Below are 72089 nucleotides of genomic sequence, written 5' to 3'. Positions count from 1 at the left end.
GCTTCAATATTATATTATTTTACCATTATAAAATTAATAATTTCATATTGAACGACAGTAAAGATAATGTTGTATAAATTATTAGAAGTGGTACTCTTATATTAAGCTGAAAATTATACACATGATAGTTTTCCTTATAATCAACTCCAATTTAAAAGATAAGCAATAAATAATAATGAGGTTTGAACTCTAAAAATATATATGTGCAAAGCACATTCTTCATCAAAAAATTACCACGGTCAATAAGAATATTTTACCCACAGTATGCTTCTTTTAGTAACTTCATAACGCATGAACAAATGTATTAAATAAAAGAAACAAATTGGTTGTAGTATAAAGGAAAAAATAAAAAATATAGCACAATAAATAAAAATTATGCTTAAAATATATTTATTGGCTATAAAATATTTGTTATAACCTTCATATAAGATGACCACAATTCCTAATCGGATAGCCTAAAAGTGTTTAAAAAAAGTCAACTATAATGTGTTAAATTATATTGAAGTGTTAATATTCTTTACACTAAATATATATAAGTTAAATATATGATATTTACCTGTGCTCTTCTTCTATTATAAAATCACACTTCCACTTTATATGGCCTGAGATGAAATTTGGCTGCACGTTTTAGTTTCTGACCTGCATATTACTTAAAAATTCAAATGCTATTTAAATGCGTAAATCTTTTGTAAATATTTTAAATCCCTAAAATTACCTCAACTCTTGTATAACACTTCAACAACTTGTCTACCAAAATCAGTTTCCCCTACGATGAACATTAGTGTTGTGTCAAAATTTATAGAATTTGTCATTAAAATATTATTCAATCAATATTAGTAAATTAGTCATTAAAGCATCACAAATAAATGAATTGTATAAATTACCAATTACATGCATTATCGCCTATATTTCTCAATTCAAAATTCAAATTTAATAAGCTCCATCAATTGCTTTATTGTAGCTTTACGGATCTGCATTGGATGCAAATATCGTAGTCAGTAAGGATAATCTTGTGGATTATAATTAAGTAGAAAAATTTACTGATGAAATGCAATAAAGTTTTTCTTCGAAAATGAAATATGTTGTGATGACCCAAAAGGTCATCACTTGTTTTAAAACGAAACTTCCGTGTTCTAAAGCCTTGAAAACCTCATTTAGAGTCATCCGATTTGCGTGCGCAGTCCGGGCGCGTAGCCGGAAAGCTTAAATATGAAATTTTGTGAAAAATGATAAGTTTTGACTGTAAAATGAATAAATTTGACTTCGGTCAACATTTTGGGTAAACGAACCCGGATCCGTGATTTGACGACCCAGAGGGTCCGTAGAACAATATGGGACTTGGGCATATGCTCGGAATCGAATTTCGAGGTCCCGAGCGCGAGAAATAAATTTTTAAAGGAAATTATTTTTTGAAATTTTTTAAGGAAATTTGAAATGAAATCTGATTAGACAGCGATAGTATCGGGCCCGTATTTTGGTTCCGGCGCCCAGTACAGGTCTTATATATGGTTTAAGTCATTTCTGTAAAGTTTGATCGAAAACGGACATCGTTTGACGTGATCCGAACCTAAATTGCTAAATTTGATACTTGATGAAGTTTGAGAAAAAGTTATTGATTTTGAGGTCTGATTCATTGTTATTGAGGTTATTTTGGTGATTTGATCGCACGGAAGAGTTCGTATGATGCTGTTGAGTTAGTACGTGTGTTTGGTTAAGAGCCTCGAGGGTCCGGGTGTGTTTCGAATGTGTTTCGGGAAGTTTTGAACTTAGGAAAAAGTTGTAGGTCTCTGAAGCCAGGTCACACGGTCCGCGGTGGAAGCTTCGCAGCCGCGGTGGGGACTCCGCAACCGCGGTGGGATTTGTGCGGTCCGAGGTGAGCAAGGCTAACCTTCGTAGCCGCGCTCGATTTCTCGCGGTCCGCGGTGGAGCTCCGCGGTCGCAGCCTTTTTTTTTGTGCGGTCCGCGGTGAGAGTCTGAGAGAGTATATTTATACGGACCTTTCAGTTATTTTCCACTTTTCAAAAACTCTAAAACATAAGAGGCGATTTTTCAAACAACCTTTCTTCTCCAAATAAATTGTAAGTCATTTTTAACTAGTGTTCTTCAATCATTAACATCTTTTAACATGATTTCAACTTCAAATCAATGATTTTCATGGGGGAAATTGAGTGTTTTGGGTAGAACCTAGGCTTTTCAAAAATTGGGGATTTGGACCTCGATTTGAGGTCTTATTTCAAAACAAATTACATATTTGAACTCGTGGGGGAATGAGTAATCGGGTTTAGGTCCGAATTTCGGGTTTGGACCAAGCGGGCCCGGGGTCGAAATTTTGACTTTTTGGGGGAAATCTTTATAAAATCTATTTTCATGCATTAGAATTGGTTCATTTAGCATGTATTGATATCGTGAAGCAAATCATGGCTAGATACAAGCGAGTTGGTGGTGGAAACAAGAGGTAAAGCGGTAGTTGAGGCTTGAATTGTGTTCGTTGCAACGAGGTAAGTATTTGGTCTAACCTTAGCTTGAGGGATTAGGAGTTGTGTCCTGTTTGCTATTTGCTTCTTGTCGAGTACGACGTATAGGCATGGTGACGAGTATCTATATGTTGGTGTCAAGCATGACTGTAAGTCTTATATTGTGGTTTTCATGATTTCATTGTATTATTCATGCCTTGATGAAGATTCCTAATTGTTGTATAAAGCTTGTGGAAAGAATTGTGACCTATGAACATTGAGGAGCATTGGCTCAGGTTGTATAGTGAAATTGTGAAAGTATAAGTGACAATTGAATTTTTAGAGCTTTGGCTCTAGTTGTGCAAGTATAAGTGATAATCGAACCTCTAGAGCATTGACTCGAGTTGTGAAGTGAATTGTGAAGTAAAATTGAGAAAGAAAAGAGATCATTATGTTGTCACCCTTGCCGGACTATTGTTGATTTATTTGTTGTTCCCTTGCCGGGATTTAATTGTTTAATTATTGTTCTCTTGTCGGGATTTAATTGGTGACTTGTTGTTCCCCTGCCGGGATTTTTATTGCAAAATTTCCTTTATTTCCTTACCCTATTGTTTGTGATTATTGTTTGGGTGAGGAAGAGAGTTAAAGCACGAAGGGTGATGCCGCGCCGCACGATGTACCATTCCGTGTCGATTTTATTGATTATATGGTGAGGAAAGAGAGTAAAAGCATGAAGGGTGATGTCGTGCATATTTTTATTATATGGTTGCTCTGGTGAGGACGAGAGTAAAAGCACGAAAGGTGATGTCGTGCATTTGTTGATTTCTGATTCTTTGTTGATATCCGAGTTATGTTGTTTCTTTCATTACTTGTTGTTATTTGATTTACTTCGAGGTTATAGATTCCCTTACCCTATTTGCCTTATGATTGTTGTTTGGGAGAGGAAGAGCGTAAAGCACGAAGGGTGATGCCGTGTATTGTTTTGGTGAGAACGAGAGTAAAAGCACAAAGGGTGATGCCGTGCAAATTGTTGATTTCTGCTTCCTTGTTGATATTCTAGTTATGTTGTTTCTTTCCTTACTTGATGCCTTTCTATTCGGAACTATTATCTCCCTCACAACATGTTTCCTCCTCCTACATTAACTGGTTATTTCTGTATCTCTTTTCCACTATATATATGAACTGCACATGTTTATTTGGACCTAGCCTCGTCACTACTTTGCCGAGGTTAGGCTAGACACTTACCAGCACATGGGGTCGGTTGTGCTGATACTACACTCTGCACTATGTGCAAATCCAGGAGCAACTTTCGAACAGTAGTTGGAGGGCTTCCTTCAGTCCACCCGAATACCCAAGGTAGACCTGCAGAAGACCACAGGCCCTAGCATCCCCCTCTATCTCTTTTTCTCTATTTCATTTTCTTTCGTTCAGAAATAGTGTATTGTATTTCTTCAGGCCTTGTATGTAGTAACTCTTAGATAGTTTGTGACACTGTGACACCAGGTTTTGAGGTATTTTAGGTTTTAAAAGTTATAATAGATGTAGCCTTAAGATATATAATTATTGACTTCCGCTTATTTATTTAAAAATTCGCTTTTATCATATTATCAGCTTGTGTTTGTTAAAAGAGGCAAAAATGAAAGTGTAGCAAGTAGTTAAGGTTTGACTTGCCTAGCTCCTATTAGTAGGCGTCATCACGACTCCCGAGGGTGGGAAATTCGGATCGTGACAAGTTGATATCAGAGCTCTAGGTTGCATAGGTCTCACAGTTCACAGACAAGCTTAGTAGAGTCTGAGAGATCGGTACGGAGACGTCTGTATTTATCCCCTAGAGGCTACACAGTTAGGAAAAACTTCACATTTATTCTTTCCTATCGTGCGGTTTTGTTTCTCAATGCTAATTGAACTTCTACTCCGTTCTTTTATAGATGGCGAAAACACGCGTTTCCTCATCCTCTGCTCAGCAGCCCGAGCCCCTAGCAGTCGCTCCCACGAGGGGAAGAGGGCGAGGGCGAGGCCGTGTTAGAGGTCGAGGTAGGGGCAGATCTCAGCCCCGAGCAGCAGCCCCAGTGACGGAGCCTCAAGTTGATTTTGATGAGGAGGTTCCGGCTCCAGCAGTTCCGGTGGGCCCAGCTCAGGTCCCAGAGGGGTTTATTGCTACCCCAGTTCTTCAAGATGCTCTGGTCTGATTAGTGGGCCTCATGGAGAGTGTCACCTGAGCGGGCTTGCTTCTTGTAGCACCAGCTGTCTCTCAGGCTGGGGGAGGGGCCCAGACTCCTGCTACTCGCACTCCGGAGCAGGTAGCTCCTCATATTCAAACTCCAGCGGTTCAGCCAGTTGGAGCAGTACAGTCGGGTGTGGTAGCTCAGACCGGTGATGGAGCGGCTATGTCTGCCAATGCTTTGTGGAGACTAGATACTTTCACCAAGATCTTCACTTCTACTTTCAGCGATGCATCTACTGAGGATCCCCAGGATTATCTAGACAGCTACCACGAGGTTCTCAGGAATATGGGCATTGTTGAGACCAACAGGGTCGATTTTGCTACATTTCGCTTGTCTAGATCCTCCAAGACTTGGTGGAGGGATTATTGCTTAGCGAGACCAGCCGGATCGCCAGCCTTGACTTGGGAGCAGTTTACACAGCTATTCCTAGAGAAGTTTCTCCCCGTTACTCAGCGAGAGGCTTATCGGAGGCAGTTTGAGTGCCTTCAGCAGGGTTCCATAACTGTTACCCAGTATGAGACCAGGTTCATCAACTTAGATCGCCATGCTCTCATTATACTCCCCACCGAGAGAGAGAGAGAGAGGGTGAGAAGGTTTATTGACGGTCTTATTCAGCTGATTCGTCTTCAGATGGCTAGAGAGGCTGGGAGTGAGATTACTTTTTAGGAGGCGGCCAATGTGGCCCGTAGAGTTAAGATGGTTCTGTCACAGAGAGGCAGACATGGGTCAGACAAGAGGCCCCGTCATTCAGGCCGATTTAGTGGTACCTCATCCGTAGGTTGAGATTCATATGGTAGAGGCCATCCTCCTAGGCCCTTTCAGTCAGTGCTCCAGGTTTCTCACGGTACTTCAGGTGGTCGTGGTCCCCAGATGCAGTATCCCGATCAGCAATCCTACAGTGCAACACCTGCTCTTATCAGTGCACCACCGCTTTAGAGTTTTCGGGGTGGTCATTCAGGCCGTCAGGGCCAGCAGTCTCAGCAGCCGAGGGCTTGTTACACTTGTGGTGATATGGGTCACATTGCTAGGTTTTTCCCTCAAGCACCGAGCAGCTCTCAACATCAGGGTTCTCGTGCTATGGTACAGGCACCAGGAGTTCCACAGCCCGCCCAGCCAGCTAGAGATGGGGGTAGAAGTGCTAGGGGTAGAGGTAGAGGTACTAGAGGTGGAGCTTAAGCCGCCAAAGGTGGAGGCCAGTCAGCTGCAGGCCGTCCTAGAGATGTAGTTCAGGGTGGTGGGGCCCAGCCCCGATGTTACGCCCTTCTAGCCAGGCCTGAGGCTGAGGCTTCAGATGCAGTCATTACAAGTACTATTTTGGTTTTTGATAGAGATGCTTCAGTGTTATTTGATCCAGGGTCTACCTACTCGTATATGTCATCTTATTTTGCACCATATCTGGTCATGCCTAGTGATTCCTTGAGTATTCCTGTTTATGTGTCTACACCGGTGGGTAATTCTATTGTGGTAGATCGAGTCCATCATTCTTGTATTGTGGTGATTGGGGGTCTTCAGACTCGTGTGGATTTGTTGCTTCTAGAAATGGTCGATTTCGATGTTATATTGGGGATGGACTGGTTATCACCTTACCATGCTATCTTGGATTGTCATGCCAAGACTGTGACCTTAACCTTACCGAATTTGCCCCGTTTAGAGTGAGAGGAACTCCTGGTCATTCTACCCGCAGTGTAATCTCGTATGTGAAGGCTCGGTATATGGTCGAGAAGGGGTGTTTGGCCTATTTGGCATATGTTCGTGATTCTAGTGCTGAGGTACCTTCTATTGATTCTTGCCCGTTGTTCGAGAGTTTCTTGATGTTTTCCCTTCAGACGTGTCGGGTATGCCACCCGATAGAGATATTGACTTTTGCATTGATTTGGCTCTGGGCACTCAGCCCATTTCTATCTCGTCGTATCGTATGGCCCCGCTTGAGTTAAAAGAGTTAAAGGAGCAGTTGCAAGACTTGCTTGAGAAGGGTTTCATTAGACCCAGTGTTTCGCCTTGGGGTGCGCCGGTGTTGTTTGTTAAGAAGAAGGACGAATCGATGAGAATGTGTATTGATTACTCGTAGTTGAACAAGGTTACAATCAAGAATAAGTATCCATTGCCGAGGATTGATGATTTGTTTGATCAGCTTCAGGGTGCCAAGGTATTTTCAAAGATTGATTTGAGATCTGGATACCATCAGTTGAGGATTAGGGCATCTGATGTCCCTAAGACAGCTTTCCACACTCGGTACGGGCATTATGAGTTCCTGGTCATGTCATTTGGGTTGACCAATGCCCCAGCAGCTTTTATGGATTTGATGAACCGAGTGTTCAGGCCTTATTTGGACTCGTTCGTGATAGTCTTCATTGATGATATTTTTATATATTCCCGCAGCCGGGAGGAGAACAAGCAAAATCTTAGAGTGGTTCTTCAGACCTTGAAAGATAGCCAGTTATATGTTAAGTTCTCGAAGTGTGAGTTTTGGTTGAGTTCAGTTGCATTTCTGGGTCATGTTGTATCAACAGAGGGTATTCAGGTTGATTCGAAGAAGATTGAGGCAGTCAAGAACTGGCCTAGACTAGCATCAGCTACAGAAATTTGGAATTTCTTGGGATTGGCAGGCTTCTACCATCGGTTCATGGAGAGGTTCTCATCTATCGCAGCCCCGATGATCAGGTTGACCCAGAAGGGTGCCCGGTTCAGATGGTCGGACGAGTGTGAGGCGAGCTTTCAGAAGCTCAAGACAGTTCTGACTACGGCACCGATGTTGGTTTTGCCCACAGGTTTAGGGCCTTATACCGTTTATTGTGATGCATCTCGTATTGGGCTTGGTGCAGTGTTGATGCAGGATGGCAAGTTCATTGCCTATGCTTCGAGGCAGTTGAAGATTCATGAGAAGAACTATCTGATTCATGACTTGGAGTTGGCAGCCATTGTTCACGCATTGAAGATTTGGAAGCATTATCTGTATGGCGTGGCATGTGAGGTGTTCACGGATCAAAAGAGTCTTCAGTATTTGTTCAAGCAAAAGGAGTTGAATTTGAGACAGAGGAGGTGGTTAGAGTTGTTGAAAGATTATGATATCACTATTTTGTATCATTCGGGAAAGGCCAATGTGGTGGTCGATGCGTTGAGTAGGAAGTCAGCCAGTATAGGCAGTCTTGCTTATATTTTGGTCGGTGAAAGACCGCTTGCTTTGGACGTTCAGGCTTTGGCTAATCAGTTTGTGAGGTTGGATATTTCTGAGCCTAGTCGTGTATTGGCCTGCATGGTCGCTCGTTCTTCTTTATTGGAGCGTATCCGTGATCGGCAGTATGATGATCCCCATTTGTGTGTCCTTAGAGACACGGTGCAGCGCGGAGGTGCCAAGTAGGTTACCTTAGATGATGATGGAGTTTTGAGATTGCAGGGTCGAGTGTGTGTGCCAAATATGGATGGGCTCCGAGAGTTGATTTTAGAGGAGGCCCATATCTCCTAGTACTCTATTCATCCGGGCGCCGCGAAGATGTATCAGGATTTGCGGTAGCATTATTGGTGGCGGAGAATGAAGAAGGATATCGTAGCATATGTGGCTCGTTGTTTGAATTGTCAGCAGGTTAATTACAAGCATCAAAGGCCTGGTCGTTTATTTTAGAGGATTGAGCTTCCCGAGTGGAAGTGGGAGCGGATCACTATGGATTTCGTTGTTGGACTCCTGCAGATTCGGAGGAAGTTCGACGCAGTATGGGTCATTATTGATAAGCTGACCAAGTCAGCGTATTTCATTCCTGTGGCGGTCTCCTATTCATCCGAGAGGTTAGCTGAGATCTATATCCAGGAGATTGTTCGTCTTCATAGTGTGCCTGTATCTATCATTTCGAACCGAGGTACGCAATTTACCTTGCTTTTATGGAGAGTAGTTCAGCGAGAGTTGGGCACCCAAGGTGAGTTGAGTACAACATTCCATCCTCAGACGGACGGTCAGTCCGAGTGGACTATTCAGATTTTGGAGGATATGCTCCGAGCTTGTGTCATTGACTTTGGAGGCTCGTGGGATCAGTTTTTGCCTTTAGGAGAGTTTGTCTACAACAACAGTTACCAGTCTAGTACCCAGATGGCTCCTTATGAGGCTTTATATGGTAGGCGATGTCGATCTTCGGTTGGGTGGTTTGAGCCGGGAAAGGCTCGATTGTTGGGTACGGATCTGGTTCAGGAGGCTTTGGACAAAGTCAGGATTATTCATGATAGGCTTCGTACAGCTCAGTCCAGGCAAAAGAGTATGCTGACCGCAAGGTTCGAGATGTGGCTTTTATGGTGGGAGGCGGGTATTGCTCCGAGTGTCGCCAATGAAGGGCGTGATGAGATTTGGGAAGAAGGGAAAGCTTAGCCCTAGGTTCATCGGTCCGTTTGAGATTCTTGATAGAGTGGGAGAGGTGGCTTATAGACTTGAATTGCCGCCGATCTTATCAGTCGTGCACCCAGTGTTTCATGTGTCCATACTCCGGAAATATCACGGCGATCCATCCCACGTGTTAGATTTCAGCACTGTCCAGTTGGACAAGGACTTGTCTTATGAGGAGGACCCGGTAGCTATTCTAGACCGGCAGGTTCATCAGTTGAGGTCAAAGAGTTTTCCTTTTGTTCGTGTTCAGTGAAGAGGTCAGCCTCCCGAGGCATCGACCTGGGAGTCCGAATCCGATATGTGGAGCCGTTATCCCCATCTTTTCCCCGACTCAGGTACTTCCTTCTTCTGTTCGTTCGAGGACGAACGGTCCGTTCGACTCAGGTACTTGTTTTAAAACGAAACTTCCGTGTTCTGAGGCCTTGAAAACCTCATTTAGAGTCACCTCGATTTGCATGCGCAGTGCGGGCGCATAGCCGGAAAGCTTAAATATGAAATTTTGTGAAAATGATAAGTTTTGACTGTAAAATGAATAAATTTTACTTCGGTCAACATTTTGGGTAAACGGAACCAAATCCATGATTTTACGGTCCCAAAGGGTCCGTAGGAAAATATGGGACTTGGGCGTATGCCTGGAATTGAATTTCAAGGTCCCGAGCCCGAGAAATGAATTTTTAAAGGAAATTGTTTTCTGAAAACTTTTAAGGAAATTTGAAATGAAATCTGATTAGAAAGCGATAGTATCGGGCCCGTATTTTGGTTCTGGCGCCCGGTACAGGTCTTATATATGTTTTAAGTCATTTCGGTAAAGTTTGGTCGAAAATGGACGTCGTTTGACATGATCCGGACCTAAATTGCTAAATTTGATACTTGATGAAGTTTGAGAAAAAGTTCTTGATTTTGAGGTTTGATTCATTGTTATTGAGGTTCTTTTGGTGATTTGATTGCACGGATGAGTTCGTATGATGTTATTGGGTTAGTAGTGTGTTTGGTTAGGAGCCCCGAGGGCTCGGGTGTGCTTCGGATATGTTTCGGAAAGTTTTGAACTTAGGAAAAAGTTGCAGGTCTCTGAAGCCAGGTCACGCGATCCGTGGTGGAAGTTCGCGGCCGCGGTGGGGACTTCGTGGTCTGCGGTGGAAACTTCGCGGACGCGGTGGGGACTCCGCGACCGCAGTGGGATTTGTGTGGTCCGCGGTGAGCAAGGCCAACCTTCGTGGCTGCGCTCGATTTCTCGCGGTTTGTGGTGGAGCTCTGCGGTCGCAACTTTTTTTTTGTGCGGTCCGCAGTGAGGGTCTGAGAGAGTATATTTAAACGGACCTTTCAGTTATTTTCCACTTTTCAAAAACTCTAAAACATAAGAGGCGATTTTTCAAACAACCTTTCTTCTCCAAATCAATTGTAAGTCGTTTTTAACTAGTGTTCTTCAATCATTAACATCTTTTAACATCATTTCAACTTCAAATCAATGATTTTCAAGGGGGAAATTGGGTGTTTTGGGTAAAACCTAGGCTTTCAAAATTGGGGATTTGGACCTCGATTTGAGGTCCGATTTCAAAACAAAATACATATTTGAACTCGTAGGGGAATGGGTAATCGGGTTTAGGTCCGAATTTTGGGTTTGGACCAAGCGGGCCCGGGGTCGAATTTTTGACTTTTTGGGGAAATCTTTATAAAACCTATTTTCATGCATTAGAATTGGTTCATTTAGCATTTATTGATATCGTTAAGCAAATCGTAGCTAGATACAAGCGAGTTGGTGGTGGAAACAAGAGGTAAAGCGGTAGTTGAGGCTTGAATTGTGTTCGTTGCATCGAGGTAAGTGTTTGGTCTAACCTTAGCTTGAGGTATTAGGAGTTGTGTCATGTTTTCTATTTGCTTCTTGTCGAGTACGACGTATAGGCATGGTGACGAGTATCTATACATTGGTGTCAAGCATGACCGTGAGTCTTATTATGATTTTCATGATTTCATTGTATTATCCATGCCTTGATGAAGATTCCTAATTATTGTATAAAGCTTGTGGAAAGAATTGTGACCTATAAACATTGAAGAGTGTTGGCTCAGGTTGTATAGCGAAATTGTGAAAGTATAAGTGACAATTGAACTTTTAGAGTTTTGGCTCGAGTAGTAAAGTGAATTGTGAAGTAAAATTGAGAAAGAAAAGAGATCATTATGTTGTCACCCTTGCCGGGATATTGTTGATTTATTTGTTGTTCCCTTGTAGGGATTTAATTGTTTAATTGTTGTTCTCTTGCCGGAATTTAACTAGTGACTTGTTGTTCCTTTGTCGGGATTCTTATTGCAAAATTTCCTTTATTTCTTTACCCTATTGTTTGTGATTATTGTTTGGGTGAGGAAGAGAGTTAAAACACGAAGGGTGATGTTGTGTCGCACGATGTACCATTCTGTGCCGATTTTATTGATTATATAGTGAGGAAAGAGAGTAAAAGCTAGAAGGGTGATGTCGTGCACACTTTTATTATATGATTGCTCTGGTGAGGACGAGAGTAAAAGAACGAAGGGTGATGCCGTGCATTTGTTGATTTCTGATTCTTTGTTGATTTCCGAGTTATGTTGTTTCTTTCATTACTTGTTGTTATTTGATTTACTTCGAGGTTATAGATTCCGTTACCCTTTTTGCCTTGTGATTGTTGTTTGGGTGAGAAAGAACGTAAAGCACGAAGGGTGATGCCGTGTATTGTTTTGGTGAGAACGAGAGTAAAAGCACGAAGGGTGATGTCGTGCAAATTGTTGATTTCTGCTTCCTTGTTGATATTCTAGTTATGTTGTTTCTTTCCTTACTTGATGCCTTTCTATTCGGAACTATTATCTCCCCCACAACATGTTTCCTCCTCCCACATTGACTGGTTATTTTTGTATCTCTTTTCCGCTATATATATATATATATATATATATATATATATATATATATATATATGAACTGCACAGGTTTGTTTGGAGTCTGATCCTAGCCTCGTCACTACTTCGCTGAGGTTAGGCTAGACACTTATCAACACATAGGGTCGGTTGTGCTGATACTATACTCTGCATTGTGTGCAGATCCAGGAGCAGCTTTCGAACCGTAGTTGGAGGGCTTCCTTCAGTCCACCCGGAGACCCAAGGTAGACCTGCAGAAGACCGCAGGCCCTGGCATCCCCCTCTATCCCTTTTTCTCTGTTTCATTTTCTTTCGTTCAAAAACAGTGTATTGTATTTCTTCAGACCTTGTATGTAATAACTCTTAGATAGTCTGTGACACCAGGTTTTGGGGTATTTGAGGTTTTAAAAGTTGTAATAGACCTAGCCTTAAGATATATAATTGTTGGCTTCCGCTTATTTATTTAAAATTTCGCTTTTATCATATTATCGGCTTGTGTTTGTTAAAAGAGGCAAAAATGAAAGTGTAGCAAGTAGTTAAAGTTTGGCTTGCGTAGCTCCCATTAGTAGACGTCATCACGATTCCCGGGGGTGGAAAATTCGGGTCGTGATATATGCTCAAATATTTTTTAACTTTTATTGATAGTGGAGGTTGATAACTAATACCTCTTACGTACAGGGATGGAGATCCTTCTCTTTCATTTTTACTTTACTCATTTTCACCATTTTTGTCATTTTCTTGCCATATAATTTTGGGAGGCCCAAGGATATATGAAGATAACTAGTGCTTTTATTTTCTCTAACCACGTTTCTTATCTAAATCCACATCCAACATAAACTTGCCGTAACTCCTTTTGATAACTGCATAATAAATACGTTAAATTAAATTCAATAACTTTAAATCAAAATAACTACATTTATTCCATTATCTTAAAAACGTAATTTATTATCTTAAACATAAACAAATTGTTTATAAATTTCAGTTACGTAACTTTTTAAAATTCAAAGTAAACCAATAACTAATTATTAACTAAATAAATAATTATTAACTAACTATGCCATAGCTTTTTTCTAGGCTGCCACTTGACTTAATGTGTTACATCTTTTTTGGATTTTAATAATATATATATATATAGAGAGAGAGAGATAGAGAGAGAGAAAAGATATATTAATGAAATAATATAGAATTAAGCTACAGAAGTAGAGCAAAAAAAAGAAGAAGAAAAAACTTAAGGAAAAACGTGGGGTTCCATTGGAATTGGAGTAATTATATATTGTTAGTTTTCTATTTTAAATAAATATATAGAAAATACGTGGGACTTAAAAAAACTCCAATAACTGAATTGGTTAATTATTTAAAAAAAATAAGTTTTTTTCTATTTTTCTTAATCTACAAATTTATTGAAGCTTTGTCCTAAAACGTGACACTTGTTGATATTTAGTTGTGACACTTGGCATAATAGCATTGATTTGCTTCTCCTTTTATATATTAATAAATTTTTGTCCTTCTCCATTATTAGAAACCTTAGTGGTATTTAAATTGCCATCATCTTCTCCTTGTTTTACTTCAGTATCCTTATCCTTGTGGTATCTCAGCTTCTTTAATTTCTGCCATCCATGGATTCTTGGAACAGCTTGAAAGCATAATTTGCTAGAAACACTCTTACAATTAAAGATTTTGTTTAGTGCAGAACTACATTTTCTAAGAACTACTATATAGAGTTTGTTTTCCCTTGGTAAAAACCTTACCAAAAACTAATTAGGTCTTATATTTCTTTCAAATCAAATAACAACTTCCCAAAGTCCTAATTTAACTCAAGCGCAAAAAGAACCACAAAGTTACTGTATAAGGCTTCCTATTATGTTAAGGATTCTTTTCAACCCGAAAAATTCTTCTTATTATATATTACGAATTATTCTACTAAAATTTTATATTTGTATTCATTATTAGATTCGAATTCAGCATTAAATAGTTATTTAAATTCACATGTTAAGATTATAGATAGTAATCAATTCTTTCAAATTGTTGATAATTTAATTAGTTGATTAATAAATTTCTTTAGAAACGTAAAGTATGACATTTTGTATTTTTTTATATTCTCTCGTAGTTTCATTAGATCTTTTGTCATATTCATATTATATCGTAACTAATTTAAAGGTCAAAATATAAAATTGGCTCATTTGTCACGAACTAAAAAAGAAATAGATTCACATAAGTTGAAATGGAAGAAATATACATTTATCAACTACTATAATTTTTTTAAGCGGCTAATAATATACTTTCTCTAATTTGGACGGATTTCCTTTGTTTATTGAATATCCATTTATGTTGACAAAAAAGATGAAACTAACTCACTCTATCAGCAGGTTGATAAAAAATGGGAAAGATTGATAAAAAATCCCCTAACACAATTCTACATTGCCTAAATTCCTTTTGTAATTTATCGGGCCAAAACATAAACTTTTCAAAATCAAAAATCATTATCTCCAAAAATTGTCCCAAACATACTTTCAAGGCTTTGGCAAAACTCTTTAACATTAGTATAAGCAATAGCTTTGGAAAATATCTAGGCTTTTCAATCACCAATAACAAACTCAAATCTGCTGACTACCAACTTATCCTTGACAATATGACTAATAGATTAGCCTCTTGGAAATTAAATTTTTTCAGCATGGCAGGAAGAACTACCCTTGCCTTTTCTGCTTTAAACAGTATTCCTAACCATATCATGCAATATAATTAACTCCCTATAAAGATTATCAAGCATATCGACAAGATCCAAGGAAGTTTTATTTGGGGCTCTACAAACACCTCCAAAAGAATTCACCTAGTAGCTTGGGATACATTGACGAAGGATAGTAGCAATGGGGTCTTGGTATTCATTCAGCAAAAGAAAAAATCTAGTAACTTTGGCTAACATCGCTTGGAGGCTCATACACAATTCTAATAATCCTTGGTTAAAAATTCTCTCATCGATTTATAGCTCTTCCAAGAATTTTAAAAACACCTCTTTATTTGGAAAAAGTATGGTAAAAAAATGGGAAATATGTAACAACGGACTTAAATGGATCCTCCACACAAATTCAATTATGAACATTTGGGATTCGAACTGGATCCCTAAGTCCCCAAACCTTAGGCAGCTAGTGGAGGGCCCTCTTCCAATATCTTGCAACAATCTTACCATCAAGGATATTTGGATTAACAACAATTGGGAACTGAATAAAATCTTTTTTGACCTACCCCAAGATAAACAATAATATTCTATCTGTTCATTCTATAAACTACTCAAATGACTCAATATTTTGGGAGCTAACGGGGGACGGAAAATTTTCCTCAAAAAGTTGTTATAAATTAATTAGCTCTGATAACAAAAACTCAACAGACTTTAGTTGGATTTGGGATATGAGATGCCCTAATGAGATAAAAATCTTGTTGTGGAAATGTCTCCACAACAAACTACCAACTCGATCCTACCTTCACCATATTGGCTTGAATATTGATCCAACTTATCCAGTGTGTAAAGATGAAAATGAATACAGAATTCATATTTTTACAAATTGCAAAGCAGTCCTTAATTATTGGACTTTGAGAGGCTTAAATATGTCTGCCCTTTATAATGATACCCACTGACTATAAATAGTTAGAAATTTGAATAATCACACTGGCTCTCCTTACCTTGCATGGGAAGATCTATAACTCTTTTGTTCATTGGGGCATTTGGCTCAGCCGTAATAATAATAATCATTCGAACTTGACTATGAATTATAATCTTACCCATGCAATAAACCTAGCAATTGAGTATAAGCTACTCACTCAAAAATAACAACTCACTGTGCATTCCCATGCAGTTGAAGTTGCATGGCACAAACCTCAACCAAATATTTTCAAACTCAACATAGATGGTGCATTCAAAGAAAAAATGAACCTAGGAGGCATAGGAAGAGTATTTAGAAACCATGAAGGTAAGTGGATAACAACACACCTACCCCTCAAGCTCCCCTCTCCGGGCTGAATTAGAGGTACTCAAGGAACGGCTCAGTATCGCACTGGCAAACGAATACACACCTTTGGTCGTGGAAACAGACGCAACGAAGGTAATTAAGGTTCTAAATTCAAATTGTGTTCCTCATAATTCGATTCTTTACACTTGCAGGTGGTTAATGCACCAATTGAAACAATCGTCAATCAGTCATAACTTCAGGGAAGGGATTAAAGTGGCCCATAAGTTGGCAAGGGAGGCCCTCAATCATGCTAGTGAATATCAACTACTTGCAAAACTACCCCCTTATAAACAGATAGGGTGGGTTATGTCTATTTTGTCAAGTATATTAGTATCGAAGTATGTTGTAAGCTAGCCAACTTGGGCAATACAAATGTCCTTAAGGCTTGTAGTTTTTTGAATGATGTAACAGACAATATTTCGTAACTTTTAATATATTATCCCTGCTTGTCAAAAAAAAAACTCTATCAACAGGTTAACAAAACACTCCCTCCGGTCCACAATAAGCGGCCATTTTACCTTTACCACACCCAAGGAAATACGAACTCCTAGAGAAAAAAAGATGTATTCACTAAATTAACCTTAAGTAATTGCTACGTTACCACATTGGAATATGTAAATATGAGCAAGTTTGTGATGACCCAAAAGTTCATCACTTGTGTTGCAAGTGAATTCAGTGTTCCGAGGCCTAAAAACCTTTTTTTTACCTCGCCTTAATTTACGTGCGTGGTCCGGACCTATATCCGGAAAGACTTCTATGTGAAAATATGAGAAATAGAAATTTCTAGAGTTAAAATTTTTGATTATGGTTAACTTTGGTCAATATTTTGAGCAAATGGACCTGGATCCGTGTTCCGACAATCTCGGGAGGTCCGCAGTAAAATATGGGACTTGGGCGTATGCCCGAAAATGAATTCCGAGGTCCCAATCCTTAGAAATCAATTTTTGAAAGAAATTGTTTTACTGAATTATCTAAGAAATAAAGAAAAGAATTAATGTTTGAAACCACTGTTATCGGGCCCGTATTTTGGTTCCGGAGCCCGGTACAAACTTGCTATAGTATTTGAAAGATAACTATAAAATTTGGTGAAAACGGAGTTTATTTGACGTGAGTTGGACTTCCGGTTGGAGAGTTATGAACTTTGAGAGTTCTTGATGAAAATGTTGAGTTTTGAGGTTTAATTCATGATTTTACATGTTATTGTGATGATGTGATTGCACGAGTAGATCCATATGATGTTTTTGAGTTAGTATGCACATTTGGTTTGGAGTCCCGAGGGCTCGGATGAGTTTCGGTTAGGTTCCGGGGTGTCTTAGGCTTAAAACATGGCTACTGGAGGTTCAAAGAAGTGCAAATCTCTGAACCTGCTAGTGCGGTCCGCACTGGTGACTGTGCGGCCACAGTTGATTTTGTGCGGTCCGCACCGGTTCACTGGTGACTGTACGACCGCAGTTGATTTTGTGCGGTCCGCACAGGGCATCTGAGAGTAGTATATTTAGACGAGATTTTCAGTTATTTTTCATTTTTCAAAGCCTCAAAAACATAAGAGGCGATTTTTCAAATAACTTTTCTTCTCCAAAACATTGGTAAGTCATTTCTAACTCATTTTCTTCAATCATTAACATCTTTTCACATGATTTCAACTCAAAATCAATAATTTTCATGGGGGAAATTGGGTGTTTTGGGTAAAACTTTAGAAAACCTATTTTCATGCATTAGAATTGATCCATTTAGCATTTATTGATGTAATTAAGTAACTTGTGGCTAGATACGAGCAAATTGGTGGTGGAATCAAGGGGTAAAACTATAATTTAATCGTGAATTGTGTTCGTGATATGGAGGTAAGTGTTTGGTCTAACCTTAGCTTTAGGGATTAGGAGTCGAGTCCTATTTGCTATGTGGTAATTGTTGAGTACGACGTATAGGCATGGTGATGAGTATCTATACGTTGGTGTCTAGCATGCCCGTGAGTCTTTATATTGTGATTATCATGACTTCGTTGTATCTTTCATGCCTTGGTGATGGTTTCTATTTGTTGTATAAAGTTTGTGGAAAGAATTGTGACATATGAACATTGAGGAGCGTTGGCTCAAGTTGTATAACGAATTGTGAAAGTATAAGTGACAATTGAACTTTTAGAGCATTGACTCGAGTTGTGAAATGAGTTGTGAAGACATAAGTGATAATTGAACCTCTAGAGCATTGGCTCGAGTTGTGAAGTGAGTCGTGAAGTAAAGAAAATGAGAAAGAGAAGAGATCATTATGTTGTCACCCTTGCCGAGCTATTGTTAATTTAATTGTTATCTCCCTTGCCGGGATGTTGATGTTATTGATGTTGTTCCCTTGCCGGGATCCTTATTGCAATTCTTTTATTTCCTTGTCCTATTATTTGTGATTGTTGTTTGGGTGAGGAAGAGAGTTAAAGCACAAAGGGTGATGCCGTGCATTGTTTATTTTGTAAGGAAAGAGTGTAAAACACGAAAAGTGATGCCGTGTATTATTGTGAGGAAAGAGTGTAAAGCACGAAGGGTGATGCCGTGCCGCACGATGTACCATTCCGTGCCGATTTTATTGATTATATGGTGAGGAAAGAGAGTAAAAGCACGAAGGGTGATGCCGTGCACATTTTTATTATATGATTGTTTTGGTGAGGACGAGAGTAAAAGCACGAAGGGTGATGTCGTGCATTTATTGATTTCTGATTCTTTGTTGATATCCGAGTTATGTTGTTTCTTTCGTTTAATTGATATCTTTCTATTCGGAGCTGTTATCTCCCCCACCCATTTTGTCTGTTTATTTCTGTACTTCTTTTCTGCTGTATATATTTGAACTGCACATGTTTATTTGGTAGTCTGGTCCTAGCCTCGTCACTACTTCGCCGAGGTTAGGCTAGACACTTACCAGCACATGGGGTCGGTTGTGCTGATACTAAACTCGGCACTATGTGTAGATCCCGGAGCAGCTTTTGGATCGTAGTGTGGAGGCTACCTTCAGTCCACGCGGAGATCCAAGGTAGACCTGCAGGCATCCGCAGGCCCTGGCGTCTCCCTCTATCCCTATTTCCTGTTTCATTTTCCTTTTATTCAGAAACAGTGTACTGTTATTTCTTCAGACTTTGTATGTAGCAATCTTAGACAGCCTGTGACACTGTGACACCAGGTTTTGGGTGGTTAATGCTTAAGTATTTGTAATAGATACAGTTTTCATATATTTTATTGTTGCCTTCCGCTTAAATTTGAATTTCCGCTGTTATCACGTTATCACCTTATAATTGTTAACCAGAAATAATTGGATAATGAGGTAAGTAGTTAAAGGTTTGGCTTGCCTAGCTTACATTAGTAGGCGCCATCACGACCCTCGAGGGTGGGAAAATCCGGGTCGTGACAAAATTTTGAAAAAATAAAATTATTCTTTCTTGATTACGTAAATGGACACTTATTTTGGACCAAAATAAAAAGATAAAATGGTCACTTATCGTGGATCGGAGGGAATACCATTCTAATGTCCTACTTTATGCTAAGCTATTTTATTTGAGAGTCAAATAATCTTTTGTTCGTTACAGTTTCTTAAATACTTTAAATATTTGGAATTATAAAAAGTTTTACTTTTAACTATATATTATTTTTTTATTATATATATATATATATATATATATATATATATATATATATATAGTGAACGTTTTGGTACGACGAAGGATAGAGCAGTAAATATCAATTGTTTTATGAGCAAAATTGGTATTCTCCATGTTAGTCATTTCCGAAAATGTTTTTCTCTCCTACTCCAGTAAGCTAACACGTCACTTCTCTTCTATTCCATTTGTGTCTGTTCCCTGGGTTTTTCTTTGTCCTAATTCTTTCTCCGTGATTTCGTTATTCTCGGAAATATCGCCTCATCTCAACCCTAGGAAGTAAAATGGTAAATTTTCTGCTCTTTCTCTCAACCCTTTTGATATCTACTGTATTTTGAATTTCTGGTAATTTTTTTTTCTGCCCCTATTTCTTGGTTATATTAATTTGGTGGGCATTTGTTAATTTTTCTTGGCTACTCTCTTGCTGGGTTCTGTAGATGTATGTGTGTTTGCTAGGTTTCGGGATTGACAAATGGTCTATTTTTGGTTAGAAAATTAATGCTCATCAAGTTCTTATTTATCTGCTGAAAATCGATGTTATGGATTTTTCCTTTTCTAATTTGTAGGTTTTGTTGTTCCTAGGAATGTATGCATGTGGATTTTCTCTTAAAATTGCTAATGGTTGTCGGTGATTTGTCAGATTATCTCCATATAGTAGCTAATGCTTTATGTATTTGCTACTTTACTATCGTTCACTTTTTTTTGAAGCATAGGGTATGAGATCTATCTCCGTCGTCTCAGGCGTTGGTCCTTTACTGTCCATTTGTAATCGTTATCTCTTTTCTGGTGAGTATATTCGGTGAAATATTTGCTTTATTATCTGGTTTCTTCTATGAATAGTTTGTCCATTATATTTTGTTCTGTATTTGGTGTTAAGATGTAGTTATTTTTCTTTAATTTTTGGTGTGTCATAAGAAGTTAAGTGAGCTCTATTTATGTGAATCTACATGCAAAGAAAATAAAACCTTTATTCAATGAATACACATAAAGAGTGGAATTTGACAAAAGAAAAGTTAAAATTAAGATGATTTACAGTTCTTATGTGTAGAAGACATTTCTGTTAGAGCTATACGTCCTTACATATGTACATACTAAGAAAAAAATGGACTATTTCTTAGAAGTTCAAAGAATAGTAGATGAAGGAAGAAATTAACTCATGCAAAGTTTTCCTTCTCATATGTTTGCTGCTGGTTCATTATTTCTTCTTATCTTTGTTTATTTTTAATATGTTTGTTACTAAATTTCTATTGGTAGATTTTCAATTTGTCTTTCTTGCCTCTTTCTGAGTATTATTCTTTGTACATATCTGAAAAGGTATCAACTAATTGACCAGCGAAAGTACTTGGATCATCAATTAGAGTTTGAATGAAGGCATTTACCACTCTATGCTCGTTTTCTTTGATCTCAAGCTAAACCAAGTAAGCAACTGAGTATTGCTTTGTCTAGCTTTTTTTCCCATGTGTTTTACATCTTTTTGCACTTCACACATTTTCCCTGATATCACATGAATAAAATGCTGAAAGTGCAACAAATTACTTTGGCTACCAAAATATTATTTAAACCAAGATTGGCTTATTGCTATGCGAAAAAAAAAATATGTGAACAAAGATTAACATGTAAATGGTGAGCTTTTATCACTTTTGTCCAACTTCATTGGTGATAATTGTGTGAAAAAAAGATTATTTATATTGGCTTGATATTTTTCTGTTGAGAATATCACCGATTTTTTCTCTGTTATACTTTCACTATTTCTTCTTTATATATGCTTAGAACCATTGTAAAACTACAATGTCATTTTCTTCACCAGGAGAGCGCAAAGATTACATCTACCATGCTGAAAATTTGTGTGAGATTTAGGAGGTATCTTATCCTAAATAAATCTTAACTGAATTATATAGCACTTAAGGATTTCTCATGCATTTGTAGGAAAATAGATGATATTGAGGCATAATTGTACTCTTTCCCACATAGTGGTTGAGACGCTTTGGATACACGTGCTCTCTTTTGGCTAATTTGAGCAAGTTCATCCTTTCAATTCATATTTTTCTCCATTTGTTTGATTGCTAGGCCTATGAGAAACTCAGATAAGAAAAATATATTTGAGTTCTCTATTGTAAGGGTAAATCAGAGAAAGCATTTTGCAAGATGTGCAAATAATGATTAAGTGGATTTGATATTTATGATAGCACTACCAATTGCTTCTCTCAGTCAATTCTATTATGATTCACTGCAGCATTGACGCAACGATGACAAGTATAAACGGTTAGGTGTGATACCTGGGAATATCTTGTGAAAAAGGTAATTCCAATCCAGTGTTCAAATTTGTTTTTCGAATGTGAGGCTCTACCCAAATTCTGCAATTGAATACTTTCTCTGAATGGTGATAATGTCCACCCCTGGTTGGTTATGATGTAAATACGTGATGTGTCTCAATTATACCTCTCTTTATCTTTATTCATTAATTGTTTGCTATGTCTTGGAAAGTTATACCTCAAAAGAGAAAATTATTTGGTATGTTTTATTACTAAAATATGTTCTGTGTTTTACATGTCTTTATGTTCTCATTCGACCATCTTATGGTTCACTTAAAAATCAAACAAAATCTCTCTAAGAAAAAGAATACCTGCTTTAATGAGATTCAGTCTTTTCCCCCCTCAAGATTGAGATGCTCCACTTTTCATGTCAATACTTATCATCGCCAGATTAAAAGAGGTATTGCTATCCTTCAAAGCGAGAGACGTATTTGTTCTTTTTGAACTCTGAAGAAAATCTTGCTACTCTTTAGGTGACATGCACCCTAAAGTGTTTTTGCCGTTGCTTTTGCTTTGGTTGATAGTTTTTGTAGAGCATGTGCTTTTAGTGAGTTGATTCTGTTTTTGAGTCGCCATGGCTCCAATTCACAATTTATCATGACTCTAATCGGCATCCGTATTTCTGAGAAAGAATCAGCTGAGGACAAGTGTGACAGTGATGATCAATTTAGCACATTTCTTAAGGTCTTAGAGTAAATATGGTTGTATTCTCCTTGGATTGATACACAAACAGACAAAATTTTGAGATGCTATATTTGTCAATATGCAGGCTGGTTGGTAAAGTTGGTTGTATACTAACAAGTGTCTTTTACCTGTTCCTGTCGCCTACTTTATCTTTAACCTTAAGGTGCTTGCAAGTCCATGTTTTAATAAATCGAGATTGAAGGAGAGAGATATGAACCTACTTTTTGCTTAACTTCTCTTCTTATACGTAGGCATCCATTGCATGAATGTGGAATCTATTCCAAGTAGAGATAAGATATATAGTTTAACTATATGTGGTTTTAGACAGAGTGCGGAGTATACTGTTATATTTTGCTCATCATGATTCATGTACTGTTACATTTTGTTCATCATGATTCATGTACCTGAATTTAGCATGTGTTTTATGCTTAAAATTGCGGGCTCATAAAATTTGCAGATACTAAAGGCGGGTTCCTTAAGAAAATTATTCTTTAACTGATGATCGAGCAACCAAAACTCAAATAGAATGCACTGGTGCTGAAGTGGTTTGCTTAATTAAGAAAGTTGAGATTACTTTTATTGTACTTTTAGGATGATTTACTGGGATGAGCACCAGTAGAGTTAAATGTTTGCTGCCTTTTTTAGTCAAGATTTGCTCCTTTATAACAAAAAAAAAAATTCAAATGTATTCTTGAGAAGACAATTGACTTTGCTGATTTTCTTTTTTCACGCAGTAGAAAAGATCATGGTTGCAAGATCAGATATTCTTAGGAATTGTGTGTGTCTCAATTAAATACTTGGCCATTCAACTGAGCTGCAATGTATTAGAAATTCACAGGCAAGAGAGATGTTCTTCTCATGATTTTAAGTAAAGCACAAGCTCTTTCTAATGTTGTAGTATGGGGTGCACGGGCCTCAGCATGCTCTCGGGCCCGTGCAGAGCACGGGAGCCTACATCTAGTAATATAATAAGTAAAGGTCCTCTTGAACGACGAAGGGCATTGCCGTAAATATAAGCTTCTTTGTGGCTAACCTCTAAACGCGTCTTTCAGCCGTGAAAAATAAATACCTGTCTCCCTACAAGTCATGCTCTTTTACACACTTTAGTTCCCGCACATTCTTCTCTCTTATTTCCAAATTTCTATCACTGGATTTTTTCAAAGTTTATTCATTTGTAGAATTCTTGGGAAGGTTGTCCGTTTGTCTAATTCGTCTCTGGTATAAGCTCTCAGTTGTGGTACGTTTTTTCTCCAATTAATTTTTTTTTTGACTTATTTGTGGAAAAGCGTTTACTAGATTCTTAAAAGTGTATCACTCTATCAGTATTTTTATCTGAAATTCACATGCATGTCTAGATAGATACTCCAATGAGTAATTTTGAATAGCTCTTATTTGATTTCTCTTTTGATTAATTCTCTAATGGTGTCTGCTTGAGAAATTACTGACCAAAATCCTCTAATGGCGTTTGTCAGTATTCGCTTTGGTTACAAACTAATTACTGCCAAATTAATCCATTTTACAGAAAATTTATAGTGATTATGGGTAGTTGACATTACTCTAGAAACACTAATACTGTGATGAATTTATCTATGCAAAGGGAATAAATGTTGAAGAAGAATGTTTGAGAAGCACTTGAAAATATGAGGTTCTAATGAGTTGATTGTCACTACAACAACATTGTGCACACTAATTTACGCAAGGTGTTTGACATATGGCTGAAAGTTGAAACAACTGAATAATGTTTTTTTTTACAGGTATTCTAGAACAGAGTCCTCTGGAATGTGTTGTTGTTGTTTCATGTATAGTACTTCTTATCTGGTATAAATATGGAATGATGGAAGATCAAGTTTTAACTTTTCCACTCTTAGATATATATTATCCTCTTTATCAGCTACCTACAGCAGTAACATACGTAAATATAAATGATATAACTGAAACAAAAATTAATTCGAGCCCACTGAATTCACAGTGTTTCCTTAAGGAATTTAATCCCCTCCTAGTACCCAAGGTTATGGATTATTTCCTCCCAGGATAGAACGAATTACACACTGGTGTAGCGGTACTTCAAACCCCAGTATTTCAGCGAACGCAAAGTTCGGCAGCAAATCACACTTACAGTTGCTTTGTTTGTAGTTTTAAAACAATGCAGAACAAGGGAGGAGAACTCAGAAGTCAAATGGAAATTCTGAGGAAGGAATGCAATGTATAGCGGATGTTGAATTCTTACTGAAGAGGATATCAGATTACAATTCGTTTTTCCAGTGTATACACAGTGTATACAGAGTGTATATCAATTGTATATTGAGTGTTTCAAGTGTTTTTTTCCGGTGTGTTCTTCTTTCTCTACAACTTCTGCTCTATTTATAGCAGTCATGTGAGAGAAATCCGCCCCTACATGGTGGAACAAGCATTAGATATCATGGAGGAAACACTTACATGGTGGAATGAACACTTGCTTGGTGGGAGGAGCACTTGGCCATGGTGGGAGGTGCACTAGGCATCTTGTTGCTTTCTTGGTGCAACACAATACACGGATTGGAAAACATCCGTTACAAACACGGATTATATCACGTTAATATTCACTATTAACAAATAAATTTGGTCCAAATAATTAATCAATCGATTGATCATTTGATCAAATCCGAATCCAAATCCAAATCCCATTTCCCATTCACTCTCATTTTAAGACTATTTCATCTTAAACAAAAACTCAACAATCCAAAACTCAACAATCCCCCACATGAATGGGGAATGGCTATATCACGGAAGTATGCATGAAAAACTTGTGTGATTTGCAAGCAAGAATTAATTGCATCTGGATAAGTAGGTTTCCCTTTGAACTTTCCGTAGTGAACTTATGTCGGATATACTCGGTCAATCGGTAGATTTGATATCTTTGAACCGTCGAACTTTAGTGTATACCTAGACAACCATAAGTCACACAATCAATCCCTTAACCGTCTTTGGTTCTCATTGTTGTGTTCGTTTCAGCCATGAACACTGCCTGGTTTCATAAGTGCGTAGAGAATTGGCCTTGCAAAATTCTCCTTGAAGCGGCTAACACTTCACACTTACATAGGTGATTCCTAAACGTGTCATCCCGTAGATACACTATTTGATATACCCTGTATCAAATTTAGAAATCATTAAAAAACCTTAATGCTTTATCCTTGGTACTGAACATTGTCTCATCACGAGAATGGACTAAAAAATTTTGTTGACAATGTTGAACCGTCATTAATGACTTTGTTTGATCTCCTTGAACCTAGATGTCGGGATCTCCAGTCTTCTAGGTAGAGTTACCGACACAATGACTTGTTCTCGGCCATAGTCCCATTCCCTCGATGATTTCTCAACTACCTCTCTAGTTAGGCCTTTTGTAAGTGGATCCGACACATTATCACTTGACTTTACATAGTCAATCGTGATAATTCCTCTAGAGAGAAGTTGCCTAACGGTTTTATGTCTTCGTCGTATATGACGAGATTTACCGTTATACATAACGCTCCCAGCCCTTCCAATTGCCGCTTGGCTATCACAGTGTATGCATATTGGTGCCAACGGTTTGGGCCAAAATGGAATATCTTCCAAGAAATTCCGGAGCCATTCAGCTTCTTCACCGGCTTTATCTAAGGCTATGAACTCAGCCTCCATTGTAGAGCGGGCAATACATGTTTGTTTGGACGACTTCCAAGATACCGCTCCTCCACCAATAGTGAATACATATCCACTTGTGGACTTCGAATCAGTTGAACCGGTGATCCAATTTGCATCACAATATCCTTCAATCACCGCAGGATATTTACTGTAGTGCAAATCAAAGTTTTGGGTATGTTCTAAGTATCCCAAAACTCGTTTCATTGCCATCCAATGAGATTGACCTGGATTGCTCGTGTATCGACTTAGTTTACTTATAGCACAAGCTATATCTGGTCGTGTACAATTCATGATGTACATTAAGCATCCCAACACACGAGCATAATCCAATTGTGATATGCTTTGGCCTTTATTCTTTGCTAGTGCAAGATTTACGTCAATTGGAGTCTTTGCAACTTTAAAGCCCAAGTGCTTGAATTTTTCAAGTACTGTCTTAATATAATGAGATTGTGACAATGCCAGACCTTGAGGAGTCTTTTGGATCTTAATCCCCAGAATTAAATCCGCAATTCCCAAGTCCTTCATATCAAACTTGCTAGTTAGCATACGCTTAGTAGCATTTATGTTGGCAATGTTATTACTCATTATCAGCATATCATCCACATATAGGCAAACAATGACTATGTGATTTGGAACATTTTTAATGTACACACATTTATCACATTCATTTATCTTAAAACCATTTGACAACATTGTTTGGTCAAATTTCGCATGCCATTGTTTGGGTGCTTGGTTTAGTCCGTAAAGGGACTTAACAAGTCTACATACCTTATTTTCTTTACCTGGAACCACAAACCCTTCAGGTTGTTCCATGTAAATTTCTTCCTCCAACTCTCCATTTAAGAAGGTCGTTTTAACATCCATTTGATGAATTTCAAGACCATACACTGCAGCTAATGCTACTAACATCGCTACTAACATCCGTATGGACGTAATCCTTGTAACTGGGGAGTATGTATCAAAGTAGTCAAGACCTTCTCGTTGTCTATACCCTTTGACAACAAGTCTTGCCTTGAATTTATCAATAGTGCCATCATCTTTCATTTTTCTCTTAAAAATCCATTTAGAACCCAAAGGTTTATTTCCAGGAGGAAGATCAACCAATTCCCATGTATGGTTGTTCAATATGGATTCTATTTCACTATTGACTGCCTCTTTCCAGAACAATGATTCCGAAGAAGACATAGCTTCTTTAAATGTTCGAGGCTCATTTTCCAATAAGAAAGTCACAAAATCTGGTCCAAACGAAGTAGACGTTCTTTGACGTTTACTACGTCTTGGATCCCCCTGATTAAATGTACTTTCTTTTGTTTCTTCCCGAGGTCGTTTAGATCCTTCACCAATCGACTCGCATTCCTTTTTATACGGATATATATTTTCAAAGAACTCAGCATTATCTGATTCTATAACCGTATTATTATGAATGTCGGGATTTTCTGATTTATGAACCAGAAATCGATATGCTTTACTATTAGTTGCATATCCTATGAAAACACAATCAACTGTTTTCGGTCCTATTTTTACCCTTTTGGGTTTAGGAACTTGCACCTTTGCCAAACACCCCCACACTTTAAAATAATTCAAGTTGGGCTTCCTTCTTTTCCATTTTTCATATGGAATGGATTGTGTTTTACTATGGGGTACTCGATTTAGTATTCGGCTGGCCGTAAGAATGGCTTCCCCCCACAAGTTCTGTGGCAAACCAGAACTTATCAACAATGCGTTCATCATCTCCTTTAATGAACGATTCTTTCTTTCCGCAATCCCATTGGATTGGGGAGTGTAAGGGGCTGTTGTTTGATGAATAATTCCATATTCTAAACATATTTGTTCAAAAGGAGATTCATATTCACCACCCCTATCACTTCTTATCATTTTGATTTTCTTGTTAAGTTGCGTTTCAACTTCATTTTTGTATTGCTTGAATGCGTCTATTGCTTCATCTTTACTATTAAGTAAGTAAACATAGCAATATCGAGTACTATCGTCAATAAAAGTTATGAAATACTTCTTTCCACCGCGAGATGGTATTGACTTCATGTCACAAATATCTGTGTGAATTAAGTCTAAAGGATTTGAATTCCTTTCAACCGACTTATAAGGATGTTTAACATACTTAGATTCCACACATATTTGACATTTTGATTTTTCGCATTCAAACTTAGGCAATACTTCCAGGTTAATCATTTTTCGCAAGGTTTTATAATTGACATGACCCAAACGTACATGCCATAAATCATTTGACTCAAGTAAGTAAGAAGAAGCTGAAGTTTTATTATTAGTTTCAACAACTATTACATTCAGCTTGAAAAGGCCCTCAGTAAGGTAACCTTTTCCTACAAACATTTCATTCTTACTAATCACTACCTTGTCAGATACAAAAACGCACTTGAAACCGTGCTTTACAAGAAGTCCAGTAGAGACTAAGTTCTTCCTAATCTCGGGAACATGAAGGACGTTGTTCAAAGTCATGACCTTGCCAGAAGTCATCTTGAGAAATATCTTACTGTATCCTTCAATGTTTGCTGTAGCAGCATTTCCCATAGAGAGCGTCTCTTCGGGTCCAGCAGAAGCATATGTAGAAAATGCTTCCCTCACAGCACAAACATGGCGAGTGGCTCCAGAATCAATCCACCACTCCTTTGGGTTTCCTACCAGGTTGCATTCAGAAAGCATGGCGCACAAGTCATCAACATCATCATGCTTTTCTACCATGTTTGCTTGACCCCTTTGCTTGTCTTTCTTCCGAGCACGACACTCCGTAGATTTGTGTCCGGTTTTCCCACAGTTGTAGCAGTTTCCACTGAACCGCTTCTTGCTTGGGTTGTATTTCGGACCAGAAGCCTTCTTTCTCTTTTTGTTATCTTCAACAATATTTGCTCCCATTATTGTTGAATTTCCACGGCCTCTCCTTTCAGCAGCTTTATTGTCCTCTTCGATTCTCAATCGAACAATGAGATCTTCAAGGGACATCTCCTTTCGTTTGTGTTTCAAATAATTTTTAAAGTCCTTCCACAATGGAGGCAACTTCTCAATTATTGCTGCTACTTGGAATGCCTCATTGATGACAAGACCTTCAATAAAAATTCTGTTAGTAAAATTACAAAAAATTTTACTTTCAACATTAGCATTCATTTGAAATATACCTTCAGCAAGTAGATCATGAATAATCACTTGTAACTCCTGGACTTGGGTAATAACAGACTTGCTATCTACAATTTTGTAGTCCAAAAATTTTGCAGCGACAAATTTCTTCATCCCGGCATCTTCAGTTTTGTATTTCTTTTCAAGCGCATTCCACAATTCTTTTGACGTCTCCACGCCACTGTATACATTATACAGATTATCCTCCTGTCCGCTAAGAATATAATTCCTGCACAAGAAGTCAGAATGCTTCCACGCCTCAATCACGAGAAAGCTATCATTCTCTGGAGTTTCATCTGGAAGATCAGGAACATCTTCCTTGATGAACTTCTGTAGACATAACGTAGTCAAGTAGAAGAACATCTTTTGCTGCCAGCGCTTGAAATCCATCCCGGAAAATTTTCTGGGTTTCTTTGCCGGTGCCAACGCCGGAGTTCGACTTGTCGATGCGTTGGCAGTCATCATCGGAACAGCTTGATTTCAGTCATTCGTCATTTTTACTGTAAAAATGATACAAACAAACGTTTAATAAACGTTTAAAACTGGAGTGAAAAATTACGTAGATTTTAATCTCCAACAAAATGCCACGAAGTCTTTACTCTCTAAACGGGAGTACACAAAACCACAAAGGTTTTAAGTTTCCAGAATAATAAAAGTAACACAAATACAGAAATTAAAATTATTAAATTCCTTAAGGTGGTTGTTGTTGTTGTTTCCTGTATAGTACTTCTTATCTGGTATAAATATGGAATGATGGAAGATCAAGTTTTAACTTTTCCACTCTTAGATATATATTATCCTCTTTATCAGCTACCTACAGCAGTAACATACGTAAATATAAATGATATAACTGAAACAAAAATTAATTCGAGCCCACTGAATTCACAGTGTTTCCTTAAGGAATTTAATCCCCTCCTAGTACCCAAGGTTATGGATTATTTCCTCCCAGGATAGAACGAATTACACACTGGTGTAGCGGTACTTCAAACCCCAGTATTTCAGCGAACGCAAAGTTCGGCAGCAAATCACACTTACAGTTGCTTTGTTTGTAGTTTTAAAACAATGCAGAACAAGGGAGGAGAACTCAGAAGTCAAATGGAAATTCTGAGGAAGGAATGCAATGTATAGCGGATGTTGAATTCTTACTGAAGAGGATATCAGATTGCAATTCGTTTTTCCAGTGTATACACAGTGTATACAGAGTGTATATCAATTGTATATTGAGTGTTTCAAGTGTTTTTTTCCGGTGTGTTCTTCTTTCTCTACAACTTCTGCTCTATTTATAGCAGTCATGTGAGAGAAATCCGCCCCTACATGGTGGAACAAGCATTAGGATATCATGGAGGAAGCACTTACATGGTGGAATGAACACTTGCTTGGTGGGAGGAGCACTTGGCCATGGTGGGAGGTGCACTAGGCATCTTGTTGCTTTCTTGGTGCAACACAATACACGGATTGGAAAACATCCGTTACAAACACGGATTATATCACGTTAATATTCACTATTAACAAATAAATTTGGTCCAAATAATTAATCAATCGATCGATCATTTGATCAAATCCGAATCCAAATCCAAATCCCATTTCCCATTCACTCTCATTTTAAGACTATTTCATCTTAAACCAAAACTCAACAATCCAAAACTCAACAGAAGGTACATTATTTACTTCCACTTAGTTGTATCAGTAAACTATACATGTGGTATTTATCACTGTGCTTATCAATCTTTCTATGAGGCATAATATGTGTTTTTGGATTGAATTGCTGGATTATTTTTGCATTGACTTTCTGATCTTTTAGGTTATGTTAAAGTATGAATGTTGAATTAAATTCGTAAGATTTAAAGAAAACTATAATCAAGCATGTGTGTGCTTACAATGGAACACGGGGGTGCACAAGGATGATAAGAAGAAAATGGAATGACGAATGAGAGAAAATGAAAAGTGATGCTGAACCAACTTATATATTTGATAGAATTCAAAGAAGCTGCGGCGAAATTGCTTATTAGTACATAACTAGGCTGCAACGAGAGTGAATCTTTTTACTTTATTTATTTCTACTATATTTATTTATCAAATGACATGATTTACCACTATATAGGTTGATATAGTCAAAGGAGAACTGAAAACCAGCATTTATAGAGAGGGGAGCTTGAACTTGAACTTCATGCCACCAAGAAACAAATGAACAATGTAAAGAGCAGTGATGCTGATCGGAAAAGTTTTTAACAACTTTACAATGTGACATGAATTCTCAAATATAAGACCCATTTAGGTTTCTAATTATTTCAATGTCTATGTGTACATGCATCTAGAGGGAAAAGGGAAAAGTCTTCAAGAAGTGAGTGAGCGAATACAATGATCTATTATTACACCTCAATGATATAGGTTAAAATTTTATTGTCGTTGATCTATTATTACACCTCACCAGTTTGTTACTATTAACTATTATATTCCGAACCTTTTCTCAGATGGAGAATGTTGATCACAAGAAGAGGATCCTTATCAAAAATCATTAGAAGAGGGTCATCGAAATAAAGAAGTTGTCCAGTCAGAAAAACCTCCAACATCATTATAATTTAAGGTTAGTACTTTTGTAACAAAACTTAGACTTACCATACTCTCAGGATCATCCTTCATAAAAATGTTATTTTTCGCAACAGCACTCATCCTCATTGGTTTTTTATATACATCACAGGAAGAGAATAATTTATTGAAAAATTAGAATTATGACCTTGTTAAGCTGCATAAACTGAAGCAATTCATTGGAGAGTCAGGGAAGACCTGGCTTACTTCCGTCAAACTAATCCTCTATATATATTAATAGAGCAAATATTGGAGAACAAGTTGAAGGTTAGTTCTTTTTAGAATTTAATTGTCTAGGAGGAATTTCAATGTGACTTTGAGACATGATTCAAATGTTTCATATTTGTTGATACATTTAACCGTGCACTTTTAGTTAATTGCAGTTCATTTTATCAAAAGTCACATCATGTGGTACTACAGAAGGAAGCTGGTTCTTCTTTCCTATCACGCACCAGAGAAGAAGTGAAGCAATTGCTACTTAGCTTGAGGGCAAATGATGTTGGCGTTGTAATTTGAGAATGGAACATTTAGGAAATACTTCCTTATCTTAAGGCGTAATGGCTTCCTTATCTTAAGGCCACTTAAACTTGCATCAGTTTTAAAAGCCGATACATGAACTTGCACTTTTCCCATTTGAACGCTCCAACTTGATTCAATAAATACTAATAAACACATTTGACCGTTGACTATGCCTATGTGGAAGCGGCACAGCTGGCATGGCTAAATTGTGTGCATATCACGCTACAAAGGCGCGTGGATAGTCATTATTTTTATTAAAAAAGAAAAAAATGACCTTTCCCTTTCCCTTCTATTTTTCCCTCGTCTTCCCTGCCAAACTCCCACCTCCCCTTTCCCCCTCCCACTTCTATTCTACCATAGCCACTTCTAGCAAAACATAGAACACAACCCAAACAAAGGAAAAAGCTCATAACCTTAGCACACCTCCCACGCACTCGCATAACTCCTTCCAAGATATCAACAACAAACTCCAATAACCATGGGAAGTAAAATCGGAGCTTATGTTTACAGTCTCATTCAACAGTAAATTGGTGGACCACCCTTTAGTATTGTGAGTGAGGTTGCTGATGAGATATTGGCCGTGTTAAAAGACGGCAGAACCCTGAAAAGAAATTGGAAATTGAAAAGCTGTTAAACCCTATTTCGGACTAGGTGTTTGATAAGTTGGTGTCAAATGAGAAACTCATCACTGACTACCAATTAGATGGTTGCGATGATGGCGATAAAGCTCTTGATTATGATGTTAGTGTAGTAGTTGAGTTTGAGGAGAATGAAGACGAAGAAGAAGATGAAGAGAGTGAGCTTGATGATGAAGAGGAGGATGATGTTGTGCTGGAAGCCGATGGTTCTGGCGCTATGCAGATGGGCAGTGTCATTGAGGAAGATGAGATGCAGGAGGTGGATGGAGGAATGACTTTGAATGTTCAGGACATAGATTGTTATTGGCTTCAAAGAAAGATTTCTCAAGGTTATCAGGAAGCTTATTATTTAGGCTGGTATATCAGAACTCGATTGAACTTCAGTCTTCATTATCGGAGCTTATATTTACAATCTCCATTATCGGAGCTTTTGTTTACAATTCGTGAAGAAGGGAAAGAGAAGAAAAAAATAAAAATTTAATAAATTAATTTTGGAATAGGACAGGGTCCACAAATTGGGACCTTGAACATATAGGTGTCAACAAAATGTGAATGAATGGATGATGTGGCTATATAAAATATTAAATTAAATCCATGTTAGCAGCAATTGAACAACACGCACCATCAAAAATGTTTATTAATAGTCATTTTTTCAAGTAAAGGTGTTCAAATGGAAAACTCAAAAATTTATATATCGACTTTACAAACTGATGCAAGTTTAAGTGGTCAGGAAGTCGTTTCGCCTTATCTTAATGTTAAACTTCAAACATTTAGGAAATACTTTGTGATCTCAAAACTTACCAGAATGTTAAACTAGAAATGTTTGAAGTATCTTATATGATCGAGTAATTGAGTTAGTTGCTTATCCATTCTCAAAGTTCATTTACATGCCTTTTTTTGCACACACTTATTACATGCTCAGAAAAAAGTTTGGTTCTGAATACACAAATGTTGAAGTAAAATGTTGTTTAAAGTAATTGCTTTAGTGGCGAGAGGAAAAATACTTCAGGCACCCGGGCGTAGCACGGGCACGCCCATCTAGTCATACAATATTTATGTAATTTTAGCAGCATCTTTTTTATTTCAAAAAAATATTACTCGTAATTTCTAAATTCATCTTGAAGATTAAATAATTTAATCGTCATGCTCCAAAATTCGTCATTTAGATAGTAAAGAAATACCCCTACTCCACTTGCGATACATAGGAAGTTAGTAGAGATAAAATTTTGGCAGATTGGATAGATTATCATTAAAACGTCCAACTGTTTTCACGTATTTACCCCTCAAACTTTGAGCCAAAAAAAAAACAAAGCAACATCAGCTTTTTTACCGTTTAGTGAGAGCATTACGCTTCTCGAGGGAAAAGCTGTTAGTAACAATTGACGGCTCGCTCAGTCCACTCTCCGTCTGCCCGTCTCCTATATAAAGACTAAATTCTCATTTCACACTAACTTCGACAAACACGCCATTTTCCTCGCCCGATTCTCTAAATCCTCTCTCCAGTTAGCTATGGCGATCCGAGCCGCGATTTCCGGTCGTCCCCTCAAGTTTAGCTCGTCGGTCGGAGCGCGATCTTTGTCGTCGTTGTGGCGAAACGTCGAGCCGGCTCCTAAAGATCCTATCCTCGGCGTTACCGAAGCTTTCCTCGCCGATCCTACTCCTCATAAAGTCAATGTTGGTGTTGTAAGTTTTTTTTTCTCTTTGCTTTGTTTGATTTTCCACTTCATTTCGTGTAAGCTAGGATTTAGCTTACTTGACCATTTCGCTATTCTTCATAGGCCATAGCTGTAAAAATGGTTTTACTGTGACGAATCTTCGACGATCTCAATCGCTTTGGGATTGGGAGAGAGTTTATTGATTTAATTTTTGTATGCATTCCACTTTTTTCAACTTGATCTATTTAAGAAAAAAATTGAAAAAGATTTGACCTTTTTTCTTAAATTATTTCTTTTAAATTTTTTATTTTTGTGATTATTATATAGGGAGCTTACAGAGACAACAATGGAAAACCCGTGGTACTGGAGTGTGTTAGAGAAGCAGAGCGGAGGATCGCTGGCAGTTTCAACATGTGAGTGCTCTCCTGATTTATTCAAGTTTTTCTGTTATTTTATTTGTAATTAATTACGATTACGTTAACTTTGATCTATTAGAAAATAGAAACTTCAGCCAGTAAGATTACTTTTTTTCTTCGAGGAGTGTGAGATGTAAACCCAGGTCGGATGCACTGGAATTCTTCACTAGTTTGTGCAAATATATTCTTAATATTTTTCAAAAACTTCCTGTGTACACACACACATACATGTAATTAATTAAGTAATTACCTACTGATCTAGGATTTTTAGGTAGTTCGGAAAAATATATTTTCAATATCGTTTAAGAATTTTCTGGGTATGCGTAGTTTGAGTATGATAAAATGGGTGCATGTGCACCACTGCTTACGCTAGGGAACAGCCTCTAATTAGCTGTTGGTGAGTCTGGTGAGTGGTGACTGTTCTTTATTTTCAGTTACTTCGCACATTGTTGGTTTTTGATTAAGTATAAATAAACGAATGTTTTAGTGAGTGCTTATTTCTATGAAGCATCTTTTTTAGGTCTACAGAAATGGGTGGTACGATATTTTCCAGCCGTCAGCTCCACTAACCAGTTTGATTCTTTGGGACTTTTTCTTTGTATTCTCACGTTTACTTCTAGTGGATGGTGCAGATGGATTTCTTTACTAATTCTTTCTTCTGCGTTTGCAGAGCTTTCTCCCAAGATAAATTATTAATATCAAATTGACCTTTCGATAGTTCAATGGTGTTTAACTTTTTCAAATATTGCCCATTTTATATTATGAAGTTTGAAAGTTTAACTAGACATGTTGTAATAAATTTTATTTGACTTGTGTATTTTATTCATTGTGGTTGGAGAAAGTATTAAAATAACAAGTGAAAAGTCTGTTTTACGTCAAGTTTGAATTTGAATTTTTGAATTGATTTGCTTCTTTAAGTTTATGAAACCATCTATGAGAATATTATTGGCACTCCATTGTCTCATTTTATGTGAAGGCATTTGACGTTGCACAAAATTTAAAAATATAAAGAAACTTATGACGTGTAAGTTAGATATATGCAGAGTACCATAGTTATCCTTTTAAGTAAGTGATAGTGAGAGTTTCACATTTCTTTTTGTTCTCTCTTCTTATAAAAGAATGAATTTTTGTATCCCAACAAGTCATATCATTAATGTTAACACGGGGATACTAAGATTAACTAATGTCTAAAAAGAGAAAGATTTCATTCTTCTTGGACAGGCTAAAAAGGAAAGTATGTCACATAAAATGAGACAGAGATATGTTAGGATTTGTCCTGAATTTCTAATCAATTAGGACTCTCTTTCTTGAAGGAATGGAAAAAGACTCCTAAAAGGATTAAATCTCCTTAATATGTCTTATCCTTTTCTTGGAAGACAAGTTTTGCACATCTATAAATTAAGGATCTCTGCTTTTCACAAGAACACAAAAAAAAAATATCCACAATGTAGTTATTAAAGAGTTTGTTTAGGGGGAGATTTTTCTCTCGATAGTTTTTCTTCTTTTATATTAGTTTTATCATATGTAGATCAATTGACCAAATCATTATAAACTATTATGCTTAGTTTAATATATTTTTCTTTTGTTGTCTGATTTATCGTCCATCAAGTTTTGTATTGTTAGTTTTCGCATGCACCATGTTATTTCGAACCCAACAAGTGGTATCAGAGCCAATGGTTCAGAGTCAACGGTTGAACGAGGTTGAAGAAAGATTCAATGCGTGTTTAGATCAAGACGATAATGAAGATTTATTCAACATGCTACATGTGGAGATAAATTTACAATTACAATTGTATTCAACACGCCTGCTGTTGCATCTTTATTGGAATAAAAACTCTTTCTAACCCATATTTTGGCCACTTTAAACCAATGCCAATTTTAAGTCATGCCTACTTGCAACACATGAGTTCCAGTGCCAGTTTTAACTCACGCTTCTTTTTAATGCATGAGCTTCTTTTATCCCATGTTTATTCTTAACACGCGGGCTCCTTTTAACCCATACTTGGTTTTTTTTTAACCAATACCAAGATTTTCAATTTTTAATCATGGCAAGCAGCAGTGATGAAGATTATGTGAAGAAGGTGAATCAACTTTGTCAAGAAAATTCAGGCCAAGGGGAGATTGTTAGGATTTGTCCTGAATTTCTAATCAATTAGGACTCTCTTTCTTGAAGGAATGGAAAAAGACTCCTAAAAGGATTAAATCTCTTTACTATGTCTTATCATTTTCTTGGAAGACAAGTTTTGCACATCTATAAATTAAGGATCTCTGCTTCTCACAAGAGCACAAAAAAAAAAATATCCACAATGTAGTTATTAAAGAGTTTTGTTTAGGGGGAGATTTTTCTCTCAATAGTTTTTCTTCTTTTATATTAGTTTTATCATATGCAGATCAATTGACCAAACTATTATGCTTAGTTTAATATTTTTTTTTTTTGTCGTCTGATTTATCGTCCACCAAGTTTTGTATTGTTAGTTTCCGCATGCACCATGTTATTTCGAACCCTCGTATAAGTTTGTCAAACATTTTGTGACTTCCTAAACTAGAAAGTGTCTTGGGATGGGGGAGAACTACGCTATCTGATCTCAAAAAAAGTGTGCATCATGTGATACTATGTGGATAGTTTAGTTCACATGTTGACAATTCATCATTTATCAGGGAATATCTTCCTATGGGAGGTAGTGTCAACATGATCGAGGAGTCACTGAAGTTAGCCTATGGGGAGAACTCAGACTTGATAAAAGATAAGCGCATTGCAGCAATTCAAGCTTTATCCGGGACTGGAGCATGCCGAATTTTTGCAGACTTCCAAAGGCGCTTTTGTCCTGATTCACAGATTTATATTCCTGTTCCTACATGGTCTAAGTAAGTGTATTCTTCTGCTTCTCGGCATCTCTACAGCATCCTAATTGATCTTCCTCAATTGGTTTTTGCACTTTAAAACATGAGTATGCAAATACCTTCAAAATTTTCTAATTTCCTGTCATTACTAATATAAAGTTCTTGGCAGTCATCATAACATTTGGAGAGATGCTCATGTCCCTCAGAAAATGTATCATTATTATCATCCTGAAACAAAGGGGTTGGACTTCGCTGCACTGATGGATGATATAAAGGTAAGAAAACATATATTTGAGGTTGTTTGCCATGATGGTTGGTTCTCCTGTTTGATGATATAGTGTCCCTCCTCAAGTGGCAATTATGTGTTCTATCCTGACGTATTTCAATTTTCATTGACATAGAATGCCCCAAATGGATCATTCTTTCTGCTTCATGCTTGCGCTCACAATCCTACTGGGGTGGATCCTACAGAGGAACAATGGAGGGAGATCTCACACCAGTTCAAGGTAATGATTTGTATGTTTTGTCTCTCCCTTTTCTTGTCATAAGTCATATTAAATTTATTACACTGGTTCCAGGTGAAGGGACATTTTGCTTTCTTTGACATGGCCTATCAAGGATTTGCTAGTGGGAATCCAGAGAAGGATGCTAAGGCTATCAGGATATTTCTTGAAGATGGTCATCCGATAGGATGTGCCCAATCATATGCAAAAAATATGGGACTATATGGCCAGAGAGTTGGTTGCCTAAGGTAAACTACTACTCCCACCATCATATCTTATTTGCCCTAGTTACAATCTGGAGAGTCAAACAAACTTTTTATTAGACCATAGTTGGTCTATTTTTCAAATGATCTAATTCCAAAAGCAGTTACTACTATTTCATGCAAATTCTAGATTAATTAACCTTTTGCTATACCTCATTATCTTCATTTAGTAGGCAGTAGCTAATTTTACCATATATCATATTTTTCATATAATCAATATGTAGAGTTATTTATTTATTTATATATTTTAAATTTATTTAGGATAAATTTTGTTCTTTCCGGTAATTTCAGTTCATTTCCACCTAAAAGTCCAACTCGAAGAGAAAAACAGAATTTTGCTAGTCAAAACTTAGATCCAATGAAAAGCACCAAAATTTTGGTTTTAAATTATAAAACATGTCTACTCTAGGTTTTTTTCCTAGGCAAGCGATGTGATTTTACAATCTTACAATAAGGCATCAATCAATCCCAAACTAGTTTGGTTCAACAATATAAATCTTTGTTCCTATTTCATGGCATTGGGCCCATTGCATTCCAATAATGGTAAATAAGACAAATTAGAGGTTATCTAAGATTAGAGATTCCTTATTAAAATCTCATACTTATATCTACATTGTCACGCAAGTCTCTGACCTTAAAAGAAGACTTCTAGCAGACACCAGACTTAACGTAAGTGTAACAACAACAACTAAGTTTTAATCCAAACTAGTTAGTATCGCTTATATGAATCCCTTGCTTCCATTGTGTAGCACTAAACAACAACAACAACATACCGAGTATAATCTCACATAGTGGGGTCTGGGGAGGGTAGTGTGTACGCAGACTTTACCCCTGCCTTGTGGAGAAAGAGAGGCTATTTCCAATAGACCCTCGGCTCAAAACCATTGTGTAGCAATGGAGGCATGAAATAGAAAACTTGTCTTCTGATTAAAATCTGTTATTAAATTAATGAGGAGAAAAAATTGGATTACTTGTTGGTAAATCTTATTTGTTGTTTTAAACACACACAAAGCCGAAAGACCTCTGATACTTTTCCTGAGATGCTTCCGCAATTCACTGCAGTGTGGTTTGTGAGGATGAAAAACAAGCAGTGGCAGTGAAAAGTCAGTTGCAGCAGCTTGCTAGGCCCATGTATAGTAATCCACCTGTTCATGGCGCGCTCGTTGTTTCTACCATCCTTGGAGATCCAAACTTGAAAAAGCTATGGCTTGGGGAAGTGAAGGTAATATGGTTAGAACAAGAAAAGATTTATGATTATATAACTATCATTGGTATTTTGACAAAAGGTAGGAACTAGGAACCTTGCTATTAAAGATATTTTCTTCCCTTTATTTTGGAAAAAAAGGTATTTTCTTGCTTTCTTCAAATGTTTGAGATTTGGATAGAGCCGTTACATGGAAATGCTGTGCAATTTTCTGCTACTCACATGGAAAAGATCTTTTTCTTTTGCTGATCTGTTTAAGCACCTATTTGCTAAAGCCTACTATGTCAGTATGTTGTTCAATCTTTTCAGCCACAGAAACAGGTCTAAACCAGTTCCAAACTTTAAATAATCTTACCATGGTAGTTTCAGCAAAGATAAATTGGTCCGTGCAGCCATTAACTGTTTTCTTTGTCGGGCTTCTTAAACTTGTTTTCTCCAAGGTCTAGTTGTTGGTGCTGTGGCTGCTTTTTAGCTTTGTGCTCATTATCAGAGCATCATATGTTTAAGTGTAAAGGTTCAATGACTAAGTTCTTTTTCCAGGGCATGGCTGATCGCATTATCGGGATGAGAACTGCTTTAAGAGAAAACCTTGAGAAGTTGGGGTCACCTCTATCCTGGGAGCACATAACCAATCAGGTATTGAAATCAACAACTTCTGTTGTTTTCTATGCTACTAGTATATAACTATTAAGAAAATTACTGTGGTTCACCTACTGCGCCATTAATACTCGATACCACCAACAGATTGGCATGTTCTGTTATAGTGGGATGACACCCGAACAAGTCGACCGTTTGACAAAAGAGTATCACATCTACATGACTCGTAATGGTCGTATCAGGTATAATCATTAGGTCACCAATTTCTGCTTAATGCTCCGGTGTTCTTGTACAGAGTTATATCTCATTATTTTTTCCACTATGTTGTGTGTTTTGTACGTGCAGTATGGCAGGAGTTACTACTGGAAATGTTGGTTACTTGGCAAATGCTATTCATGAGGCCACCAAATCAGCTTAATGTCTGAAATCATGGATTCAATTTGAATAACCAGCTGTGGAAGGCTGTGGAAACGACATCAAATGTCTGAATATCGAGATTCATTTTTTCCCTTACCGTTTTCTCTCCTTGTAGGATGGACACTGTTGAATTCCTTTTTTTCTGATGGGTGAGTGATTTGAGGAAACATGTTGTAATAGCTGAGTTAAAATAATCATACTGACAGAGGAACGAATAGGGACTTGATTCTGGGAGAATTTTGAGGTGTAGAAGCAGAGTCATTAGACATGTTGAGGTGGAGAAGTTTCTCTGTTGTATTATATGTCATTCTAGGATACATCCAGTCATATAATTAGCCCAACCCGGCACCATTTGCCATGAGGCACTGGATTAAACTCCTCTGCAGTACTATTCTAATCTTCTTATGTTATCATAATTCTAGTTTGCATCAACTGAACTTCATTTTCCTTAAAATCTCAGTTTTCTGACTTTGTTCAACATTTCAACTGTTTGAATAGAGCAGAATTCGGAAAAGCCATTTTCCAACTCTTTAAGTGTAACTGGAAAAGAGTCATGTTTAAAAAGATACACCTTTTATATAATTTAATTCAACTATTCTAAATTCATTTTGAGATATTTCTTTTCTTACCATATTTGATTTTCCTTTGAAGAAAAGGGCAACACATTTACCATAATTGGGTCTTTCTATTCTTAGAAGGAAATTATAAATCTCTCGTACTTGGCTAGTCCCTCCTCTTGGAGGAAAAACTTTGAACTTCTATAAATTGAGGATCTCTTCTTCTCATTTAGTAGCATCCGCAATGTAATGAGTTTTGTTTAGGGGGTGAATTTCAGGACAAGTTTTAGCCTACCACTTGTGTTTGCCTCTTTAAGAGGTTGTTCTCTCGATATTTTGTACTCACCTTTATAATAGATTGCTCACTCATCTCCGCTTATGGACGTAGGTCAATTGATCGAACTACGTTAAATATTTGTGTCCTTTTTTTCGTATATTTCTTGTAACCAGCAGCGGTATGGCATGATAAGTATTTGGCATCTCATTTTGTCAGCCATCCTATTAAACAGCCTTGTCGGCATTGAGTTTGCTCTAAGCGGTATTTGGATCAAACTCGCTTAAGAGCATATAGCTATTAAAAAAAAAAGCTGACATCTGCTCTCCACATACATGATTCTTCTTTAAAATGTCCAATTTATATACATGCCATTAAACTTGGACCAATTTTTCATCTTGACATTTAAATTTAGTCTTGTTCCATTTTGGCCCTCCAACTCTATTTCTTTTGTTCAAAATGATAACATGCACTCGAACCCCGTCTACACTGCCCGGTGTGCAGCTTACCGCACTGAGTACATAGAGGAGTAGGCTGTCTCATTTGTGCGGAACGCTCCTGTCGATGGTCCTCAGGCTGGCCTGAGCTCTGCCCCAGTCCTGACTGAATATAACGATCAAACCGCTGGCCCTGCATCTGTGGTGGGAAACTACCTGCTGACCGAGGTGGATATCGATGGAGTGGGGGCCTAAAGTCACCTCGTGGCTCCCTATATGACCCCATAGTACGAGCCTTCTTACTCTGCTCCCTATCCATGCGAGTATCACGAATCCGACGGGAAAGGTCCTCTATAGTCTGAGCGAAAGCCTGTATGCGGGAAATATCTACATCATCCGATAGGGATGCTACCCTACAGTCTCTAATCAGATGATCCCCCAAACCATCCACATAATTATGAACTCTAGCCCTCATGGTACGTACGATATTCGTGCATACCTTGCCAAAGAATTAAACTTATGGCTATAATCCCCCACACTCATATCCCCCTGTTTTAGGCTAAGAAATTGGTCAAGACGAGCCTCTTGAACCTCCTGTAGCAAATAATAGGCTAAAAAGCCTCAAAGAAGCCCTCTTACTCTGTTGGCGGAGCATCAGGTCCTCTAGATCTCTCCCATGCCTCATACCATAGGACGGCTACATCACGTAGTCGAAAAGAAGCCAACTCCATAGCCTCGGTGACGGAGGCATGCATCACCCTCAATACTCTATACATATGGCCTATAAAGTCATGGGGATCCTAAGTGGAACTGGATCCTGTAAATAATGGAGGGGCCAAGTGAAGAAACTCTCGTACCATCGAGCTTCCTGTCCGATCTCTTCGGGCATCTGCTCCCGACACTAGCTGTCGCTCATAAATAGAAGCCATCCTAGTCAGCAACTGAACTACCTCCCGCATCCTCTGCTCCCCAGTCTCTGATGGGGGAACAACAGGTGCTGGAGGTCCTGTGTCTCTAGCTGCCTCAGGTACTAATGGAACTGGTGAGGCTGGGGGTACTGCATCTCCCTGGGCTCCAACAAGTGTTGGGGAAGCTGAAACTAGGGGTACTGGAGACTCACTGTGTGCCTCTAAGGGAAATCTATCCCTCTGACTCGGTGGGGAACGACTGGTACCTTCCCCCCGATCCATACCTATCTCTCGATGTGCCATCTCCTGAGCGTAGGTAGCCTGTTAGATAAGAAACACAAAGCACGATTTAGATTTCATATGTTCTTATAACTTCGCTCTATAGCACGATCTATTAATTGAAAGAAACGTAACTATTCCTAAATGCCTCATAGCCTCCTGATTATAAGTGTGGTGCACAACACACCCATAAGCAAAACTCTACTAGACACGACTTGTGGACTCCCTGGGATACGACCTGCTCTAATACCCACGCTCCAAACTAGGGGAGGCACGACTGGCACTCGATACTGTATTCGATCGAGTTAGCCACTAAACATACTAGCTAACTAAACTGGGGGCCCAACAGATCAGGCAGCACAACATCTGAAATACTAAGCCTGGATCATTAAGGTCATGACCTGAATAACAATAAGCCATATAAACAAAGGTAGACGAGCCAAAATAATAAAGTACTAGCTGGCCGACGAGGCCGCGATTGGAGACATACATGCCTACACACACATATATACATGCCAAGCCTATGGGCTGAAAACTATATATATATATATATATATATACATGCCTAGACTATGGGCTGGAGACTGAAAGCTGCAAAAAGAAATCCAGAATAATGTGTCCACAATAGCCTCTAAGAGTGTCATAAGCACTATCGGGACAAGGCCCCGACTATACTCAAACTGTACAACAAAAGTAACCATCATATGAAAGCTCCAGGAAGAGGTGGAGCTTACCAACTCACAACTGAACCCCGAAATCCTAGCGGAGGGGTCGATTAGAGTCCCTACTTGGACCTGCACGCACGAACAAAAATGCAGTGTCCCCAGGCAACGGGACATCAGTACGAATAAAAATGTACTGGTATGTAAGGCAGAAAGTAGAATTATACATAGCTGATGTTAAAAAAAGTAATAGAGATACCACCTGACACTGAAAACTCTGATAGCCTCCATGGCCGACATCCAACCTCATAGTAATCAAATATGCATGATATGCTTGTGTAATCGTATGTCGTGAATACATATATATTGATGCAAATGCATGACATACCCAACCAAATGCTAGCAATGGCAGTCTCTCCTGGTAGCTAACCGGTATCATATTGCCAACCTGTGGCCATCTGTACAATATATATAGTTTTTCGGGCAAATAGGCTCCTTACCTCCGATTATAGCTCGAAGTCCATGCATAATATGTCATGTATGATATGAACTTTGAATGCACATAATAGGCCATAACAAGAACTTAGCCAATCTTGGCTCATTGGTACTCTTATTCTCATAATCTCATAATCACCTTCGTACCGCATACAATTGTCTCGTGGAACCTTATATGTTTTTTTTATTTTTTCTTTTTTGAATAAGCTTGAAAACTTAACTCGGCTTTTAGAAAGATAACTTAACTCTGAAGATGTTCATAAAAAGCTTAAGGTGCTTCACTTAGTCCTTATACCTGATTTCTTGATATTTAGTAAAAGAAAGTATTTCAAAAATCAAGTGTTTTAGTAGTTTAAACATAAAAATTATATTTGAGATTTTTGGAAATCGACGTGTCACTTTAGAGATTTTAAAATACACTTTAACAAGGAAGAAGGACTGATCGCAAATACTAAATGTCTTTATTTTTTTAGTCACACAACCCAAAGACGAATAAGAATTCATATATATAGACATATAATTAAGAAAGCCAACAAAATGACATATATAGATGTCGAATACCCTATTTAACCGAATGAGTGGAATATCAACCTAATAGCATCATGAAAGTACTTCAGCTACTATCCCAATGCCTTTCATAGAAGGTCTTTCTAGCAATAGAATAGTAAAATATCACATTTGACGTCTTAGGAATTTTCCAGAATTCGTGCTAAAAGGAAGGACGGAGCTTAGCTTTAACATACCTTTCCAACAAACGTCCGAATGCCAACAGTTCCTTCATGAAAGTTGTTCCTTACGTCCTTAGCTTCACAAACACTATATATATGCAGCTTATACGCACCTATAAACAGTTCATAATTGAGTTTAAATCGGCAGATTTGCCATATGACCGTAACTTGACGAAACATCCGTAGAACTTTGTAAAAACGATCATAAAAGAGTCCCAAGATGATTACCTTGGCAAACCAAGTATAAAGCCTGAAGAACCAGTACGAACAACAAATTCCTGTCTTCCAAGAATAGCTCCAAACACAGCTAATAGAAGGGGGAAACGATTGCAAAGCGTAGAGATTGCGTTTCTATGCACGGGGACAAACTTTAACGATAGAAATCGTTAAAAACGCACCTTAATCACTCATGAACACCGTGGAACCTTCTCTTCAGCTTGCTCACTGTTTTGGGACTAAAATGAAATGTTTTGAGGTTTTAAAAGTCGAATTTGCCGACTTATACCACTTGTTTGACCCGATCCGGTTCGCGACCCGATTTCAGCCCGGACAGTCCGCGGTAAAATAGTCATAACTTTTTACTCCGATGTCGGTTTGATGTGAGGTTTTTTTTGTTGCGAACTAGACTCGTAGACATTCGATTCGGTAGGTTGTGGGTCTCATAACTCTTTATATATATGGGAGAAATGGTCTGATACATTTGACACAAAGTTTAGAAAATTTATTAGAGAAATTTACGATTACTTTTGCCGACCTTTATTTCGCAACTTGCTTGACTCCAAAACTTAACATGTGACCAGTGTGATATTATAATACCTCATAACACATTATTCTTAGCATATTAGACACTCTTAGTCTTATCCCACAGGTGCAAGTTAACTTAAACCTTCCGAACGCGCGGGGTGCTACCCGAGCCATTTCTTTAACCACGAACGTTTGTTTAAGGGATTCCTTTGACCTAAAGCTTTAGTTTAGTTCCTTGATATTATCACACATTTTCAATCTTATTCTCCCAATGTGCTATGCCCAATCATATATACCTAATATAACCACGCCACGTTACGTATATTACGTAAGAGAAGAGAGAGAGAGAAAAAAACACATGGGGTCTCACATGTAATTTATAAATATTTCTTAAAAAAATTCATAATTTTATCTTTTAAGGTATTATTTCAAGGTTGGACTTAGAACTTTTGAATATTCCAATAAGTTTTATAGCCATTAATATTAGTAAATTAAATAATGCTAACAAAAGCTCAAACCAAAATCAAATCAATACTAATGCTAACAAAAGACATTCAATTCAATATTGCGAACAGGAATGTATTGAATATCTATTTTTTGTTTTGCAATAATTTAGATAAAAATGCATAACCTATTTTCATTTTTCTTTAGCATTTAGTCATGTAATTAATACTCCCTTATTAATCTATTTATTTTAGCATGACTTAGTACTTTTAGATTATGTATATTTTTATTATGGCTTTTTAATTAGTAATATTCATATTACATAATTTTATTGTTGAATATTTTAGGATAATGTCATGACACGTCTTATATTTTGTATTATTTTTTTGGAAAATATTTTATATAGTTATATCTTACTAGGATTAAAGAAATTTTGAGCATACGTTATATGTTTTGTTCTACGAAGATTTTACCGGAAAAAACCCGAATAGCCCGAGAAAAACCGAGATTGAAAAACCCGAATTTTATTGGTTTGGTTTGATCTTTAAATTTAATAACCTAACACAATTGGTTTGGTTTGATAATTGTAAAATCCGAACCAACCCGACCTATGTACACCCCTATACACAATTATGAAACTTGAAAAATATAGTATCAGATTTTAAATTTCGTCTGTAGTCTCGAAAATAAATTTAACCATCATCAGTTTAAGAAAAAACAATCAAATTGATCCTCCAGAGCCAAAAAAGCCAAAGCTTGGAGAGACCTTGGAGAACAGGAGAAAAAAAAAGCCAAAAAGGAACTGCACGTAAGTATAAATAACTACAACTAAAAGCTACAAATCCTAATATGTCTTCTCAAGGAAATCTGCCTAACTAGACATTACAATATTTATCATTTTATACTCCTATCTGAAATTTTTCTTATCAAAGCAATATACAGAAGCGGCAACAAGTCTGCTATTAAGATGACATAGTAGCATGATCACTTCCTTGCAAGCGAATATACGCATACAACTTACAGGCGCACATAGCTGCTGGTTAAGCCAAAATGCCAGGTTACCCTAAATCCACAAAGCCTCCCTCTACCTTGATACACCAGCTTTATATTTCATTAGGACAATTACGTCGCACCAGGATAGGGAAAATTCAAACCAGTTTGCCTCCACACATGCTCAGGGATCAGCTTGCATACCAGATCAGGTGAAGCTCCAGTTAACTGCAAGCAACAGGTAGACACAACATTACTTTCATGGTCGCCCAACATCTTTGCAAGCGAAATTTAATCACAAGGAAACAAAAGATTGGTCCATGTATGTTGAACAACCCACTAGTAGAAAACCAGAGTCCACCTAGTTGATAATGAGAATAAATACCCAATGCCTGCCTCGTACAAAATTTTATACACGCACACACACACATATGTGTGCGCGTGTGTGTGCAATTCCTGAGAAAAGGCTCATATTGGATAATAACAGGAACCTTTTTCTAATGGTTTATGTTTCTGATAATAAGTTGTGAAGCCAAAATTATTATCCTGATGTTTAAAGATCTGCTAACTGTTTGGAAAATGGAAGCTTTTACCGAGTGATAAAATTCTAAAACCATCAATTACCATCGATGAATTCTCACGACAACCAACCACCAAAACTTATTCTATTAAATAGCTCCGCAATAATAGGTAACTATAAATATGAATACTTAGATTCATGCACATGCAGACAATTTTTAATACTCACGTTTTGAAGCAGAGGAAGTACAGATGAATAGAAGTGATTGTTATTGGTTAGGAAAAAGACAATAAATTATCAAAAAAAGGAAAAAAGAATATGAACGACAAGACGCACTTAAAAGTACAAGAAAAAAGGACAGCACACAAAAATCATGAGCTAATATGTAACGCATCATTTTCCGGTATTATTCACTTTTGAAAATCTTTTTCTAAAAGTACTTACTTTAAAAGTTCCTTTCCTGTAATTATCACTTCACACGAGAAAAACATGTGCATCCCCACTCCCAACTCAACACTTCCGTTTTCGTTTATAACAAACATCCTAATAATGGATAAAGAAAAACAATGCTCTAATTGACATGATAAATCTTTGATGATTGTGTAGAATTGCATAACCGTAAATTTAACCGGTGAGCCAGCAATTCGTCAAAAATTCAAAGATAAGGTCAGACAGAATAGTTCAATAGTTATGGACAAATATAATTATATTAGTAAAGGAACAAAAGATATTGGAAAACATACTTCCTGTTTGAAGTTGAAAAGAGGTGGAAATGGACGTCCATTCGGGAGACGGGCATTAGGCTCACGAAGCTCATCAAAGAATGAATGAGCACACGCTTCTAGCTGCAAGGAGTAAAAGCAGGTAAATAGAGTGATATAGCATATGTTTTGAAGATGATACAACAGTACTTTAAAGTCTATCACTTGCACAAGAGGAAATAAAGCTACAAAAAGCAATTACATCTTGTGACTAATGCCTAGCTATATGTCACTGTCAGATTGCCACACAGAGAGAATGAGACAACTCACCGCAGTACAGCGAAGACTTGGTGAATATTGGAGAAGCCGTGAAGCAAGATCAATTGCTTCAGGGGGCATTCTTTTATGGAATACCTGAAACCATGGAAGTTTTTTAGCTCTCTTTTCAACTAAATCTGATCCTAGGGGTAGTTAACATATAAATATTTCAACAACATGACCTTATTCAGAATAACTATTAAAATATAATAATGCACAATACCTTGTGCCAAGGATGAGCTTTTATCTGTGGGAATCTGAAATCCGTGTAATTTGGGTTCATACATCGAATTTCTTCTCGAGTAGGAGTACCAAGGACCTGTGATAAGGTCTCGCATTAGTAAAAAGAGATCCATGTAATTGTTATCAGGATTACTAGAATGTCCAACAATGAAATTATAAAGACACACCTTGATAATCTCTACAAGTTGGTCTACAGCATTTTCGCCGGGAAAGAGCGGCTGTCATAGTTTATGATTAATGAAAGCTCAATAAAGTTACAAACTCCAATGAACTAATATATAGAAAATTATCCACTTGAAAACAAAGTTATAACACAAACCTGCCCCAGAAGAAGCTCAGCAAGAACACATCCCGCTGACCAAATATCAATTGATGTTGTATATTCTATGGCACCAAATATGAGTTCTGGAGCTCTGTAGTAGCGAGAGCAAATGTATGAAATATTTGCTTCACCATTCACCTGTGCACGGGAAAGTCTTTTAGTATTAAAATGCAAAAAAATGAAATGGTTCAGTTTAAATGTTATTCACAAAATAATTCTCCTGACAAATATACCAGGACTTTTGCACTTCCAAAGTCACAAAGCTTGACTTGATGGGTCAGAGGATCAACCTTCAAACGACATACAATATAGATTTAGGTCAACGGTATCGTATAATAGGTATAAAGTGGATTTTCCTTCACATATAATAGGAGTAAAGTGGATTCGCATTAACATACCAAAAGATTTTGTGGTTTCACATCTCTATGGCAAATTCTTGGAACATTATGAATGTAAGCCAGCCCCCTGAATATCTGACGAACAACTTACTTTATTAGGATCACATAATATCCAATTGCAGAAGAGCCATCGAAGATAAAGGAGGAGAGAAGTAAACCTGATACATATAAAGTTTGACATAGATGAGTGGCATCCTTTGGTTTGAATTGCTATAGTGCCTTAAAACCTTGTATAAACTTTCAGGGACATAATCCATGACCAAATTAAGGAAAAGCTCGTCTCTACTTGTCGTGGAAAAGAAGCAGTGCTTTAGACAAATGACATTTGGGTGATCCATCAAGCGCATCAGCTGTAGTTCACGATTTTTATACCGTTTGTCCTGCAAAACCTTCTTTATGGCCACGGTCTCTCCAGTTTCCAAGCATTTTGCCTAGAGACAGCAATGTTAGGTTACTCTATGTGCAAGCGGACTGATTCAAAGTTATAATTAAGTTAGCCCACAAACCTGAAACACTATTCCAAATGATCCTGTACCGACAACTCGCTCTGCCATGTAACTGATTGTCTGCAGAAAATAAATACGAAAAAAGTGTCAATATTTCTGGAAAAAAAAGCATGTTTATCAAAGGAATGAATTGGCAAAAATATCTCATCTGATTCTGTCAGTTAAACTATCAAAAGCATTGACACCAAAGATTAGAATCATCTTAGTAGTGTCCCCAGATTAGAATCCCAATATTAATAAACCAAGAAATTACAAAAAATTGAATTTCCAAATGAATAAGAACCAAAGAAACTGACATATATGAGGTACATACCCTTTTTGGTTCCCCATTCTTGCCTCCAATTGTGGTGGAAATTATGTGACCAGTGACAGCACCATTACCCTCAACAACGGCAGCTGACATTTCCTACAATGCAAAACAAGCAAGGTCAATTGAAATGCCAAAAGAACTCCATCTCGTTTAGAAAATAGTAAGAACTCGTCATGCCATCAGACGACCATACAAAATCATTCAACAGAAACAGAAAAGCAGCGAATGGAATAAAAACATAGGCTTTAAGAAAGCATCACATGATAGAGACTTGTAACTGAAACAAATACACTATTTAAGGAGAATCAGCCATCACCATTCACATGAAGCAAACGCTATGAAAGATTGAAGCAGAATTTACCTAAAGATGAAGAAAAGCAGTTAAAAAGCCTTTTCATAAAAAGAGACTTGCAAGCAACCTAATAAAATTCAAGAATACCTGTCCTATATAATTCCCAACACACAAACAAGATAAAAGGGTAAAAAAGTCACTACCCTACATAAAAAGCCTCATGGATCTAACCCAAAATGTGCACTTTATACGAACCCCAAAATCAGCTACACTGGAAACAAGTACTAGTATACAGCAAACAGCAAGAAAACCAAAAATAATTATTTGGTAAATAAAACCAAAACATGAAGCGGAAGCTACTCAAAGTTAAAAAAATTTAAAATAGTAAGAGCTACAAATAAAGATGTTCAAAAGGAAAACAAAACTAAAAACAAAAACACTTTCTGCTGCTCACTCATTTTGTTTCGGAAATACATAATTTTCCCCAGCAGCTGAAAAACACCTCATTTTAAGCAACTAACTTAAAAAAAAAACGGAGTCGCCGGAAAATTCTCCGGCGATATCTCCGACGATCACTCCGGTCATGAAGAACGCATGAACTCAAAGAGATCGAGCTAGATCGAAGCACAAAGAACAAGAGCAATAACAAGGACAAAAAGTGTGAGCCTGCAGTCTTGGGAGAAGAGTAAAAGTACCTTGTCGGAATCCGTTTCCGGTGGTACGCCGGCGACGGCGGGCCTAACGGCAGCTGCTGCTCCTTGGTCACGATGAGCATTCTGCTGATGCTGAAGATTTTCCGGTGGATTATGGTGCTGCTGAGGTACCAGCGGTAACGAGGCCATGTGCTCTTCCTCTTCTGCTGCTTCTACACACTGCTTCTTTCTCTAATTGCTTTATTATTTCCCCCTTAACCCCACTACTGCTGCTGCTGCTGCTGCTGTTCTCTCTCTCTCCAAATAAGGAATTATTGCCCAAACAATAGATAACTCTTGTCTTTTTACATTAATATATTTATTTATATTTTTATTACTATTTCAATTTGTGATTAATATTTTTTATTTTTATTAAAATTTTACTTTATAGAAAAAATTGGGGATGAGAATTCAAGGTACATTCAAGATGGAGCTAGCCAACTAACTCAACTATTAATTATTCAACTTTTTATTTGATGTAAACAATGTGTTCGAATAATTTAATTATTTCGGATAAATTAATATGGACTCAACCTAGTTTAAATTCCAAATGCCAATTAAAATTTAGAAATTAAGCTAGCGTTTGGATATAGATTTGATTGAAACTTGAAAAAAAAAATTTGAATTATATTAAAAAATAATTTTTAGAAGTTGAAGTTGCGTTTGTACTTGCATTTTAATTAGAAAAGAATTTAAGTTCTGTGAGTGAAAAAAAATTCACCAAAAACTAAATTTTTCTCAGAAACAAATAGAACACCAGAAAAAAATAACGTTTCAAAACAATTTTTTTAAAAAGTTCTCTGTCTAAATGCAAGCTAAAAATTCACCAATCAACATTAGAAAAGCCCTATCCGTTTATGAATTTTCGAAACGTACTCATTTAAGCATGCTTTACGTTTTATGTTATCTCAGGATTAATTATTCTGAGATTAGCTATTCCATCTTCTTATGGTGCTAAAAATATACTACAATCCCAAGATAATTAACCCCGGAATGAATTATACCGTAATTTTCTCCCAACTAAATATAAAATAAACTCTTCTTAAATTTAATTCCAAAATTAATTATTCATTATCCCTCGTATCAAACGAGCCCCTAAAGCTCTAATTAAGCTTACCATATACACTATCTAAGAGGAAAAATGGTTTACATATGTACTGTTGGATATCTTTTTCTATTTAGTGCAATTTTAGACATCATGAGTGCCTCATCAACTTCTATTGCTCTTTCCTAAAAATGTATATCTGCTAAGGCGTACAATACAACACAGTCTTTTGAACTTTTAGCTTTTTTGACTAGCAATAGTGATACTACTTCACCTTTTATAAATTTTAGCTCTTTTGTTTGGCTGTGGGTGCATGAATTAGCTTTTCAAACTTTCAACTCCAATCATTAAAAAGAAAGCACTATGCTAGTAGTTTGTCCCTCAAAATAATATATTTTGGACAAAAAGTCTTATTGACCGCTTTAAATAGTTTTTTTTTAATCCTAAGTTATTTTTGCTACTTTTTATTTTATATTGTCACAAAAGAATATTTATTTTTCTAATAAGAAAAATAATATTTCATAATGTAATATTCCTTTTTCCACCCCAAAAATGATATGGTAGCTAAAGGTGGATGCAATTTCGTTATGAATTCAACTAAGTCTAATACTTCGATACAAAATATAAATATATTTAACCATAATTTTAAAAATAAAATATGTTCAAACTAAGAATTTTAAAAGTTAAATTCAGCAAATTTAAATCGTGGATCTACCTCTACGACAAGGAATGATGAAGTGGAGTTGAACTATATAATCAACCTTTTAGATACTTTCAAAGGCGTTTGAGATTTTTATCAATCAAATAATCCATTGAAATTTTTAGTTGTTGGTGTATCTTCTTCAACTTTTTGTCGCCTTTGTGTTTTGCATATTTTATTTGGTGATTTCTTTATAAAAATTATACATTTGTTTAAATGTCTTATTTTATCCTAATAAATAGAGCTAGCTTGTTTTAGCGGGGAGAAATTAAAAAATAGTCAGATTTACAAGTGGTCTTCAAAAATAGTCACAGTTTCAAAAGTAATAGAAATTTAGCCACTTTTCATGTAAAGATAAATCTGAACGAAAATACTGTTCAAATCCGGAAAAATACTTCAGTATAATATACTGGAATTCCAGTACTGAAGTTCTAGTATAATATACCGGTCCAACATAATATACTGAAACTTTCCGCATGTTGGAGTTCCAGCATAATATGCTGAAAGTTCATACACAGGGGCACCGATCTCCAGTATATTATGTTGGAACTTTCAGTGCTGTAATAAAATAGTGGTTATTGTTCAATAACTTTACAAATACTGACTATTTTTGAATGACCAACCCGAAAACTGGCTAGCCCGTGTTATTTTTACGTTTTAGCTTGTAATTAAGTCTTTTCCTCTTATGGCGTCCGGGCAAAAACATTCCCAACTACATAGGACGAAATCTTATTAGTATTGCATGTGATGTGTTTTTTGAAAAGTCAATATTTGTTTTGAAGAACCATCAATGTTTCCTTTCTTTCCTTCTTTTTATTTTCTTTTTTGGCAGAAAATAATGTTAATTAATGCATATTTTTGTTGTGTATTTTTTATTAGTTCATTAACATTAGAATACAACGGAAACATTTATGTTATACTAAACATCACGGAAGAATCTTGAGAATTAATACTCTTAGAAACCACTATCGACTTTTGGTACTCTCAAAATTAACTTCCTCCATTTTATTTTAAATATCGTTTTAGCTCTTTTCACGTTCATTAAAAAATTAAAATACAAGGTATAGTTTATTATATTATCTCGATCAAATATTTTTTAAGATTGGCAATATTAAAAAGAACTACTACTTCTTTAATATTAAGGGTATAGTTAGACTTTGAAAATAATTAACAAATTTAAAATTCTAACGTGATAATTATTTTGGAATAAATTTTTAATTAAAGCCACAATTAAACTGAGATGGAAGGAGTATTAAGCTAACGTTGAGGAACGATATAATTTTTTTTTTTGAGGGTATAAAATTTCCAAAATTAAATAACAATTGTAGTGTACACAACCAAAATAATAAATTCATGGGAAAACTTAATTGGATAGAGACGAGCAGACAATATAGGAACAAGGAATTAAGACCAATGCATTAGAGGACGAGTCCATTCCGTGTGCCATAACATTGAGCCTGGGACCTATACATATGACATCTCCTCGTTGGCAAAGATTTTGACTAGTTTAATCAATAACATAATACTCCATTTTATTAACCCACCCACGATTATTAGTCTTTTTATTTATTATTTAAAATGATACTCCAATAATAACAAAGGGAAAAAGGACGAACAATAACAACAACGACCCAGTGAAATTTCACTAGTGAAGTCTGAGGAAGATAGTGTGTACGTAGACCTTATCTCTACCCCGAAGACCCTCGGCTCAAGAGGACAAAAAGACAAAAGGAGACAATATTAGTATCGTCACAGAGATCATAGGAAAAATGAGAACAACATGAATTATTAACCTAATAGGAAAAAGGACGAAAGCATGCATTATTAATCTAATGATACACTATCAAGAATTGTAGTGCGTGATAAAATCCCTCCATTCTTAACTAAAAGTTTATGATCGATTCATGAAAACGAGAAAAATCCAGATAGGGAGTGTTTTCCTTTTTAGTTGGTCTTACGGGATACGAATTCGAATTAGTTGAGGTTCGAATGGAAGAATTAAATACCAAATATCGGATGTAAAACCAAAAGAAATCCAACGACTCCTTTTCTGCTATATATGACGCGGCAAAGGAAAAATACTTAACAAGTTTAAAAGAATCAGTGCACTGCGTTTTTACTTTTTCGTGCAAGCTAGTTTTTTATTTTATTTTTAAAAAGGCCAATAATCAATTAATGCAATGAGCATAACAAAATTGTGCATGGAACATAGCTAGGAATTCTCAAGTTGCTTGCAGTGTTTTGTTTATTTAAGGATAATCAAACCCAGACCTACGTATGGATTACATATTTTACAACAGTTAGTATAATTTCTTATTAAATTAGTTCCCTTAACTAGATTATTTGGCTATCCGCCTATAACCAACTATCACATCAGTAAATTTATAATTGTTATAAATATAATTTTATTTATGGTGAATGTCTATATTTAGAGAGATTTTAGGGTTTATTATTTGGTGGCTAAGTCACCCTCTCTCGATAAATAGAGGGTTCTATTCCATTGTAATTCATCCCAATATCAATAAGAATTATCTCCCTACTTTTCTCACTCTTCTTCTTCTTTTATTGTTTCATAACACGTTATCAGCACGAGACTCTAACTAATTGAGTAGAAGCTTTGGGATTGAGCATAATGATTGTCAATTGTTCTATGAACTTTCTTCATGATTAAATTCTGGATTTAAGGTAAGTATTTTACTTTTCTCTTTCAAATTCTTGACATTCTATAATTTGATTTTAAATACAAGCAAAGACGATAAATTTTGATTGCAACTCTAATGGAGTTTGAAAGAAATTATAACCACCCAAAGTGGTAAAATTTCTATACTTTGCCATGATCAAATTCATGTATGATTGTGGGCAAAGAATTGAAAACTCGTCCAATTGAATTTGCTCCATTCTCATTCCCTTTAGAGAATGTGATAGCAGTATGTGATAAGTCTGAAAAAAGACAAAATTACTACTATAAATGTATCAATGGATGTGGATGTGATAATAGATGAAATTATAATCGTCATTATTGTGATATTGAGAATAATAAGGATTCTCGAAATACTCCTTCACTCTGTGAAAGTAATATTTGTCATCGATTTGACATGAGATTTTATAAAGCACATATAGATGATTATGGTCCATTCATGATGTGAATGTGACAACATCTAATTTATGAATACATATTCATTCTTTGTCACTACCCGAATTTCCCACCCTCGGGAGTCGTGATGGCGCCTACTAGTGAAAGCTACACAAGCCAACCAACTGAACTATCTACCTTATTTCTATTTTTAATCCGATAACGGTTAAGAGCCAACAATTAGATAACAACAGAATTGAATAAGCGGAAGACTGCATTGTAGAGATTTAATAATACTGCTAATACCAAACCATAACAAATCTACCCAAGACTGGTGTCACAACTTCACAGACTGTCTAGGAGTACTACAAATAAAGGTCTGAAAGAAATAAATACAATACAGTCTCTGGAAATACATGAAAGAAACAGGAATAGTAGATAGAAGGAGACGTGTCAAGGCCTGCAGACGCCTGCAGGACTACCTCGGATCGCCTGATGAACAAGAAAACAACAATCTCACTGCGGTCCGAAGTCTACAACACTGGGATCTGCACAAAAGAGTGCAGAGTGTAGTATCAGCACAACCGACCCCATGTGCTGGTAAGTGCCTAGCCTAACCTCGGCGAAGTAGTGACGAGGCTAGGACCAGACTACCAAATAAACCTGTGCAATATAGCGTACAAAAATAATAGAAAGCAAATAACAATGATGGCAACAATGACCAACCAGTGATGTAAATAGCAGGCCACAAGAATACCATAAATGTTTCTCAACAAATAATAGATACAAGTGCAATCAATTCATCAAGTCCTTCAATATAAATTTTTCGCCTATAAATCCTTCAAGTAATAATCTCCAAGATAATATACTTTTCAATGAATATATATCGAATATATTCCCTTTAAATAAAATATCTTTCAAATAAGCATCTTTCGAATATAATTCTTTCGAGTAAATGTCACATTGTGACGCCTCATTCACTTAACATAAAGTAGAGTATAACTTCCAACCCAATTAGGAAATCAACAAGAAAATCTGAAGTTATTTTTAGAAATCATTTGATAAAGAAAATACCCTTTTCAATTAAAGTACAATATCGAATGAATCCTTCACCTTTAATACGAGAAATTAATAAATCAAAACATAGTAGAAATTCCTTTTTTTTGTAAAGTACAACCTCAAACGGTTTAAGGAAAATTTAGCTGAGAAATCAATTGAGTTCAAAAAAATGTAACAATTGTTGAAATTTGGAGTATTGAACATATATAAAAAAAGTAAAAATAGAATATCAAGAGAATTATAAAGGAATCAAAAATCCAATCACTAACAAGAATAAGGGAAACAAAAGCATATTTCACTTTCTTTTCACATCTTGTTGCAGGCGTGCAACCCGATCCCATTTCATGTATCTCGTGGCAGGCGTGCCACCCGATCCCATTTCATGTATCTCGTGGTAGGCGTACCACCCGCTCCCATTTTATTATGTCTTGTGATAGACGTACCACCCGCTCCCATTTCATTATATCTTGTGGTAGGCGTACCACCCGCTCCCATTTCATTATATCTTGTGGTAGGCGTACCACCCGCTCCCATTTCATTATATATCTTGTGGTAGGCGTACCACCCGCTCCCATTTCATTATATATCTTGTGGTAGGCGTACCACCCGCTCCCAGTTACAAGCCAACAATAATCACAAGGAATCCCGGCAAGGGAACAAGAGCAATATAACAACTTTCCGGCAAGGGAACAATAATATTTCAACAACATCCCGACAAGGAAACAATACTATCAAAACAAACATCCTGGTAAGGCAACAATAATATCAAACAAACATCCTGGCAAGGGAACAATGATGATAATAACATATGAAGCGCAATAAACCACAACGGAGTCATAACAATTATAATACAAGACTCACGGACATGCTTGACACCAACGTATAGATACTCGTCACCATGCCTATACGTCGTACTCTACAATTAACATGTAGCAATTAAGACACAACTCCTAATCCCTCAAGCTAAGGTTAGACCAAACACTTACCTCGCTTTGCAACCAATTCAAAATTCCAACAAGCCTTTGCCTCACGAATTCGTTCGAAGCTTCAAATCTGGTCATAATAATTCAATATACTCAATATAAATCGTACGAATTAATTCCATATGGAAATACTAATTTTCCAACAAAATTCGAAATTTAACTCAAAATCGTTCGTGGGGCCCACATCTCGAATTCCGACGAAACTTACAAAATCCGATAACTCATTCAACCACGAGTTCACCCATACAAATTTTATCAAATTCCGATAACAACTCGACCTCCAAATCTAAAATTTTCATTTTTGGAAGATTTTGCAAAATCTTGATTTCTTCCATTTAAATCCGAATTAAACGATGAAAATAACCGTGGATTTATGTAAATATAAATACTTTCGAGTATATGACACTTACTTGAGTTGAAATCGTGAAGAATACATCAAAATCGCCCAAAATCCGAGTTTGAAACTCAAAAAAATGAAAAAAAATCGTGTTGTTCGTCCTTTAACTGCCCAAAATTTTCGGGGGCAGTATTCATGCGTTTTTACTGTTCACGGGGTACTATACACTGGGTACTGTTCATTGGTACTGTTCACGGGGTACTATTTCTGCAAATATTCTGCTATTTTCCCAAGTCCGAAATCACTTCGAGACACCTCCGAAACACTCCCGAGCCCTCGGGGCTCCTAACCAAACACATGCACTAACTCAACAACATCCTACAAACTTAACCGTGCGATCAAATTGCCAAACTAACATCATATACCACGAATTAAGCTTTAAAATCCAAGAATTCTTTCAAATTTCATAAAACATCAAATTTTCCATTTTGAGTCCGAAACACGTCAAACGACGTCCGTTTTCAACCAAACTTTATAGAAAGTGCTTAAACCATATATAAGACCTTCACCGGACACCGGAACCAAAATACGGGCCCGATACCATCACTTTCTAATCAAATTTCATTTCCATTTTCCTTAAATATTTTCAGAAAACAATTTTACTCAAAAATTTATTTCTCGGGCCTGAGACCTCGGAATTAGATTCCGGGCATATGCCCAAGTCCCATATTTTCCTACGGAACTCCTGGGACCGTCAAATCTTGGATCTGGGTTCGTTTGCTCAAAATATTGATCGAAGTCAACTCAGTTGAGTTTTAAAGCTCTAATTCATAATTTAATCCATTTTTCATACAAAAACCTTCCAGAAAATTATACGGACTGCGCACGCAAGTTGAGAAATTATTGATAGCTCTTTTCAAGTTCTTAACATACCGAGATGATTATTTAATTTAAAGATGACATTTTGGGTCATCACATTCTCCACCTCTAAAACAAACGTTCGTCCTCGAACGTATTAAGAATTATTCTCAAGTTACCAAACTGATGATTTTACTTTTACACAATTATTCACGGTTGATCCCACATTATCGCATTCGACATAAGTCCGACAACACCATTTCAATTGAGATTATTTCCTTTATCCATATTCGTAAACTTCAAGACCAAATTTCTTACACTCCAATCATTTCTAGAAAGGTCCGATTTTTACATCAACACACGATATTAGTCCCGACTGGCTATAGCAACTCGTGCCAACGCACCCATCAAATACGGGGTATTATATTCTCCCCACTTAGGGTCATTCATCCTTAAATGAGAAGTAGAGTTCGTCTTCAAACACATAATGTAACTTATCTCTTTCTTTGCACATCTCAATATCCCAAATTTTTCTAACTCCTAAATTTTTCAGAAATTTCGGCAGAGTCTCCCCTGTAATTGGGCCTATCCACCTGTCAGAGTAACACCAAAACAACTCCTAACAACATGTCCACAACCCAACAACTCAACACAAAGTATATATCAATAACACTAATCTCCGCATTACAAGCACGACATTATCACAATGATATCTTGACATAAAACGCACTATATGTATGACCATAACACATCTCTAGTCTTAATGGTTGCTCATAATAGATTACAACATCGCCAATTAACCTCATGTTAACAAAATTTTGTTTCAAACCTCCAGATTACTAACAACAAGGCATGAGGATCTTATAATTACTTACCCGAAGTAACGAATCACAATTTAACACCACCTGGGCTCTCACCTTGTAGGCTAAAACTCAATAGTTACAATACAATTTTGGCAAATTATGTACAGAAATATTCATACAAGAATTTTCAAATAAGCCTAATAGGCATGACTCCCTACAAGTGCTACAGCACAAATTTTAATTTCACAAAAGGAGAATTTAAACACATAAAATTTTCACCACTAGGACCTCGTCCTTGTATAACATCCATCGCAGCTTGTAGCCCGATTTAAATATTTCATATCATATAAAAATGTGAGGATCTCATCCTCAACTCTGAATCACAAGTATTTTGCACATTGTGCCAACTAAAATTTTCCATTTCCTTTCTTCCTTCTTTCAAATAATTTCGGTTAAACAAAATCACAACATATAATGATCCCTCTTACCGGTAGGGCATATAATTTACAATGGAAATTAATTATTTAGAAATTAAATCAAACTCATCGAATTAATTCACAAAAGTCACTTTTAGACTCACAACTATTTTTAATGACCAACACATAATGATAGACATGACTATCTCCATATAATCTCCCAGCAAAAGTATTCACATATGTAGGTTTAAGAATTATGAAGCTCACTCATAAGTGGAGCACAATAGGAGAACTTTCCTCGATACTCAAAACCGAATCAAGTTAAGGAAATTTTGAGTTTATAATAATTCGAGACTGTACTCATAACGATACCGTCTGGTGTAGCAACCTCAGCCATACCATAGAAAACATATCAACGGACTGGGTCTCCACCTCTAGGAGTCTCACCTCCACCTCTAATATCCTGACCCCTACCTATGGTTGGTCATGTAAGTGGAGTAGTAACTGCAATGGGGCACGTAGCATGAGTGCTTTGATGAAATATGTCTCTCCCAAGTCTAGGATAATTTTTCAAGATGTTCCTATTATCTCCATTTTCATAACAACCCATCCGCAGTTCGGCTGCTCATACTAGGTCTGTACCGGATAACTTAAATAACCATTGCAAGAAATTTCATGCCACTGGTACATTCAAAGATGACTGCCCCACGCGAGTGTTGTGATTAACTTAAGCACTACGAGTATACTGAATATGTTTTTATGACCCCGTTGATACTGAAATGTAGAATTATTAAGGACGCGGGAATATCTCAAGTCTCATCATTATCCCATTCAAATCTCAGCTCTTGATCATATACAAGTTTTGGAAAACCTTTCAATACCACATAAATACATCTCAGGCCAAAATCGGTATAACACACGACCCTGCAATTTGATCGTAGATAGTGGACTCCCCTAACTTGGCACGAAGCCATATGTCACAACATCCGATAATCCACAATATTTGACCTTCACAACTCAAATAAATCAACCAGACGTCAAGGTACGTTGAACCCCAACATGATTCATTAAGTGATCTTTTGATACGTCTACATCTTCCGTCGGAACCACAACTGGTCTAGTAAATACATTATCTTTCCACTACCTCTACTTGTCATCTCCAACACAGCAAAATCAACCCCATCGCTTTCGACTATCTTCACGTTCTGCAATACTTCATAGCAGCGGTCAAGAAAATCCCACGGGTCCTCAAAAGATGCACCGCTGAAAGTGGTAGCGAAGAGCTTGGTGAGACCTATCCAGCCTCCGCAAAGTCTCTGAAGACGTAATTGATCTATCACCGGTCTGTGACATTGTTTGGCTGAAAAAGTGGCACGTGACCTCGCCATTTGTGAAAGGACAAGAATGGAGGTTTCAATTTAGCAATGAGAGAACAAAATTGCACGACAGAGAAGAATGAGAGTGAAACTTTTCCTAACTCTGTAGCCTCTAGAGGATAAATACAGACGTCTCCGTACCGATCCCTCAGACTCTACTAAGTTTGTCTGTGAATTGTGAGACCTATGTAACCTAGAGCTCTGATACCAACTTGTCACGACCCGAATTTCCCACCCCCGGGAGTCGTGATGGCGCCTATTAGTGAAAGCTACGCAAGCCAACCAACTGAACTATCTACCTTATGTCCATTTTTAATCCGATAACGGTTAAGAGCCAACAATTAGATAACAACAGAATTGAATAAGCGGAAGACTGCATTGTAGAGATTTAACAATACTGTTAATACCAAACCATAACAAATCTACCCAAGACTGGTGTCACAACTTCACAGACTGTCTAGGAGTACTACAAATAAAGGTCTGAAAGAAATAAATACAATATTGTCTCTGGAAATACATGAAAGAAACAGGAATAGTAGATAGAAAGAGACGCGCCAAGGCCTGCGGACGCCTGCAGGACTACCTCGGATCGCCTGATGAACAAGAAAACAGCAATCTCACTGCGGTCCGAAGTCTACAACACTGGGATCTGCACAAAAGAGTGAAGAGTGTAGTATCAACACAACCGACCCCATGTGCTGGTTAGTGCCTAGCCTAACCTCGGCGAAGTAGTGACGAGGCTAGGACCAGACTACCAAATAAACCTGTGCAATATAGCGTACAAAAATAATAGGAAGCAGATAACAATGATGACAACAATGACCAACCAGTGATGTAAATAGCAGGCCACAAGAACACCATAAATGTTTCTCAACAAATAATAGATACAAGTGCAATCAATTCATCAAGTCCTTCAAATATAAATCTTTCGCCTATAAATCCTTCAAGTAATAATCTCCAAGATAATATGCTTTTCAATGAATATATATCGAATATATTTCCTTTAAATAAAATATCTTTCAAATAAGCATCTTTCGAATATAATTCTTTCGAGTAAATGTCACCTTGTGACGCCTCATTCACTTAACATAAAGTAGAGTACAACTTCCAACCCAATTAGGAAATCAACAAGAAAATATGAAGTTATTTCTAGAAATCATTTGATAAAGAAGATACTCTTTTCAATTAAAGTACAATATCGAATGAATCCTTCACCTTTAATACGAGAAATCAATAAATCAAAACATAGTAGAAATTCCTTTTTTTTGTAAAGTACAACCTCAAACGGTTTAAGGAAATTTAGTTGAGAAATCAATTGAGTTAAAAAAAATGTAACAATTGTTGAAATTTGGAGTATTGAACATATATAAAAAAAAGTAAAAATAAAGTATCAAGAGAATTATAAAGGAATCAAAAATCCAATCACTAACAAGAATAAGGGAAACAAAAGCATATTTCACTTTCTTTTCACATCTTGTTGCAGGCGTGCAACCCGATCTCATTTCATGTATCTCGTGGCAGGCGTGCCACCCACTCCCATTTCATGTATCTCGTGGTAGGCGTACCACCCGCTCCCATTTCATTATGTCTTGTGGTAGGCGTACCACCCGCTCTCATTTCATTATGTCTTGTAGTAGGCGTACCACCCGCTCCCATTTCATTATATTTTGTGGTAGGCGTACCACCCGCTCCCATTTCATTATATCTTGTGGTAGGCGTACCACCCGCTCCCATTTCATTATATATCTTAGTAGGCGTACCACCCTCTCCCATTTCATTATATATCTTGTGGTAGGCGTACTACCCGCTCCCATTTCATTATATATCTTGTGGTAGGCGTACCACCCGCTCCCATTTTATTATATATCTTGTGGTAGGCGTACCACCCGCTCTCAGTTACAAGCCAACAATAATCATTAGGAATCCCGGCAAGGGAACAAGAGCAATATAACAACTTTCCGGCAAGGGAACAATAATATTTCAACAACATCCCGACAAGGGAACAATACTATCAAAACAAACATCCTGGCAAGGCAACAATAATATCAAACAAACATCCTGGCAAGGCAACAATAATATCAAACAAACATCCTGGCATGGGAACAATGGTGATAATAACATATGAAGCGCAATAAACCACAACGGAGTCATAACAATTATAATACAAGACTCACGGACATGCTTGACACCAACGTATAGATACACGTCACCATGCCTATACGTCGTACTCTACAATTAACATGTAGCAATTAAGACACAACTCCTAATCTCTCAAGCTAAGGTTAGACCAAACACTTACCTCGCTTTGCAACCAATTCAAAATTCCAACAAGCCTTTGCCTCACGAATTCGTTCGAAGCTTCAAATCTGGTCATAATAATTCAATATACTCAATATAAATCGTACGAATTAATTCCATATGGAAATACTAATTTTCCAAAAAATCCGAAATTTAACTCAAAATCGCTCGTGGGGCCCACGTCTCGAATTCCGATGAAACGTACAAAATCCGATAACCCATTCAACCACGAGTTCACCCATGCAAATTTTATCAAATTCCAATAACAACTCGACCTCCAAATCTAAATTTTTTATTTTTGGAAGAATTTGCAAAAATCTTGATTTCTTCCATTTAAATCTGAATTAAACGATGAAAATAACCATGGATTTATGTAATATAAACACTTTCGAGTATAGGATACTTACTTGAGTTGAAATTGTGAAGAATACCTCAAAATCGCCCAAAATCCGAGTTTGAAACTCAAAAAAAAAAACGTGATGTTCGTCCTTTAACTGTCCAGAATTTTTGGGGGCACTATTCATGCATTTTTACTGTTCACGGGGTACTGTTCACGGGTACTGTACACTGGGTACTGTTCACGGGGTACTATTTCTGCAAATTTTCTGCTATTTTCCCAAGTCCGAAATCACTCCGAGACACCTCCGAAACACTCCCGAGCCCTCGGGGCTCCTAACCAAACACATGCACTAACTCAACAACATCCTACAAACTTAACCGTGCGAAACAACTAACATCATATACCACGAATTAAGCTTTAAAATCCAAGAATTTTTTCAAATTTCATAAAATATCAAATTTTCCATTTTGAGTCCGAAACAAGTCAAACGACGTCCGTTTTCAACCAAACTTTACAGAAAGTGATTAAACTATATGTAATTCTTTCGAGTAAATGTCACCTTGTGACGCCTCATTCACTTAACATAAAGTAGAGTATAACTTCCAACCCAATTAGGAAATCAACAAGAAAATCTGAAGTTATTTTTAGAAATTATTTGATAAAGAAGATACCCTTTTCAATTAAAGTACAATATCGAATGAATCCTTCACCTTTAATACGAGAAATTAATAAATCAAAACATAGTAGAAATTCCTTTTTTTTTGTAAAGTACAACCTCAAACGGTTTAAGAAAAATTTAGTTGAGAAATCAATTAAGTTCAAAAAAATGTAACAATTGTTGAAATTTGGAGTATTGAACATATATAAAAAAAAGTAAAAATAGAATATCAAGAGAATTATAAAGGAATCAAAAATCCAATCACTAACAAGAATAAGGGAAACAAAAGCATATTTCACTTTCTTTTCACATCTTGTTGCAGGCGTGCAAACCGATCCCATTTCATGTATCTCGTGGCAGGCGTGCCACCCGATCCCATTTCATGTATCTCGTGGCAGGCGTGCCACCCGATCCCATTTCATGTATCTCGTGGTAGGCGTACCACCCGCTCCCATTTTATTATGTCTTGTGATAGACGTACCACCCGCTCCCATTTCATTATATCTTATGGTAAGCGTACCACCCGCTCCCATTTCATTATATCTTGTGGTAGGCGTACCACCCGCTCCCATTTCATTATATATCTTGTGGTAGGCGTACCACCCGCTCCCATTTCATTATATATCTTGTGGTAGGCGTACCACCCGCTCCCAGTTACAAGCCAACAATAATCACAAGGAATCCCGGCAAGGGAATAAGAGCAATATAACAACTTTCCGGAAAGGGAACAATAATATTTCAACAACATCCCGACAAGGAAACAATACTATCAAAACAAACATCCTGGCAAGGCAACAATAATATCAAACAAACATCCTGGCAAGGGAACAATGGTGATAATAATATATGAAGCGCAATAAACCACAATGGAGTCATAACAATTATAATACAAGACTCACGGACATGCTTGACACCAACGTATAGATACTCGTCACCATGCCTATACGTCGTACTCTACAATTAACATGTAGCAATTAAGACACAACTCCTAATCCCTCAAGCTAAGGTTAGACCAAACACTTACCTCGCTTTGCAACCAATTCAAAATTCCAACAAGCCTTTGCCTCGCGAATTCGTTCGAAGCTTCAAATCTGGTCATAACAATTCAATATACTCAATATAAATCGTACGAATTAATTCCATATGGAAATACTAATTTTCCAACAAAATTCGAAATTTAACTCAAAATCGTTCGTGGGGCCCACATCTCGAATTCCGACGAAACTTACAAAATCCGATAACCCATTCAACCATGAGTTCACCCATACAAATTTTATCAAATTCCGATAACAACTCGACCTCCAAATCTAAAATTTTCATTTTTGGAAGATTTTGCAAAATCTTGATTTCTTCCATTTAAATCCGAATTAAACGATGAAAATAACCGTGGATTTATGTAAATATAAATACTTTCGAGTATATGACACTTACTTGAGTTGAAATCGTGAAGAATACATCAAAATCGCCCTAAATCCGAGTTTGAAACTCAAAAAAATGAAAAAAAATCGTGTTGTTCGTCCTTTAACTGCCCAAAATTTTCGGGGGCAGTATTCATGCGTTTTTACTGTTCACGGGGTACTATACACTGGGTACTGTTCATTGGTACTGTTCACGGGGTACTATTTCTGCAAATTTTCTGCTATTTTCCCAAGTCCGAAATCACTCCGAGACACCTCCGAAACACTCCCGAGCCCTCGGGGCTCCTAACCAAACACATGCACTAACTCAACAATATCCTACAAACTTAACCGTGCGATCAAATTGCCAAACTAACATCATATACCACGAATTAAGCTTTAAAATCCAAGAATTCTTTCAAATTTCATAAAACATCAAATTTTCCATTTTGAGTCCGAAACACGTCAAACGACGTCCGTTTTCAACCAAACTTTATAGAAAGTGCTTAAACTATATGTAAGACCTGTACCGAACACCGGAACCAAAATACGGGCCCGATACCATCACTTTCTAATCAAATTTCATTTCCATTTTTCTTAAATATTTTCAGAAAATAATTTTACTCAAAAATTCATTTCTCGGGCTTGAGACCTCGGAATTAGATTCCGGGCATACTCCCAAGTCCCATATTTTCTTGTTTGCTCAAAATATTGACCGAAGTCAACTCAGTTGAGTTTTAAAGCTCTAATTCATAATTTAATCCATTTTTCATACAAAAACCTTCCAGAAAATTATACGGACTGCGCACGCAAGTTGAGAAATTATTGATAGCTCTTTTCAAGTTCTTAAAACACCGAGATGATTATTTAATTTAAAGATGACATTTTGGGTCATCACATTCTTGGAAGAATATGAATGTGCTAGTGGTAGTGAATATACCACACTCACCTCTAGATGGAGGTTTGAGATGAAATAAGAAAATAATGTCATTATTATGGCATGAATGATCACTGGTCGCGTACTTATTGTACGCCAAAATACTATGGCAATGTGATTATTAAAAGACAATTGTAATGCAAGAAACAGATCTTGCATATAATTTGACCATGACCACAATGGTATAACTTTTTCTTTAAAAGAGATATTCATCACATGGATGTTGATGAATATGTGGTAGTACAAAATTAATTGAGAGCTCTGGAAGAGCCAATTATTACTATTTTGGAGGAATACAATTGATTATCATGTCAATTTATTGTATTGTAGTAAGTCTCAAAGAAACTTCCTCAGTTTTCAAAGTACACGCGAAAGCGGTTGATTATATTGAAACTATAAATAAAGGAAAGATTTAATATCTTCTATTACTACAACTTATAGCGGGATAATATATATGTGAAAAGCTACCCGCTTTATTCTCCAGTTTGTACTACACAAATAAAAGAACATCACACTAAAGTGGATATTTATTGATATAAAAACCCATATCATAATAAACTTGGAGTTTATTGATAATCGCACATGTCATAGTGTAAATCTGAACTTATTAATATTGATAATTTATTCAGTTAGCATAATCAGTTTAGCCATATCAATTTAAGTATGATGTGCAAAAATAATAGATAATTCACATGAGTAAATATTAAAGAACTAGAAAGTTCTTTACGAATTCTCTTATATTGCTTGTTCTCATTAATTAATTGACCAACTAAAGATGAGATTGAATCCCATGAATTCTGGAAATATCAAAGGTGAATATGGGCCCATTCACCTGCCATGTATACCACATAAGATGCATCTATGAGATGGTTACATGTGCGATTATTATTAACCCGCAACCTGGCCGGTGCTTGCGAGGTAACTTGCTCAGTAATTTAAATTCGAGCATAATTTCCAGATTTTCTATTCAAGAAGTTCATCTTGATAAGTTGGTTTACATCACAGTTGGTTTAGCAAAATAATTTATTGAGTGCCTCTACTTAATAGCTAAACTATTTCTTATGAGAACAAAGTTATATATATCAATTTGATATATGTTACATACGAAAGTATATTGCATTCTCCCCTCACAAGTGGATCAGGGTCAGGAACCAAATAATTTCATCTTATTATTATTGATGTGCGGTGTATATTTTTATTAACACCATAATGTACAAAGATGAATTTACAAAGTTGAGGAAGCAAGTTAGTTTTTCTAACATGAGGGGGAGACAAGATACATCAGTTGCGAAAAAAGTTACATGAAATGAATTATTATTTATACATATAGCTCGAATAGGATAATATGAACCTGAAGTTCATAAAAGGATAATTCATTTGCAATATATTGCAAAACATTCCATACACATTTGCTGACCCAAAGAAAGTAATTATATTCTCATTGTAAATGCTCATATTAAGTCCTAGAAGGACAAAGTCTGTGGTTCGCTTAAAGCGTATAGACAAATCGGTTTCAAATAAAACTTCTTGATAAAGAAGATGAGCAAATGATCAAACTGATCATAATAAGGAGGCAAGTGATCTAGAAGATCACATGACATAACACTTCATAAAATCTCATGAGAGATTCAGGTACCTGAATATATGAATGAAGAGATCACTATGTTATGTCTTTATGAAAAATTATTGGAACCGATATAAAATGTTCGTCGACGACATCTATCATAGCGCTAAGTATAGATGGGGATCTTAAGGCTGTCGAGACAGATACAAAAATATCGGCCAAATAGACGATACACAATTCAAATAGAATTGGTTTAATATGAAAGACATGTAGTTTTAGACATGTAGTTCAAATACTTGAAAGTATAAAGTCAATGGTATGTGCAATCAGTTTCCGATATCTTATATGTCTAGCATGACATAAAAACTTGATATGCATCTAAAGTTTATTATATGGCTTCTATAACTTAACTTATATGACAATCTATGGAGATATTGAAAAGGCCATTCTACGGAAGTTTATGAAGACATTACATCTCTATCAAGAATGATGATTTCAAGATGCAATATATTCATTCAAGTTAATATGATTGATTTGTTTATCAAGTCTCTACCAAAGATCGTTTTGAAAATGATGCACAATATTGGAATACAAATGCTTAAAGATGTGAATTGATGCTCTCATCAGAGGGAGTTAATGCGCGTTGCACTCTTTTTCCCTTACAAGGTTTTGTCCCACTGAGTTTTCCTAGCAAGGTTTTTAACGAGGCAACCAAAAAGGCATATTGTTAGATATGTGTACTCTTTTTCCTTCTCTAGAATTTTTTTCCCATTGGATTTTATTTAGTTAAGGTTTTAACGAAGCACATTATCTGTTGAATAGACATTCAAGGGGGAGTGTTATAAATAGAATTTTATTTATGATGAATGTCTATATTTAGAGAGATTCTAGGGTTTATTACTTGGTGGCTAAGTCACCCTCTCCCTATAAATAGAGGGTTCTATTCCATTGTAATTCATCCCAATATCAATAAAAATTCTCTCCCTACTTTTCTCTGCAATACTCTTCTTCTTTTATTGTTTCATAACAATAATCACTTTTTTGGATAATGCAAATATTTTGATTAACTCAAAACCAAATAGGCGGCTAAGTATTTTTGGAGTTAAATGCTCTTTCTAATGGTGCCATGTGTCCCTTTCCCTTGAAACACTATTTTGATTTATTTAATTTAGCTTGAGAAAATGCCTTTTGGTTGGACTAAAACCTGCATTGCTCTTCCTTAGACAAATATTTATTTATTTATTAATTTCATATGTTTACTTTCCGAGAATAATACATCACTTCTATATAGTCAATATATACTTTTTCCCCTCATACGTCTTCGTCTTTTCTCTCCCTTTAATTCATATGTTTTTTTAAATTCCTTCAAATTAAGTCAACTATGAATATCGACAAGAGAATATTTAAGCTTTTTGTAACCTTTCAAATCTAGAATCAGCACGATATGTTGGATAAGATATTAACTACAGATTCCAGAATTGGTATAATTAATTTCTCTCTTTTTTACTTTGTGTGTGAGTATATTTATCCATAAAAAATCATGTTACTGTTTATGCAAATTTGCGGCTATATATAATGTGATACCTCAGTAACCATAATCACCAAACGTCTACTATTTTTTTTTCTCCATTCATCATTTTGTTTATATGAATAAATTATAATAAATTATTCCCCACATTTCTTATTCAAGCATTAACTTAAAAATAGGCTCCACCAGCTCTTGCTTCTTTTATATTGCTTCCTCATATTCTGAATCCCGCTCTCACGTTCGTTGGTCGTCTAACCAAAATTTTACTTTGTGAAATGAAAATCTTTAATCCAAGCTGCCAAATTACTGTTGGGAATAAACCCCACAAAAATAATATTCACAGTACTAAAAGCGGAGTAATAACATAGCACCGAGATACGATAATTAACAAGAACAAAAGAGTAACAACGACACCAAGATTTTTACGTGGAAAATCCTTCTTGAATAAGGGAAAAAACCACGGCCCCGAGAGGAGCAACTAATATCACTATAGCAAGGAATTTTACACTTTGTAGGTCCGAGTAAAATACTCCAAAGACCACTACAACACTCAAAAGAAATAACCCTCTTTTGATATTCCCACCTTACTACAATATCGCTCACTCTCTATTTTTCTCACAAACTATTTTCTTATATCCTGTCTGTGAAACCTCACTAGATCTTTCTTTCTAACTCTCAGATATATTTTTCTTCTGAGATTGGGTGTATAGAAATGAGAGCCGAAGCTCTCCTTTTATAGGCGGAGCCTCTCTCTCTCACGCATACTACAATTCATATTTTCCTTCTGCAACCTACCCTCTTTGACAATGCAGAAGATAAGAGTGGCTGCCAACCAACAAAGGAAGAAAGTCTTCCTTAAATCATGGGATGGACCCCACAATCTCCCCCTCCAGTCTCATTCACCTGAA

The 72089-nt window shown here is 36.7% G+C and overlaps 2 protein-coding genes and 1 long non-coding RNA gene across 5 annotated transcripts; 2 read left to right on the top strand and 1 right to left on the bottom strand.

Moving 5' to 3' along the window:
• The first annotated feature begins 19668 nt into the window (after positions 1-19668).
• Positions 19669-25176, top strand: LOC104233507 (uncharacterized). Of its 3 annotated transcripts, XR_011400929.1 has the most exons (6): positions 19704-19840; positions 20262-20339; positions 20868-20971; positions 21787-21851; positions 23007-23786; positions 24304-25176. It is a non-coding gene; the product is annotated as an uncharacterized lncRNA (long non-coding RNA). The 3 variants fall into 3 exon arrangements; XR_011400930.1 differs by lacking the exon at positions 24304-25176 and having other exon boundaries at positions 19669-19840; positions 20267-20339; positions 23007-24000; XR_011400928.1 differs by lacking the exon at positions 24304-25176 and having other exon boundaries at positions 19722-19840; positions 23007-24000.
• A 9354-nt stretch (positions 25177-34530) lies between these two features.
• On the top strand, positions 34531-41421 carry LOC104248685 (aspartate aminotransferase, mitochondrial). The gene is made up of 10 exons (XM_009804987.2): positions 34531-34776; positions 35076-35161; positions 37823-38029; positions 38175-38280; positions 38407-38511; positions 38584-38756; positions 39834-39993; positions 40516-40611; positions 40720-40814; positions 40918-41421. Exons 1-10 carry the CDS (start codon positions 34603-34605, stop codon positions 40988-40990), a joined length of 1275 nt encoding a protein of 424 aa, XP_009803289.1. The 5' UTR covers positions 34531-34602; the 3' UTR covers positions 40991-41421.
• A 5890-nt stretch (positions 41422-47311) lies between these two features.
• Positions 47312-52088, bottom strand: LOC104247455 (shaggy-related protein kinase eta-like). Its single transcript, XM_009803479.2, has 12 exons — positions 51813-52088; positions 50829-50921; positions 50516-50575; positions 50168-50440; positions 50010-50084; positions 49845-49901; positions 49609-49749; positions 49457-49507; positions 49270-49365; positions 49059-49142; positions 48771-48872; positions 47312-47735 (listed from the first exon to the last, which is right to left on the bottom strand). Exons 1-12 carry the CDS (start codon positions 51957-51959, stop codon positions 47640-47642), a joined length of 1275 nt encoding a protein of 424 aa, XP_009801781.1. The 5' UTR covers positions 51960-52088; the 3' UTR covers positions 47312-47639.
• Positions 52089-72089: the final 20001 nt, after the last annotated feature.

Source organism: Nicotiana sylvestris, chromosome 7, assembly GCF_000393655.2.
Source record: "Nicotiana sylvestris chromosome 7, ASM39365v2, whole genome shotgun sequence".
Lineage (NCBI taxonomy): Eukaryota > Viridiplantae > Streptophyta > Magnoliopsida > Solanales > Solanaceae > Nicotiana > Nicotiana sylvestris.
The sequence above is the reverse complement of the archived record's forward strand: the minus strand, read 5'-3'. Positions and strand labels throughout refer to the sequence as shown.

What these genes read in the sequence shown, in the direction of transcription:
- LOC104247455 (XM_009803479.2), bottom strand. Translation starts at nt 51,959, where the DNA reads ATGGCCTCGTTACCGCTGGTACCTCAGCAGCACCATAATCCACCGGAA. An exon ending in CATTTGGAATAGTGTTTCAG is followed by an intron (nt 50,441 to 50,515) that starts GTTTGTGGGCTA and finishes TGCTGTCTCTAG; the next exon opens with GCAAAATGCTTGGAAACTGG. An exon ending in CTGAGCTTCTTCTGGGGCAG is followed by an intron (nt 49,508 to 49,608) that starts GTTTGTGTTATA and finishes AAACTATGACAG; the next exon opens with CCGCTCTTTCCCGGCGAAAA.
- LOC104248685 (XM_009804987.2), top strand. Translation starts at nt 34,603, where the DNA reads ATGGCGATCCGAGCCGCGATTTCCGGTCGTCCCCTCAAGTTTAGCTCG. An exon ending in ATAAAGTCAATGTTGGTGTT is followed by an intron (nt 34,777 to 35,075) that starts GTAAGTTTTTTT and finishes ATTATTATATAG; the next exon opens with GGAGCTTACAGAGACAACAA. An exon ending in CACTGATGGATGATATAAAG is followed by an intron (nt 38,281 to 38,406) that starts GTAAGAAAACAT and finishes TCATTGACATAG; the next exon opens with AATGCCCCAAATGGATCATT.